Source organism: Lathyrus oleraceus, chromosome 7 (assembly GCF_024323335.1).
Source record: "Lathyrus oleraceus cultivar Zhongwan6 chromosome 7, CAAS_Psat_ZW6_1.0, whole genome shotgun sequence".
In the NCBI taxonomy this organism is placed as follows: Eukaryota; Viridiplantae; Streptophyta; class Magnoliopsida; order Fabales; family Fabaceae; genus Lathyrus; species Lathyrus oleraceus.
Genome location: NC_066585.1, coordinates 456,332,730 through 456,404,818, shown reverse-complemented (window position 1 = coordinate 456,404,818; position 72,089 = coordinate 456,332,730). Strand labels below are relative to the sequence as shown.

At 36.0% G+C, this 72,089-nt stretch overlaps 3 protein-coding genes across 4 annotated transcripts; 2 read left to right on the top strand and 1 right to left on the bottom strand.

The window, feature by feature from the left end:
- The first annotated feature begins 38,432 nt into the window (after window positions 1-38,432).
- Window positions 38,433-41,405, top strand: LOC127105694 (uncharacterized). Of its 2 annotated transcripts, XM_051042893.1 has the most exons (8): window positions 38,433-38,719; window positions 38,791-38,831; window positions 38,910-39,007; window positions 39,271-39,379; window positions 39,798-39,811; window positions 39,934-40,035; window positions 40,117-40,240; window positions 41,148-41,405. In XM_051042893.1, exons 1-7 carry the CDS (start codon window positions 38,571-38,573, stop codon window positions 40,237-40,239), a joined length of 636 nt encoding a protein of 211 aa, XP_050898850.1. In that variant the 5' UTR covers window positions 38,433-38,570; the 3' UTR covers window position 40,240; window positions 41,148-41,405. The 2 variants fall into 2 exon arrangements, with proteins under 2 accessions (XP_050898850.1, XP_050898849.1); XM_051042892.1 differs by lacking the exon at window positions 41,148-41,405 and having other exon boundaries at window positions 40,117-40,481.
- LOC127105692 (uncharacterized) lies at window positions 40,396-41,453 on the bottom strand. Its single transcript, XM_051042891.1, has 3 exons — window positions 41,115-41,453; window positions 40,912-41,019; window positions 40,396-40,820 (listed from the first exon to the last, which is right to left on the bottom strand). Exons 1-3 carry the CDS (start codon window positions 41,451-41,453, stop codon window positions 40,539-40,541), a joined length of 729 nt encoding a protein of 242 aa, XP_050898848.1. The 3' UTR covers window positions 40,396-40,538.
- Window positions 41,454-59,011: 17,558 nt separating this feature from the next.
- Window positions 59,012-60,668, top strand: LOC127106028 (B3 domain-containing protein Os01g0723500). The gene is made up of 3 exons (XM_051043304.1): window positions 59,012-59,235; window positions 59,387-59,452; window positions 59,843-60,668. Exons 2-3 carry the CDS (start codon window positions 59,387-59,389, stop codon window positions 60,521-60,523), a joined length of 747 nt encoding a protein of 248 aa, XP_050899261.1. The 5' UTR covers window positions 59,012-59,235; the 3' UTR covers window positions 60,524-60,668.
- The last annotated feature ends 11,421 nt before the right edge of the window (window positions 60,669-72,089 follow it).

The following is a 72,089-nucleotide window of genomic DNA, read 5'->3' as shown; positions in this document are numbered from 1 at the left end:
CTCACCATGAGGCCTTGTTTTTAAACTTTAAGTTTTTTAACATTCATTTTCTTTTGGTTCACTCACTTAAGCTTTGCCACATTTAGCCATTTCTTTCCACACCTCACTTTTACACATTTTTGGTTCATTATGCACATAATCAAAAACAAATCTTTCAAGCCCATTTACACACTTCAAACCCTACATATTTAAGAGCTTCTAAACCCTAGCTAAAAGGTTGGTGGCTGCAGAACTTTGTGGGGAAGATAAGTTTGTTTCATTTCAAATTTCACTCCTTTCTCTCTCACAAGCATTGAAGCACCATTGAAGAGCATCTCATTCCTTTCCATTCCTCTCATTCCAACAAGAAGCAGTGGACTTTCTCCACTAGGTAAATTTGCTACTCTCTTCCATGGCCTTGTTCATTTCATGAATATTATACTTGTTCACCACTTGTTTCTTCCATGCCTACCATATATACTTCATGCTATTTTTCATTTATACCATGCTTATTTTCCATGTTAACAATATACCATACTTGTTTATGAAACCCTCACCATGAGGCCTTGTTTTTAAACTTTAAGTTTTTTAACATTTATTTTTTCTGAAAATCTTTGCGTGAGCCTACCTTGTGGTCCATATTTCTCTATGATAAAGTCATTATTTTGTATAAAATAAAGCTCCATTGCATTCTACTCATTTTATACTTGAGTTTTGCTTTTTACACCATGCCATTTGATGCACTAAATTGAGAGAAATGTTGGCTGGAATTTTGAAAAAAAAAGATTGCATGGAGGTTGTATTTCCATGCTGCATGTTGTTTGCTGGTTTTGATACTCATTTATTTTCACATGTTTTGTTTGCTGAGTGAGCGTTTATTTTTTATTTTTTTGGATATGTCACATGTTATTTTATTTATGTATGCTACATGTTGTTTGCTGGTTTGCTGGTTTTATAAAAATAACATAGACATGATTTGAACCCGCGCACATCCAACCATCAACCACTTGTTTTATCCACTAGGCCAGAAGTAGAAACTGACATATTAATGCATAGTTCGCGTATTATTTTTAAAATGAACAATATATTTGGCTGTCACGCTGGCAATAGCTACTGGACTGGGCCTGGCTGGTGCGCTACCTGCACCCCACATCAAGGCCCATTCATTTCATTTACTCATATTTTATTTTTTATTTTCTTTTCCATTTCATTTTATTATTCTGTTTTGATTTAATTAATAAAAAATGTTTTATTCATTTATAAAAATATCAAAAAATATATTTTACTTTCTTTAATGTTTTATTTAATTTATTTTAATTTTAATTTTCGTTTTTATTTAATGCTAGTATTTTATTTTAATTATTTGTTTCAAATAGGCCATTTTAACACACTTTTTTTCATTTATTTTATTTTCATAACTTAAAATTATTTTTAGATTCTGATTTTTGGGATGAGGGTTGACCAATGTCTCATGGTCAACCTGACCTTTTATTGGAATTTTATTTCCCATTTTTAATTTATTTTGGATTTATTATTGGCCTAGTTTGCTCGGTTGACTCTACATTTGACTTCTGTTCTATTTCAATTAATTTATACACTAATTTTCATTATTTCTAAAATAGTTTTGGGGGATGATGATGTCCTGACCCCATCTAACTTAGTTTAATTTTTCATAATTTTTGTGATTAATTTACTCTTTATTTGATAATTTTTAAGTTGACTTGACTTTTCGGTTGACTTTTGTATGATTGATGTTTGACATAGGGATTGCTTAGGGCAATTGAAGAGATCTTTTGATCCTCCCTTGTTCATCTCATGTGCCACATATTAGAGGCCTTTAATCTTGATTTTATTTGATCCTTGCATCATTTCCCGATTAAATTATTCATTGATTCTTTGTGTGCATAATTTCACTTGTCTTATTCATCTGATATTTTTTGTACTTGATTCTTTCATCCATGTCTTTATTGTTTGATTGCTTAATATGTTTATACTTCTCATACATTGTTTAATGCTTCATTATTTCATTCTTTGATTATTTGACTTGATCATATACTTGTTTATATATCTTATCTGTTTGATTAATAACTGTTGCCTACTTGTATGATGTATGAGGCATATATTATTATTGTTTGATTGCCATGAACAATCCCCATTCATAACAAATGTATCCCTCTCCCATGAAATGTATAATATTTATTCTTTCATTCTTTATTCATCTGTTAATACAAGAATTAAAATGAACATTCGATAACCATTTCAAAACAAGATCAAAACCTCGATCCAACGTCGAGTAATCATTTTTCAAAACCTAACAGAACCAGCACGTATTCATCCACCCTTTTGTAAGTCGATTGCTTTATGCATCGCCATCAACCTTGTAAGTCGATTGCTTTATGCATCGCCATCAACCTTGTAAGTCGATTGCTTCATGCATCGCCGTCTACCCTTATTCCTAGCACCTCTCCTTGCTCCACTCGTCAATTCTTGTTCCGATTAGGTAGCACCCATTAGATAGAACCTTTTGTATGATAACATAGGTAGGATTCCCTTATTCTTTGCATGCTAACATTAGGTAGATATTCCCATTTGTAAATCCTAACACTTAAGTACATATTGCATGACAACTCTAGGGCAGAGCTTCCCCCACTTCTAGACCTTTCCGAGCGTCTCCAATCTTGTGGCATGTACTCCGTCCTATTGCAAAGAGGTAACCGCCTAAGACTCGATTCAGCGAGCTGCGACACCTACTGCTAGGATGTGGGCACATTGCCCACTCTCCTTTGACACAACTGGTGTCCTCCTTTGTAAGTCCATGTTCAGATGGCAAGCCATATGTAGTCGAACTACGACAACTCTGATTCTCATGTTTAGATGAGATACGTAGGCACAAGATGCGATGTCTTGCCGAGTTTGACTGACAACTAACAACTAATCCTTGTTTGCTTTCGCCCTCGTTGCGATTCTTTTCTCTCGCCCTCGTTGCGATCGAGACCTTCCCTTTTTCTTGCCCTAGTTGCAATCGAGACCCTTTGTTCCCGTAGTTAGTTGAACTACGTTTTGCTCTGATTCTCATTCCAGATGAGATACGTAGGCATAAGACGCGATGTCTTAGCGAGCACACTCCTCTTTAACCCATAGGTAGCCGAGCTACGAAGACTCTGATTCTCATATCCAGATGAGATACGTATGCAGTGGATGCGACATCCATGCGAGTCATTTTCTTTCGACCCTTTCTCTTTTAGTAAATAGTACCTTAGATAAACACACACCCTTTAGACAAGAACAACAAGAGTGGATCCCGTAGAGTACTACGGATGCGTAGGGGTGCTAATACCTTCCCTTCGCATAATCGACTCCCGAACCCAAGATTTGGTTGCGAGACCTTGTCTTTTCCTTTCCTTTCTCCAGGTTTACTTCGAGCGTTTCCTTTCCCTCCTTTGGGATAAATAACGCACGGTGGCGACTCTTCTGTCATTTCTTTCTCGCCGGTTGTTTTTTCGCATACAGTATTTTTCAGGTTGCGACACTAAGCATAAATTAAAAGTTAAGAGTTGTAAAAATATGACCAATGGGATGCAATCCAATAGACAAGAATGTCCTATAGAAACCCATTTTCCTTTGGACTTTAATCAAGCAATTATCAATAAGCTATGGGCAATATCCAGACGTCATAAAGATCAAGGCATCAAATAAAGATGGCCACATCCAAGCAAGCATTCCATTATCTAGCTGTCTTCATTGTCTTCCAATGTACCAGATGAAATATTCCTTGATCAACTTAAAATAAAACATCAGACACAAGATCAAAATAACAATTAAGCACAAAGACAAAGTAGTAGATGAATCCAAGAAATTCTCAAGTCTTGCATCAGATGAAAGCACAGTTCAAAGATAGCTCAGACCCAGATGTTGGCATTGGCCAAGTCCTTTAGCATAGGGAATGTTGCCTAATTCTAAGTCTAGAAGCTCAAATCAAGTCCAACAGTGCACCAAATGTTTTTTAGGGTTTTTGTTGTTTAGGTGTTTTAGGGTACTAAGACCACAAACACAATCAAAACACATAAACAAATATATACAATCACAAGATATGGCTCAAATAAGCAAAGTGAAAAAAGACTTAAACATAAACAAGTTATATGAAATATAAATGGCAATGGATAATAAATGACTGAAATTTAAATTGCATAAAGTAAATGACTTGAAAGTAAAAACATAATGAATAAGAGTCAGTCAAATGTTAGTTAAACGTTAGTGGTGTTAGAGGTGATTTTTAATTGATTATGTCATTCTTTGGAGAATACTCAACCATTCATTCACAAGTATGAATCCTTAAACCAAGACATCTTCCATGAGAAGGGCTCCAACTTGGATAATTTAACAAGTATGCCACTAGCTCTCATGAAAGGAAAAAAGGTCAAGTCTTCACACAATGCCATGAAGAATGAGAGACTTACAATCTCACTTACTAGAATGATATGCCCTGAGGGTCAAATTTAGCTATATGTTAAGCAATCATAATTGGACTTATGTAGAAGCCATAACTATCTGAGGTTGGGCGATAAAAATATAGGTATTAATGCATGTTAGAGATTTGGTACAAAAAATCAAACTCCTAAAACATACCACACACTAAAAAAAAAGGGACATATCTCAGTCATACCTGTATTGATTCATCTGACACAAGGTCATTGATGAATTAATTAGCTTTTAGACATTAGAGATTTCATTGGTCAAATGGGGGAATGGTAAATAATAGGGATGAAGATGAAGAGGGAGGGAAGATAGAAACACAAATTGGTCGTGAAAGGAATTTCATCAAATCAAAACCATTCATTCATTTTGGGAGATGAAATGCACATTTCATCAATCCCCCAAATCCAATGGTTTTGATTCAACAAAAATCAAATCAATCATGACCAATGCATAAACAAAAAGTCAAACCTCACAAGACCATCAAAATAGCTCAACATAATTTTTAAACATTTAATCAATTAAAAATCACATTAGAAATGAATTAAAATACATTTAAAATTGGTCCAAACCTAAAATCCCTTCAAAACACCAAATAAATGGCCAAGGGATTTATCCTAGGTCAAACAAGGTCAAATGACCTTAGACAAAAAATTTCACAATTTTTAAAAAGTCAGAAGTATTTTTAAATAATTAAAAATATGCACAAAAACATTTAATTCATAAAAAACACCAAAATTAATCCAAAAAATGATTTTAATTCATAATATGGAATAGAAAAATATTTAAAGATTTTTGGTGAAAGTCCCATATTTTTTGGATTAAAATGGATTTATTATGAATTAAATGAAATAAGAGTAATTAAAAGAAAATCAGAAATTATGAAAAATCAAGGGCCATCAGATCTCCCTCATTAATTGAGGTGGCAGATCTGATGGCCACACGCATGGGGAACAAGATAGACTTGAGTCAATGCGCTGAAAACATGGTCAAACAAATCAAAGGTCCAAATTAAAACGTTTAAACATGATCAAAGTGATGGGAGGGTGCCAACACACCATCAGAGCTAGGGCTCCTGTCATCTTCTCCGGTGGACCTCACTAGACTGGTCCACCATCAATCTTTACTAAAATAAAAAGTGAATACACTAATTTGAAGAGAAAAACGCCAGGAATCCAAATTTGCCCTCAAAGTTCTCCAATTCCCACTATATTGAAAGACACGTGGAACTGAAATTTGAGGAGTATGAACTGAATTGCTTCGATTTGACCTCAAAACAACTCAATCTCTTTTCCTACATTGGTAGGACTTCAGCCAACCAAAAATTAATTGAAATGATGGAGAATTGAGAGAGAATCGAAAAGAGAGAGTTTGACAAATTTCACCTTCTATTTGCAGTGATGAAGCTCGATCTGGATCTCAATTGGCTTGGGCTTGCTTCCACTTGATTGCGGGAGATGAAATGAGAGCTCAAATGGCTTGGATTCTTGGAGTTTCAACTTCAAAATAGAAGTGAAATTGAAACTCGATTTTCAAATGAAAACCTTCAAGATTATCCTTTAATGGAGGTGGAAATGTTGCGGGAGCAAAGCTTTGGCAAGGTGTCCCTCATTTTGAGCAGTAAGGCGTGTATTTATAAGCTTGACAATTGATTTTCACAGACTTCCATTAAAATGCCAAAAATAGTAATTCAAGTGTGCGGCTTGCATGGGCGTGTGATAGGTCCATGAGATGATGTCAAAAGGTCCAAAAATGACCATGAATGAAACTGAAAGCCTAACATGAAGCCATGCATTTGTAATTGAGAAGTGATCATGAGATTCATCCAAATGGAGCCATGAAGAGTAACCATGTGCAACTTATTCAAACCTTGTCCAAATGAAGTAATTTTGGACTTTTTGGAAATTTGATATCAAAGGGAACAACTTTCATTTTTAACACTTTTCCATTTGAAGCTTGGATAATGATGAACTTTGAGATGGAAGTTTGGGAAATCAAACATAATTGAAAATTTCTAAGTACCAAGTCAAATATCCACTTCTTCCACCTTAAATAACTTTTGCTATGAGCTTCAAATGGAAAACATTTCTTCATAAAAGTTGTAGATATTTAAATCCCTTTAAATTTTGTCACACATTTGACCTAATTTAAATTTGGAATGAAGGAGTTATGCATTTTAGAAGTTGAAGAAAATTACTTGTTCACTGGTAATGGCCCAAGATGACCTATAATGTTTCCTCTTGGCACATGCCTTTGAAAGTTGAATTTGAAGTTTCTAAAAGAATAAAAGTTGGAGATAACATCTTGAAATTGATCATGAAACTTGGATGACCTTCATCTCATAAAAATTGAGCAAGTTATGGTCCTTGGAAGTTGACCTCCTAACCAAGGCACAGACAAAATGACCTATAATCTTTCACCATAAACATGACTTTACAAGAAAAACTAGCTCTTGATGTCAACATTAAAGTTGTTTGGAATGTCATAAGGAGTAACGTTTATCTTGGAATCATTTTCATATGACAAATATTGTAGGAGATAAGGTCTAGGGAACTCCTGTTTTAACTAGTTGACTTTCTCTGGCCAACTTCTTTGAACCAACTTGCAAACTTGAAGTTCTCTTGATCTTTGGGACTCATGGAGGATCATATATGATTAATATGATGTAAAATGAAGTATACCTTGATATATTTGATCAAATGTTGAAAAAACTTATTGATGAAGTCATACAAGATACCTAGATAAATTAGGGTTTCCAAGGCAAACAAGCTTCAAACTCTTGACGATTTCTTGATCCAAATGATAAATGAAGAACATGGGAAGCCATATATGATTTCTAGAACCAATCTGAACCATATCTTGATGATTTCTTGATCCAAATGATAAATGAAGAACATGGGAAGCCATATATGATTTCTAGAACCAATCTGAACCATATCTTGATGATTTCTTGATCCAAATGATAAATGAAGAACATGGGAAGCCATATATGATTTCTAGAACCAATCTGAACCATATCTTGATTGATCTCTTGCACTGAGGGTCTCAAACCCTAGATATGAGCTTGATGAGGCATTGGTGGATGCACACACTACCTACAAAAGAAACAAAGTTATACATAGACATATTTTTGGTATTTTGATTAGTAAACAAAGAAAAACAAAGTATGATACAATCAAATGTGCTTGGTGATCTCTTCCAATGCAAACCCAATGAATGAGGGGTAAGGAGGATGTCAAGGTGTGATCCCAAAGTCAATGCAAATGATGAAATAGCATGAGGAATCTTAGGGTCAAAATTGGGGTATTACAGATGCATTTAACTTGAAATGCAACTGAAATTCTGTCAGAAATACTGCTATGTTATTAACGAAAATTCTATTATGACAGTTATTAACGAAAATTCTATTATGACAATTAAGGGAGGTTCTTGTTAGTATGAAATGTTGGTTTTCTGTTAAAAGGTTAGATGCTCTTAATATTAGTTCAGGTTATTGAGGTGTGTTTCAGTGCAGAATTGCATTTTCTTATTGGTTCAACATTGCATCGATTCAGAATTTTTTCGGATCAGCTCTGTTTTGGTTTGGTAAGCTCTGTTTCGGTTTGGAATAGAGTTTGAATTTTGGATTACCTTTCGGTTCAGGTTTTTGTTCATTTTGGAAATAGTTAAGAGTTATGGGAACTTAATCGAAAATGCTGAAATGAAATGTTTAGTTAGTTTATTTGAAATGAAATTGAAATGCCCATGAATTTTGGATTACCTTTCGGTTCAGGTTTTTGTTCATTTTGAACCATATGCCGGTTGTCGAGTATTTGGATTGGATTTGTGGATTGTTTATGAATGTTTTATAATTGTAAATTTGCTTGAAATTGTAATTGAATGGTTAATAATCAGTGCATGGTTTTGGATATGGCTAGATGATAAGTATTGGGTTTAAAACCAGTTCTGAAATTAAATTTAAAATCCAAGGTTTAATTAAGATCAAGTCCAATATTTAATGAAAATTAAAATTAATAATACCAATTCTAAAAGTCAATTGAAAAATAAAATCAATTGAAATCAAATTTCAAAATCCCAAAATTCACTTGAGATTAGAATTAACCAATGGAAATTAAAATCAATCAAAATTAAAATTCCAAAACCCCATTGAAATCTAAAATTGAAATTGATTTGAAGTTAAAAGTCCAATTGGAATCGAATTGAAGTTAGAACCAATTTGATATTAAAATCAATTTAAAGAATCTGAAGTTCATTTGAAATTAGAATCAATTTAACAATCAATTAAAATTAAATTGAAATTCCATAATTAATTTGAAATTAAAAATTAAAATCAACTTGAAAATAAAAGTCACTTAAAATGAAATTAAAAATCCAAAATCCAATTAAAATTAATTTAAAATTTAAAATCAAAGCACCAAGATGGATATAACGGTGAAATGAGTCGAATGAGCATATATGATGATCGATGTTACCAAAGTCGAGACAATATGGACTTAGGAATGGGCGGTCGACTTTGGTCAACTGGTTGACCAAAAAGTTAACAATTGACCTCGATCAACCAAGAGGCTTGAATTAGGGTTTGTATTAACATGAATGCACAACGCATAGTGGATGAATGCAGATGAATCTCAAGTCACGAATTGAATGAAAAGATGAAAATGGGAAGGCAAATTTTGGGGTACGACAACTCCTGAGTATGGGAGAATGAAGTGGTCATTCTTCTTCTCTCCTTGCACAGATTTTCTTTCGTTGTGCCTTCCTGTTCTGATGAACATATTCACATATTCTATCTTCAGAATGTATGTGAATACATTCATCCCTGGTCTCTCACACTTAACCCTTCTGGTTATATAAATATTTCTAAGTGTGTTTCTCTCAACTCATTTTAGTGAGCTAGTATCACATACATGTGAACACAGACACAAAATCTTCAACTCACATTAATTTTCTTGAGAGGTAGAAGTTTAGCTCAGAGAGACTGTTCCATGAACTTCACAAGTTCAGAACTCTCTTGAATGTTTTCAATCTTCATCTATAAATAGATTCTGGAATAGATCCGTTGAATATTGAAACTACCATAGTATAAATAGTCGTTGAAACTATTATGGTATAAGTAGACATTGAAGGTCTTTAGTTATTGGACAATAAAGTGAGTCTTAACTTATCTAGCATAAAGACGTTGGGAGAAGAGAGTAGAGTTCAAAATAGTTGGAGAGATAAGCTCCTGACAACATAGCTTTATACTGATTAGACATAAAGTATTGTATCATTGTCACGCAATCTTCTATGGATAACTTCAGACTTGAAATCTTCTTGTAGATGTTTGTTGAAGCTTGTTAAGAGTCGCTGATATCCTTATACTTAACTTCTTGAATCAAAGGCTTTTTATATAATAAGTTAAAGCTTGATCAGAAGTTGAAGTATGTCTTCAGAACCTGGTTGGAGTGAGACTTTAGAGATTAGATTTCAAAGGTTTTGAGATGTCTTCATCAGATTCTTGGTGAGACTAGTTTGGATAAATACTTATAAAGTTGATGACTTTATGTAGGAAAATTCCTTTGAAGCGGATCCTTCAGAAGTGTTGGTAAAGCTCGTTCAAAAGTTGCATGGCCATTCCTTGTGACTGTGACTGCTTGCTTCAAAAGATTCCAGTCTACAATCTTGTTGATATTTAGATTCCATAATAAGCTCAGGTTTACCATCTAGAGGACTTGGATAGACTCATCAAAGTATGGAGGCTTGGTTTTGATACTTCAGATTCAGAACAACTTTGCTTCCCTTTAATGGTTCTTCTGGGTGATTAACTTGATTAATATCAAGGTTAATGTCTTTTAATTTTTCACACTAGAATAACCATTAGTAACTCCTATTGTTCTTTAAAGACTTTGTTATCATCAAAACCTTTTAAGAGTTTGAACAAATATTGTTCTAACAATCTCCCCCTTTTTTATGATGACAAACAAATGTATTTAAGAATAATGGTTAATGATTTAACTAACACAATCTCACATCAGAGGCTAAGGTTTGTAAGCTCCCGCTAAGTTAGACAGTCCATTAAGGTGAAGTTTGTAAGCTCCCCCTAATTCTTATAGTCCATTAAGACGAGGTTTGTAAGCTCTTCTTAACTCCTTATATGTGTTAATTTAATCCTATAATTTTAATCAACAGTCTAACTTCAGAGTCTAAGGTTTGTAAGCTCCCCCTAGGTTTGACAAACCTTAGGTTGAGGTTTGTAAGCTCTTCCTTTAGTCTTGACAGTTCATTAAGGTAAGATTTGTAAGATTCTCCTTAAATCCTTTTCTTTGTTGAATTAAAATTAGTCAATAAGCTCATTGAAGTACAAAAAAAATAAAATAAAAAATAATAAACAACATAAATATAAACTTAAAGCTTATTACTCAAAAGTTGTTATGGAACACACTACTTTGCTAAGACGCTTTTCTCTTCTTAAATACTTTATACATTTTCTCCCCCTTTGTCATTATCAATAAGATTTTAAAAGAAAGTGAAGAAAAATAAAAAATAGAACAATTTAAAAGCACATAATTTTGAAGGAAGTTGATACCCAAAAAAATGAAATGATTAAAATGACTTTCGGAGTTAGAAAACGATTAAAAAAGTTTTAAAATATGAAAGAGAATATAGACACAATTTTTTTTAGAAGAGACGCCTTTTAAAAATAGATAAAAATTATTTTGAAGACATTGGAAGAATTCTTTTACTTCTTACGGTAAATCACTACCGTTTCAGTTTTCAAGAGTAATTATGATTCAGTATGGCATGCTTAATTAGTGTTTGGCCTATAGATTTTCACATATCATAAACTTAAACCTACAAGGTATTTGATCTTTAGAAATTTTGTTATAAAAGTACATGATCAGGCCAGGGCACAAATCCTCATTCATTCAAACGTACATTTGCTTTAATATGAACACGACTTCTAAACAATCTTCTGCTTTTATTGTTTCAGAGACTTTTCGAGTCCCCGATGCAACTTCATGTCAGAAAGTTAGACCTTCTGAAGGTATTCTTTTCAATCTTTCTTCCTTAGACACTGAGGCCACAAAAGATGATTAGAAGAAGAATTCCAATAGAAGATACCAAGAAGTGTTTCATTTCAATTCATATGATGAAGAGGAACTGGATTTAGATTAGAGAAAAAAATTCTACAATTGTAGAATTAGAGATGATTAAATTAATTTTATAAACATCTTTTTGTAATCATTCCTTTAGTTTAATGAAGTCCTTTTCCCTTATAACTATTGCATACCATTCTTTCAATCATAATTAATTTCTTTATTGCAAACTAATTTAAGAAGTTCATATTCAAAAAAGAAAACAAAAGACAATACTCTTAACTTGGTGTTTCTTTTTCATTCGATTCATTAACCATATAAATTGCTTTAGTTATACAATTAGAGGCTAAGAATACAACAAATTTACCTAAGAATCTGAACATATAAGTCTTAAGTAAAAACAAAAAGAAAAACAAAGGAATACTCGAAACAAAAATCATCCAGCCTTGAAACAAAGGTACTCTTTCGATACAATATCTTACACGAAGCATTGGATCTCAAGAGATACAATTATTACAGGGTCTGGAAAGACATTGATTTGAGGAAAAGAAAGAAAGATTAAGACATGACAAAGGAGAGAGACCACAGTCCAAGGAGAAAAGTATTACAACTCTACATATTCTGCCTAAATAGATTTTATAGCTATCATAACAATTCTCAAACACGTGGATTTTTATAAAAAGTTATAAATAATCCTTATTCTTTTTCTGAGTCTCGGATCCTGATTCTCTTCAGAGGCTACATATCATCAGAGTCTTTTCAAGACTTTTGATAAAGCTACTTCTGATTAGCACTAGTCTTTGATACTCTATATTCAGAATTAAACTTTTAAGAATGAGATCATAAACCCTTTCTTAGATAAGAATTGAGTTTTTAAAAGAAAAAGAATAAAGATAAGCAAAACAACTCATTAAAGAGTTTACTTAAATAATCCTCACTTTCCTGATCAAAAGTTTTAAGCCCACAAAACTTGGTTTTGAACAGTGAATACGAACAAGGATACAAAAGAATATTTTTCCACTTGTTCTGAAAATTCTTATGCCGATATATTATTTAGGATAGTTATGCATCAATGAGATAGATACATAGAAAAAAGTAAATAATATATCTTTCATAAAATCTCTAAATAAAAAAGAAAGAGTTTATACATACCTTGGATGTTGCTTCCGAACATCTTTTGGTTCCAACAATGTTTTTACTGATGTGAATCAGTCTTAAACACACTTGTTGTTGAACTAGGTCCTCGATCAGCACAGTCTTAGAGAAGTACTATTGACTGTAGTACTTTAATTCAGTTTTTCTCCCGACTTTGACAATCCTTCCTCTTTCAGAGTTCGAATAACAAACTATGTTTTCATCTTGAAGAAGATGTAGTCATCTTATGTCCAAACAATATGACATATGAACTACCTCAAGCATATCAGCAAACACAAATTTAGATTTTGGTACCCATAATCTTGTGGGTCCTTTTGTGTTTGTCACTCTAGGCCTTTTCTCAATGAGTGCCCTTGCCATAGAGTAACGTATAACCTTAATCTAGACTTTCTTATTAAAGAAATTTTGTCATGGATAGGCTTACAATAGCTTCTGATAATTTTAGAAGCTTGGATCCAAAAGTCTTGGGTGTTGAATTCCCTTGACTTATTGACTTTTGAATCATGGTGTCTAGTTTCATCAAAACCATAAACTTTGAGATCTCGGGTTCTAACTTTTGTAGGAAATTTTACCTTGAGGTCTCTAGTTCTATCAGAACCTTTGACTATTCTATTGTTGATTCTGATGGGTTCATAACTTTGATCCCTTCAGTACCGGACACCAATAAGTCATAAGCATGACTTGGAGAAAATGGTTCTGAAGGATTCTTTCATGTCAAGGTTTCTGAAAACCACACAGTTCATGAAAGTCCAAACCATCTTTTTTGCTCTTACTTACTCCATAGATCATGGGTGCAAGCAAAGTCTTGTTGAGATCTATTGTTAAGAAATCTTTTAGTTTTGTGAAGTATTCATGCAAAAGAATCTACACGTCAGTTTGTAGGCAAAACTGGGGGAATAGATTAATTAAAAATAAATAAATAGAAAAACCCCATATTATGAAAATTCATGTAAAAGAACTATCAGGTCGATTTTTAAACAAAACCGAGGTAGTAAACTATTTAATAATTAAAAATAATATAAAAATAAAAAATAAAAAAGACATTTGAAAATATTAATTTAAAAATATTGATGCAAAAGATATTATCCCTCGCCCAGGCTATTAATCGATGGATAATACAAATTAAAAATTAAAAATATTAATAGAAAAAACGACATTTGAAAATATTAACCTAAACCAATTGAATAATTAAAAAAAATTAAAAAGAGAAAAAGGAAAGACGCCAAGTGAGAAATAGTGACCCAAACCAATTGAAAATTTAAAAAAACAAACATAAAGTTGAATATCTGAGACTCGAAGCAAGATTCCCAGAATCAAGGGTGTATGTTATATATATATATATATATATATATATATATATATATATATATATATATATATATATATATATATATATATATATATATATATATATATATATATATATATATATATATATATATATATATATATATATATATATATTAAAAATTTAAACATGGCGCTCCTAGGACATAACCTCGATTTTTTGTTGATCGAGGTGAAAACTTTGTCACAAAAAGTATAATTTGTAGTAGTGCTTAATGACCATAATAAAATATTAAAATCAGGACTTCTTGGTAAAACTTCATCATCCAAATAAAGATTCAACTTTGTTTTAACATATCGAGTTCTAGGTTTTTATTTTCTTTTTCTTATGACATACAAATCACAGTCTTTCAAACAATCATTGTCAACATTAACATCGAACATTTGAGATTCACTTCTAGAATCATTTGTCATTTTCAATTGATAATCATAAAGTAAATCATAACACAACTGTCTGATTGACTTAACTTGATCATCCACACCATTTCCATAAAAGATTCCATAATATTATCTCTATTTTTTTATATAAGAGACAATTCACTTTTTAGATTCATGAAAATAATGGGGGTTGTCGTTGTTTTGGATCCTAGGTATAAAACTGTTTTGTTTGAATATTACTACCTCAATTCCTTTATATAAGAGACAATTGAATTTTTAGATTCATTGAATAATCAGTGTATTTGATTCGTTTATAGAATAGATACATTGTTTATTCAATGAATCTCAAATATTTTTCAAACTTTACCAACATGTTCTCTGACATTCTCTTACCAATTCATTAGAGTTACAATTTAAATTTTTCACAAATCTCTTTTGCAAATTTGCATTGTAAACTGATTGGAAAATAAATGTATTGAGTTACATGAATTCCTAATATATTAATTTAGGAGATTAATCATTTAACATCTTCTAAATCATTCTACACTCATAATCTAAAAAAATAATTTACTTTTCAATAAAATATAAAAGGCACATGCAGTTATTGAATATACAAACAAAATAAAAACCTACATTTTTTATACAATTTTTACTATAGACTATGTTGATGGATATACATTATAAATTTAAAGTTATTTTCTTACTTTTTATAAATTATATTTCCTTATTATTAAAAGTTATAATAAATAATAAAGATAAAGAATTATAAAAAAATTACACCTTAATGAAAAACATAAATAAATTGAATTGGTTGAGTATCACCATTTTCTTTTCAATGCCACTTATATTTTTAAGATTGCATGTTTCAATTAACGGTAAAACAAGTTAAATTGGTCGGAAAGAAAATGGTGATACATCATAGTCATGATGTCTTGTCTAAATGTAATCACATAGTGGAGATTGTGCATGCAAATATTGATAGAGGTATCTTTTTTATGAATCTGAGGTGAAATAGGTCCTAGATACTATTATAATGGAGGCATGAGAGACACTGATGTATCAAAGACAGCGCCAGAGAATGGGGGCTATAGTGGACATCGAAATTTACAGTAGTATATAGTAGTTATACTTTAGATTTTTATGGATTGTATTTTATTTTCACTTCATTCTACTTTATCGTGTATTTCGACTTTATTTATATATGTTATTTTTGGAGTATCTGAATTTATATATGATATTTTTTGCATCTCGATTGTATGACTATAATCTCATCACATAACATGGTTCTTAACATTTATGAATAATCACTTTCATCTGCGTAAATCATAAAATAAACCTAATATGCACTAATATGATAGGGTACGGAGATTCATCTCCGTAAATCCTAAACTAAGATGCATCTCCAGAACAATAAACGTGTAAAATGTCTTTCAAATTGGAATGCATGGTGTATGTTTTAAAATATTTCGGAGATGCATCTTCGAATTAGTTAACGTTTTGATTTAAGACTGTTGAGAATATATCAAGTGTGAGTAGTGTGGATAATAGTCTCACATTGGTTGGTAATGTGGAGACTTGAGCATTTATAAGTGAGAGAACCCACTCACTTATGACCTTAAGGTTTTAGGTGAATATTATTAGAAGTAATTCATATTTATTAGTTGTACTATTTTCTTAGCCCCTAAGTTTGTTAGAGGGTATTTTAGTATTTTATCCTATTCTAGTAACCCTAGTTTTAGCTTATAAATAGGGTGACCATCATTGTAACTTTTATCATGTTTTGTAACCGTCATTCTCTTAATAGAATATTTTCGTTCATCATTCATTCTACCTTTGCACCAACAATTGGTATCTAGAGCTCCGGTTCAGATTCATTAGGGAAACACGGGAAACACGAGTGAACGTGAGGTCTTATGTGTTTGATTTTGATTCTTAGATTCGTGTTGAATCTTGAACAAAATCTGATCAGAATTTTAATTCTGTGGGTTGGGAAACACTGTGAGAAATCTGAGTGTACTGTGCAAGGTAGAAAGATGAACGGAAACGGCAACATGAACACCAAACTTCCAGTATTTGACGGTAAAAAATGGAATCCTTGGATGATCCAAATGCGTGTACTGTTCGGTGCTCAAGATGTTTTAGATCTTGTCACTGATGGTTATGTTCCGGTAGCAGCAGATGCGACGGATGAACAGAAAAACGCGCAGAAGGAAGTAAGGAAGAAGGATCAGAAAGCATTGTTCTTCATTCATCAATGTGTTGATGTAAATGTGTTTGAGAAGATTGCAGATTCAACGACAGCAAAGGCTGCGTGGGACACACTGGTTAGATGTTATGGTGGTGACGCATCAGTGAAGAAGGTGAAGCTTCAATCCTTGAGAAAGCAATATGAGAATCTCAACATGAAGAATAATGAGAAAGTTTCTGAATACATCTCCAGAGTGATTCTGATCACTAATGAGATGAAAGCGTGTGGAGAAACTCTTTCTGAAGAAGCAATCATGGAGAAGGTATTGAGATCCCTTACCTCTCAATTTGATTACATTGTGGTAGCAATAGAACATTCCAAAGATCTGAGCACCATGAGAATTGAAGAGCTGCAGAGCAGTCTAGAAGCGCAAGAGTTACGTTTGACTGAGAGAACTTCTGAAAGGGAAGTAGAGCAGCAGGCTCTGAAAGCAACTTCTGATAGGAGGTATCAGAAGCAGTCAGAAGCCAGGAGAAGATCTGATGGTGGTCAGAAGTCAGAAAGCTCAACCTCTGATAGACAAAAGAATCCTCAGAAGGGAAAAGAGAAGTATGACAAGAAGAAGGTCCAATGTTACTGTTGTAAGAAGTTTGGTCACTTTGCTAGAGACTGTTGGTCAAACAAGGAGAGAAAATCAGAAGAAGCAAATATAGCCAGAAGTTCTGATGACGAATCTGTGCTATTGATGGCCTCTGAATCTGATGATATGGATCTGATAGACTGGTGGTATATGGACACTGGCTGTTCAAATCATCTTACTGGAAACAAGAAATGGATGGTTGACTTTGACTCTGAAAAGAGGACAAAGATCAGATGTGCTGATGACAAATATCTTAATGCAGAAGGTATGGGAAATGTCAGAGTGATTTTGAACAATGGGAAAACAACATTGATTCAGAATGTGTGGTATGTACCTGGCATCAGAAGCAATCTGATGAGTGTGGGACAATTAATTGAGAAAGGTTTTACAGTTACCATGAAGGACAATCTTCTGAAGTTGTATGACTGCAATCAGAAGTTGATTATGGAGTCAGAACAGGGAAGGAATAGAACATTCAAGGTGAATGTCAGAACTGCAGACTCATAATGTCTTAGTGCAACAAGTGCTAAGAAGGAGAGTGAGCTGTGGCACAGAAGATTTTGTCATTTGAATTTCAGAAGCCTAAAACATCTGAATTCAAAGAAGTTGGTACATGGAATTCCTGCAATTAAGAAGCCTGAAAAGTCATGCAAAGTTTGCATGGAAGGAAAACAACCACGATTGCCATTTGCGTCAGAAACTGCTCCAAGAGCAAAACATGCCTTGGGAGTTGTACATTCTGATGTGTGTGGTCCATTTCCAGTAGCATCGATTGGAGGGAATAAATACTTTGTGTTACTTGTTGATGAATTCACAAGAATGACATGGGTATCCCTTATTAAGTTTAAACACGAGGTGTTTGATGAATTCAAGAAGTTCAGAATGAAGGCTCAGAATCAGAGTGGTCAGAAGTTGAAGATCCTTAGAACTGACGGTGGAGGTGAGTATAACTCCAAAGAGTTCCAGAAGTTCTATGAGGAGAATGGAATTGAGCATGAGGTTACTGCTCCTTATACCCCTCAACACAATGGTCTTGCTGAAAGAAGAAACATCACTTTGCTTGATATGGTGAGAAGCATGCTAAAGGAGAAGAAACTTCCTCAGAAGCTCTGGGGAGAAGCTGTTGCCACTGCAACGTATGTACTCAACCGATGTCCTACAAAGAAGTTGAAGGAAATAGTTTCAATACAGAAGTGGACTGGAGATAAGCAAAATGTTAGTCATCTGAAGGTGTTTGGTTCTGTTTGCTATAAACATGTTCCAGAAGCCAGAAGACAGAAGCTGGATGATAGAAGCAAAGTGATGATTCTGATAGGGTACCACAGTACAGGTGCATACAAGCTCTATTGTCCAGAAACCAACAAAATTGAATTCAGCAGAGATGTGATTGTGAAGGAATCAGAATTTTGGAATTGGGATAAGTCTCAATCTGATTCTGATGTTAGAACTTCTGAAGAAAGGTCAGAGTTAAGAATTTCTGAAGTTGGAGTAAACTCTGACGTTGATTCTGATTCTGATAGTGATTCTGACTCTGGAGAAGACTTAGAAGATGAAGGTGACTCTGATGATCCAGACTCTGATGACCCAAACTCTGATGGTAATCCAGATTCTGGTGGCAATTCAGACTCTGGAAATATGCCAGCCCCTGAAGATCGTCAAAGCTCTAGAGGAAGTCAACCATCTGAAGCTAGAAACTCTAAAGCTCAAGACTCTGAACAAGTTCAGAGACCACAAAGAATCAGAAACATCCCCAGAAGATATGCAGAATTTGACATGCTGCAAGACACTGAAGTAGACTCTGAAGGAGAAGTTATTCAGTGTGCCATGTTAGTAGACTCTGAACCCATAAGTACAGAAGAGGCTCTTAAGCAGAAGCTCTGGCTGAAGGCCATGAAAGAAGAACTTGATGCTTTAGAGAGAAACAAGACTTGGAAGCTGACAGAACTTTCAAAAGACAAGAAAGCCATCAGCGTCATATGGGTTTTCAAGCAGAAGTTAAAGCCAGATGGTTCAATTGGCAAACATAAAGCAAGGTTAGTAGCCATAGGATTTCTACAGAAACCTGGGCTGGATTACTCTGAAGTGTTTGCACCTGTAGCAAGACATGAAACAATCAGATTGGTGATTGCAATAGTTTCTAACAGGAATTGGCCTCTGATGCATTTAGATGTAAAATCTGCAATTTTGAACGGTCCATTAGAAGAAGAAGTTTACGTGTCACAACCTCCTGGATTTGTGAAAAAGAATCAGGAAGGGATGGTGTACAGATTATACAAAGCTCTATATGGATTGAAACAAGCGCCCAGAGCTTGGAATCAGAAGATTGATTCATTTTTCAAGAAGCAAGGTTTTCAGAAATGTGAGATGGAGTACGGTGTCTATGTTCAGCATACTTCTGAAGGAAATATGACTCTGGTATGTTTATATGTTGATGATATACTGCTGACTGGAAGTTCTGAACAGGAGATAGCCAAGTTCAAGAAAGTTCTGATGAATGAATTCGAAATGACTGATCTAGGCAAAATGACATACTTTCTAGGGATGGAGTTCAGATACTCTGAGAAATGTATTATTTTGCATCAGCTCAAGTATGAATTAGAACTTCTGAAGAGATTTAATCTGAAGAATTGTAAGATTGCTGTCACACCTTCTGATACAAATCAGAAACTGGATTCTGACCCTGATGGAAAGGATGTGGACGCTACAACCTTCAAACAGTTGGTTGGTTCTCTGAGGTATTTGTGCAATACCAGACCTGATATTTGCTATTCAGTTGGGATGGTTAGTAGGTTCATGAGTAAACCTATGTGATCCCATTACCAAGCTGCTGTCAGGATTCTGAGGTATATCAAGGGAACTCTGAAGTATGGAGTATTATTTCCTTCTGGAAGAAAGGATGAGTCAGAACTTCTGAGTTATTCAGATTCTGATTGGTGTGGAGACAGAGTTGACAGAAGAAGTACGTCTGGGTACTTATTCAAATTTCTGGGAGGTTCCATTTCTTGGTGTTCCAAGAAGCAACCTGTTGTGGCGTTGTCAACTTGTGAAGCTGAATACATTACAGGTGTTGTTACTGCATGCCAAGTTGTGTGGATTCTGAATCTATTGCAGGATCTGAAGATTAAAGTAAACAAACCTCTGAAGATGATGATTGACAACAAGTCTGCAATCAATCTTTCCAGAAACCCAGTGTTGCATGGGAGAAGCAAGCACAGTGAGACCAAACATCATTTTCTGAGACATCAAGTTCAGAGGGGAGTGTTAGAAGTTGTACACTGCAACACTCAGAAACAGTTGGCAGATGTTCTGGTGAAAGCTATCAAGACTGATCAATTTCTCAGATTAAGGGATGGAATTGGTGTTACAAGTTTTGATGGAATATGAATTAAGGGATGGTATTAGTGTCGTACCCCAATTTTGTCCGGGCATATTTAAATTGTCATAGAATTTATTTCATTTTTCATTTAGCATCATATGCATAACATGACACACATTTGCATCATGAATAATACTTGAAATGTCAGTCAGAATGAATTTATTTGAGAATACAGACAAATCGGTCAAATCGTTAAAATTTGAAGAAAGGGTGTTTTTTCAAATAATAGGTTTTGTGCTGACAATTTTAGTGTGATTGGTTTAATTTTTTCCGAATTAAATTTGTACTCGATTTTTATTTTTTTAATTGGTCAAATATTTTTTAGAATGATATTAAAAATTAGTTAGTTTCTTTTAAATATTAATTATTTAATTGAGTATTAATTAGTTTTTTTAAATATTAGTTAGTTTAAAATTAATTATTAGTTAGTTTTTTTATGATATTATTTCTTAAATAAATAATAAGTGTATAAAAAAAATATACATTTTTTACATTGGATCCTCCAATCCACTAAAAACAAAAAAATTCACTCAGTACCAGCTTGTACATCACTCACCTCACACACGTACCTCATTCCTCTCCACTCCCAACAAACTCTCACGTTCCTCCCCACTCAGGATGGCACTCCATGATCCTCTCCATTCTGTACAAATTCAAAACCTCACTCTCATCATAAAAGAGGACTCATCACTCACAAAACCGCACACACATTTTCTCTCTGAAAAAAAAAAACGATTCTTCATCTCACCCTCATCCTCGCTTACTCACACTAAAAACTCCTCACAAAACACTCAGCACAAAAAAAAGCGCTCACTCTCTTTCTGCTACTCACGAAAATCCTTTCATCTTCGCCGCTCAACACATCGCTCAAACCCTTCTCTCGCTCACACTCCACCACCATCACCGAATCCTCTTCATCCTCTCCATCTCCGCAACCACCATCACTGAAACCCTCTTCTCCTTCGTCATCAACCGCTTCAAACCCTATCTACCACTCTAATCATCAAACCCTCACCGTGAACCACCTTCACGACCACCATAACCTTCATCATCCATCGCGCCACCGTCAGCAACCGTGACCCACCAAATCGACCCTCTACAACTCCTTTGACGGCAAGCACGTGAGAAATACTCCCAAAACCCTCGTTCTCCTTCGCTATTGCAACTCTTTTGCTCCGCCGTCAAAACACCCACAACCGTCACTCATTCTTGCTCAAGTATGGAAGTCACTCACGATTGAGTTACTAAAGCAGAGAGGCCATTCTTTATCAATCCAAGATTCGACTCAGTGAGGTTAGATTCATGGTTTGTGATTCCCAGCTCCGGATCGTGACCTAGCATTCAAACGGCACCAAGCGAGTAACTTTGACCAACCCTTTCATCAACTCAACTTCTTTCCAGGGTTGCAACATTGGTTCAGCATTGCGGTTACGGTAACGGTTTGCATTACTATTGGCTTGATATTATACTGTTGGTGATACCTACCATCTGGATTTTGATTTCAAACCGGTTGCATTGTTAAATGTTCATTTTGTTTGTAAGCTGCGTTATTTTCTTTTCTGGTGTTTTCAATAAACATGATGCAACCGATTCCATTTCAAGCATTTCCAACAAGCTCACTAGATTGCTGAAATTTGATTGATAGGGGTAACGACTCAAAATAAGTTTTATTGCATTTTGATTTACAGTGTTAATTTCGTTACCGGTTCGTTCTAATTTACGTATGCTGGGTCGCGTGCTGGCTAGTCGATTTCAATTTCTCATTGGGTCTCCTTCTGTTTGTTGTTGTTTATTCTTTCACTGCTGAGCATTTTTTCGGTTAACTATGTAACAGATGTATGATGTTATGGATACTGCGTTTGTTTCCCGTTTTGAATTTACGTCGCATTTCCTGTTGAGTTTTATGTGCAGCTGTTCTTACGATATATGTTGGCCATCGTTAATGCTTCGTTTGGAGCATAGTTTAAGGTTTTGTTATTTTATTTTTATTCTCTCTCTTGAGTATCTATTAATCATCTTAGCATAACCTGGTATAAGTGATGAGTCACAACGTTATAAATATCTTCTCAAATACATGATTAGTAATAAATCCATTTTAAGCATATGGCATTGTGTGAAGGTTCAGTTGATATGTTATGTATAACCTTGGGTGGTTTCTAAGTGGTGCCAATTCCATGATAATTTTTGTTCGACTTGCAAGTACACAGGACTTTTAATATTTTAAGCACATGGTATCCACTTGGTTTTAGTCACTCCTAAATCAAACTTGTTTTAGTAATTGATTGATTCAGATTTTGTTTAAATCACTTGGTCGTGATGATTGATTACCTTGGGAATTTTATTTAACATATAATTTTGATTTGGAATTTTTTTGGTCAATTAGGTAGTTTGTTTCAATTCCAATCAAATACTTCATTAATTAAATATTGACCGGATTATTTTATCATGATGTCAACCTCTTGCAAAACAAAAATTCATTTCAATCTTATCAATTCAAAACCACTTTCAAACCAATTTCAAAAAAACACAAACAACAATTCTCGATTTAAATATCGAGCCCACTTTCAAACACCCTTGTAAGTCGATTGCTCTTCGCATCGCCATCAACCTCACATAGCTTACTCTTGGGCTTCCTTACAATGAAACCTACTTGATTATTGATTAATCGAGTAGATGAAATAATACACAAAACAAAATTCATTTCATTCATAAACTCAAACCATTTTCCAAACCAACTCAATTTCAAAAGAATTTTCTCTTAAACATAAACTTGGGATGAAAAGGAGATAGGAAGCGTACGCTTCATTATTTCTCAAGTACTCGAATAATTGGCGTACGCCATATTGCGCGAGTTCTTGTCACCCGATTAAATCTTAAGTCACGCAAATTCAAATCATTTTTCAAAATCAAATATAATTTCCAAATTCAAATCATTCAAACCAAAGACTTCAAATCATAATATTTTAAATCATTTCTACAAAATCCTCTTAATTAATCTTTGGATGAAAAGGAGAATAGTGAGCATCCGCTTCATTATCTCTCGATTATACGAATAATTGGCGTACGCCATATTGCTCGGATTTTCGTCATTCAAATGAAACCCTTAACCATAATAATTCAAATCGCATCTTCTAAATCAACCACAAATCCCAAATCCTTTTAATTCCATATTTCAGATGAAAAGAGGATAGGAGGCGTACGCCTCACTATCTTTCGATTGTTCGAATAATTGGCGTACGCCACATTGCTCGAATCTTCGTCATCAAAATTAAACCACGATTATACACATTCAAATCACATCCTCTAAATCAACTACAAATTCTACAACCATTTAATTCCATATTTCAGATGAAAAGAGGATAGGAGGCGTACGCCTCACTATCTTTCGATTATTCGAATAATTGGCGTACGCCACATTGCTCGAATCTTCGTCATCAAACTTAAAACACAAACGAGTAAGCTCAAATCATCGACAAATCTAAACCTACCAATCCAAAATTCAAACTATTCTCGCGAATCGAATACGATATCCAAACATATCTTTTTTTAAAATTAAACTTCGGATGATAAGAGATGGGTGGCGTACGCCTCACAATCTCTCGATTATTTGGATAATTGGCGTACGCCATATTGCACAAATTATCGACTTCCGACCAAAACACATTAAATAAACTTGGATAAGGGAATAGGTGGCGTACGCCTCGTTATTCCTTGAATAAAGCAAGTAGGAGGCGTACGCCTCACTACCGTGCGTATTCAACATCCACAAACAAACTTTCGATAAAAATTCGAACGAAAAAGGGAATAGAAGGCGTACGCCTTATTATTCCTCGAAAGAATTGGACGATTGGTGTACACCACATTGCTCAATCTTTCGTCGTTCTTCAAAAACATCTCCAACAAATCAACCTAATTTCTCGCCCCCGAGCGATCGAAACCAATCAAACCCAAACACATCAATTTAACCTGTCACCCCCGCGTGACCAAAACCCTTTCAAAAAGAACACTGTTAATCCTTTCTAATGCGCACAACAAACCAGTGCTTAAGCCTCCCCCGAGAGTAGACAAGCCAGCGTTTAGCCTTTAGAACGCCGACCTACACAGTCGTTCATCAAAACAAAACCCACCAAATATTCGTAGTAGCCCGAACTACGAATGCTCTGATTTCCTTATTGCACTATAAGGATACGTAGGCAGGAGATTGCTGTATCTTCGCGAGCACACTAATAAAAAACCTCCCATTTCCCCCTCCTGAGGTCTTCATCCATATCTACCATCAATTCTAATTACTCGAAGCAAGCAGATAAACAGTCAATTAACAGTCAAATAGCAAAATCAGACTAAGAGGTTCCCGTTGGGTACAACGGACGTGAGGGGTGCTAATACCTTTCCCTTGCGTAATCGACTCCCGAACCCGAATATGGTTGCGACGACCATTATTCTTTTTTTCTAAAGGTTTTCTCGATATTTTCCTATTCCTTCATTGGAATGAATAAAGTTCGGTGGCAACTCTGCTGGGGACAACATTTTTTTTTCCGCGTCCTATCGCGAGGGATCGCATTTTTGAGGTGCGACAGACTGGCGACTCTGCTGGGGACCCCTGCTCCAAGCAAGAGAGAGTCTAGCCTAACTTAGTCTGATTTTGCTATGACTGTTGGAAGATATTCTTTCTTTCCATGTTTATTTCTCTGTATTTTATTCTAATTACTTGTGTTGTATTGTATGTCTTGATACTTTGATATGGGACTTGATGTATGCTGTGAGATAAGCTCCATACCCGAGCTTCGAGGAAAACTTAGAACCCGGAGTTGTGTAGTATTGAACCGAGGGGTGTACACCTATTGGGACAATACGAAAACTCCACCTAGAGTAGATCTGTTTGGAGTTTCCATCACAATATGGCTAGCCCATCATTGTGGGGGAGGTTCTAAACACGATCCGTGACTCTAGGGACCTCGCCTTAAACCCAAGTTTTGTTTTCATGATTGGCGATTGTGTAGTATTGAACCGAAGGGTCTACACCCTGTTCGTGCAATACGAGAATCCCACTTAGATTAGATCATTTCAGAATTCCCATCACGATGTGGCTAGCCCACCATTGCGAGGAAGTTTTGAACTTGATCCGTGAGTCTAAGTTCCTTCCTTGAAAACATAACTTTAGAACCTACCTTTGGGGAATTTCTAGTAATCATAGAAACCCGGGCTTCTTCCAGTTATACTGATGTACTCGACATGTGGATAATTTTGAGTCTGTATTCCTCTGCGAAGAACATGGCACAATTTCATGCATTTGCATATCATCAACATGCATTGCATATCATCTTCAAGAATCAAAAACTTACACCATATTCTACCCTTTGTCCAGTAACCCTGACTACTTGACACCGGTACGAGACACGCCGCAACTACAAGATGACACTTGAACAACTTGAAGCAAACCAGGTTTCGATGAGAACCGACATTGACTCCATGCAGGAAAGGATGGATCGCTTGCTGGAAACCATGTTACTCTTGGCCCAAAAGGAGAAGGATGCTGAGACTAACGCTGAAGCTAGGAAAGTTGCTGCCGAGTTTGGATCGCCATCACTTAGCATCCCTGGAGTAACTAACCTTGATGGTAATCCCGCCCATCCTAGAGGAGGACCGATCCCCATTCCTGTTCCCATGGACAACGTGAACCCCCACGAGCATTCTGCTACATCTGCTCGACACGGATCAGTGATGGGTGATGAAGATCCATATGACGCCTTCTTCATGCCACAACTTGTCAAACCTGTTGTTGGAGGTCTCCCAGACCCAGCTGTTGATAGACTCCATGCTTTGGAGGAAAAATTTAAGTCCTTGGAGGTTCACACTACTCCCGGTTTGGACGCTGTTGATATGTGCCTGGTGCCAGGTTTGGTGGTTCCGCAAAAATTCAAAGTCCCAGACTTTGACAAGTACAAGGGAATCAGTTGCCCGAGAACTCACCTTAGAGCCTACTGTCGCAAAATGGCTGCCCACATCAGTAATGATCAACTCCTGATTCATTACTTCCAAGATAGCCTCAGTGGGGCATCCTTGGAGTGGTACATGCAACTGGAGAGAGGTCAGGTCCGGTCATGGAGAGACCTTGCTGAAGCTTTCCTCAGGCATTATCAATACAACACTGATCTAGCACCCAATCGCACACAGCTGCAAGATATGACTCAACGCAACAATGAGTCATTCAAGGAATACGCACAACGGTGGAGAGAGCTTGCAGCTCGTGTCCAACCTCCTCTCCTTGACAAAGAGCTAATTGACATGTTTATGGGAACTCTGCATACCCAATACATGGAGAAGATGGTAGGATCCAGTTTTCCAACTTTCGCTGAGGTCGTCTCCGTGGGAGAACGGATTGAGAGCCAGATCAAGAAGGGGAAACTACCTTGCACTGCTAATGCTTCAAGTGGGATGAAGAAACCATATCCCAATCTCCCAAAGAAGCCAGAAGGGCAAACCAATGCTGTAATGGGAGGAGGAGGATATAGGGCACCTCCATATGCTCCTATGCCTTATGATCAGGTTGCCGCTGTCGTCCCGACACCATATCAGCCACCGTATCAACCTCCACATCAGCGACCATATCAACAGCCTTATCAACAGCCGGCTTACCAACAGCCGCATCAGAATCAACAACAACGTGCTCAACAACATCAACCTAATCAACAGAGGGCAAGAAGGCCAGAAAGACATTTCGATCCCTTGCCAGTATCATATAGCAAGATCCTTCCCTACCTGCTAAAAGATGGATCGGTTGTTCTGAAGGAGATAACACCTGCAATTCCACCATATCCTCCAGGCTATGATGCCAATGCTCACTGTGAGTATCACATGGGTGTCCCAGGGCACACAATAGAGAACTGTAAGGCTTTCAAGCACAATGTCCAAGACCTGATTGATAGTAAAGCACTTACATTCACGCCAGTGAGGCCAACCGTCGCAACAAATCCCATGCCAGCGCATGCAGAATCAAGTGAAGCTCGAAGGTAAAGCTTCCCACCGGCCTAAACAAGCAGAGCAATTCCGCTGAAGAACCCAGAGATGAAGGCTTGTTCATTTGAATGAAGGCAATCCTGATGCCATTTTTACCATTTTGCATTCTTGTAATTTGATCTTGTTTGTCTAAGTACTGTACGCTTTAAACATTGTTATTTGTATTTGGTTTTGTTAATGGGATGGTTATGCATGCTTTGAATCAATCTTTCATATTCACTCATTTGTCACATTTGCAAATCACAAACACATACTTTTTCACCTCACTTTCTTCATCACACTATCGTTAGTAAATGTTGGAAGGAGGATGACGAAAACAAAATACTCATAATTGCTGATTGAATGCTTTCGGATAAAATCCTGCTAATGATGTACAGGCATTGTTTCAAAATCCCAAACACTGGAGAGATAAGGAGTTAATCCCTAGTCAACCACTTCGAGCCTAGAAGTAGGAGTTTCTTTCGGATCTAAACAACCCTTACGCTTAACCTGGGACAGGGTAGTGTTCAGTTAATCTGATTACACATATGAATTACAAAGATGAAATATCCCATACAAGGATCAACCATATGACATTCTTCGCCCACATCCTGAAGTGTCGAAAGAACCATACAAATCCAAATTTTATGTCGGTTGTTATGCAATGACCAATGACTTGGCAGTCACAATTTCAAAAAAAAAAAAATCAAAAACAAAAAAGAGCCCGCTAAGTCCACCACCCTAAAAGGAGACTTAGGCAAAAACAGGGGCAATCCCGATGGACTAAAGCTTCAAACAAAGCGGTCCATGCAAAAGTTAGGGATCAAAACAAAAATCGAAAAGAGACAATGAAAGTCTCCAACAAAACAAAACAAGATTCAGTGACCACCATACCAAAATCAAAGGGTCACCGACATCCAAAAAAAAACGAAATAAGGTGGCTGCCATTCCAAGAGACCTTGAATCACCATCTTTACACTCGCAAAAGTAAGTGTGTGCCGGATTAACTGAACGTAGGATTGGAGATCATCATGAAGAAGGGGTGGGTTAAAATAAACTTTGAGCCTTATATCCTTTCGTTTCAATAACCATGAACCCAGCCACGTTACAACCCTCAAAAGACCTAATTGAAGTAGGGTTTATTCTGAAAGCGTACTATAGCAAGGTTGAGTAAACTGACTCCTAGAGATTTGTTAATATTCTCTCCTCACTATATCATTCACACACTAGCTAAATCAAGCACCGCGTTTGGACACATGATCCACTCGCCACACACTACCACAACACTTATGAATGATTGTTTTTCAAAACTTGCATAACTGTTGCATTAACATCACCATTTCTTGGATAACAATTCTTAATTATTAGTCAGTACTTGACATCAAGAAAATTCCAACAAGGGGCAATTCAAGAGGTACTTGATCGTTGGTGCTGACACGAATCAAGACCATCTCATAAATCAGGGGCATGGCATCTTTTGATCAGTATAAAGAAAATCTCCAAGCATCGGTTGATCAAGGAGGAAAAACACTTTAGTACTCAACCCATCAGGGGCAAGTCCCTCGAGGGCCAACCAGGGGCAAGACAAGTTGCAAGGGGCAGTTTCCCTTCATATCTTCAAGTCAGTCAAGAAGATTGCATCAAGACATTAGTGACTGTTTGAATTCACAACCAAGATGTCGAAAGTTCATACCAGTACAACATCATGTGTTGACAAGAATCCTTAGGGCACGTCAAAAGCACAACCATCATGCGTTGATCACGTCGCTATGCTCAATTACAGGCTGACCAGATGCATCAAAAGAAGAACTGAGATCTTCTCGAAGACAAATACACAACATATCAGCAAGAGGTCAAACTTGGGGCACCATGAGTATTCACATCTATTGCGTGTTCGTCACATCCTCAACTACCGAGTGTCGGGAAGTCAGATCCTTTCACTAATTAATAGCTCAATCCACATTGACAATTACCAGAAAAGCCAAAGCCCACCTTGCTGGCATCCGCACAAAATCAAATACAACCAGCATTGGTTTCCAATAAATACATCGCCTTTGAAAGGGGGGCCAATCCCAAGCAAACCGACCATCCTTTGCATTCAAACATGCATCATATGCATACATAACGCATACATATCATTTATGCATATAGCACGAACCATAATCCAAGGTTTAGTCGCAGGCATCCAGGCCAACCCTCAGTTGAGACATTGTTTTTCTCTGAGTAAGTGCATACCCTGCCATCAGGCGTTCCCCATTGAGTTACATCTTTCAACCTTTTGTTGATAAGATGATATCCTCAGCTAAGTCAAACATTGTTTCTTTAAACACTTACCTTGTTTCACGTTGAGCGTCCCTCAATGAGTCGTTTCCTATAACCTTTTGTTAACAGAAACTACACCTCCCCAGAGAATATTGGTCTTGCAACCTTTTGTTGTCGATACCCTGAGCAAATCTTATCCAGCAATGTTCCAACACTACCTAGCAAGTCAGGTTTACTGAACATTGACAGTAGCCTTATTTTTCCCAATATTTTTCTCACTATCATCCTTTTGGTGAAAGTCCATTGAGGAGAAATATTGATCATCATCCTGTTTATGGTAACCGTTATCCTTTTGGTAATGGTAAATCCTTGACATTTGTGATCTTACCGTCATCCTTTTGGTGTCGAAGATCCGTGAAGTTTTGGTCTAACCTTCATCCTTTTGGTGAATGGTGACCTCTACAATTATTACAGCCTACCGTCATCCTTTTGGTGTCGGCGATCCTTATGGTGATAAGCAATCCTTGTCATTCTGGTTCAATCATCATCCTTTTGGTGATGACGTCCAGTTTAATCTAAAATCATCCTTTTGGTGATAGAGATTACGGAGTTTGGTTTAAGCTATCATCCTTTTGGTGATGGTGACATTTGAAAAGTCCAATCCCACTGTCATCCTTTTGGTGTCAGCAATATTTGAAGTTATTATAACTTGTTATCATCCTTTTGGTGGTAACAAGTTTCGAAGAGATGTTTCCACCTTCATCCTTTTGGTGTTGGTGATTGTTGATTCATTATCATCCTTTTGGTGATAACGAGTTCTGTTGTGTTGTAGTGCCTTCATCCTTTTGGTGATGGTGACTATCGACTTATTATCACCCTTTTGGTGATAACAAGTTTTGAAGTTTTGACTTATTATCATCCTTTTGGTGGTAATAAGTTTTGTTATTGGTCTTACCTTCATCCTTTTGGTGACGGTGACCATTTGAGTTATGGGCTCATTATCATCCTTTTGGTGATAACGAGTTTTGTTTTGATCTTACCCTCATCCTTTTGGTGATGGCGATCATTGAGTCTGTTTCAGCTTATTATCATCCTTTTGGTGATAACAAGTTTTGAAGTTCTGTCCTTATTATCATCCTTTTGGTGATAACAAGTTTGTGTCTTGATCCTACCCTCATCCTTTTGGTGATGGTGATCAATTGCGTGTGTGCTTATTATCATCCTTTTGGTGATAACGAGCTTTGTCGTTTGACAATACCTTCATCCTTTTGGTGATGGTGATTGTTGACTTCTTATCATCCTTTTGGTGATAACAAGTTTGTGTCTTGATCCTACCTTCATCCTTTTGGTGATGGCGATCAATTGTGTGTGTGACTTATTATCATCCTTTTGGTGGTAACGAGTTTTGTCGTTTGACAATACCTTCATCCTTTTGGTGATGGTGATTGTTGACTTATTATCGTCCTTTTGGCGATAAAAGTTGTGTCTTTTAATTTTACCTTCACCCTTTTGGTGATGGTGATCAATTGCGTGTGTGCTTATTATCATCCTTTTGGTGGTAACAAGTTTTGTCGTTTGACAATACCTTCATCCTTTTGGTGATGGTGATTGTTGGCTTCTTATCATCCTTTTGGTGATAACAAGTTTGTCTTGATCCTACCTTCATCCTTTTGGTGATGGTGATCAATTGCGTGTGTGCTTCTTATCATCCTTTTGGTGATAACAAGTTTGTCTCGATCCTACCTTCATCCTTTTGGTGATGGTGATCAATTGCGTGTGTGCTTCTTATCATCCTTTTGGCGATAACAAGTTTGTCTTGATCTTACCTTCATCCTTTTGGTGATGGTGATCAATTGCGTGTGTGCTTATTATCATCCTTTTGGTGATAACAAGTTTGTGTCTTGATCTTACCCTCATCCTTTTGGTGATGGCGATCAATTGCGTTGAGTGCTTATTATCGTCCTTTTGGCGATAACAAGTTGTGTTTTTAATTACACCTTCATCCTTTTGGTGATGGTGATCATTGAGTTCCGACTTATTGCCATCCTTTTGGTGGTAACAAGTTTTGTTTTGTTATACCTTCATCCTTTTGGTGAATGGTGATCATTGAAGTTGTTTGACTTATTATCATCCTTTTGGTGATAACAAGTTTTGTTGTGGGATCTTACCTTTATCCTTTTGGTAACGGTGATCTTTGAAGTTGATGAGTCAACTATCATCCTTTTGGAAGTAGCCTTGATATTACACTCTCTGTTAATGGAAACTTTATCAGAATAACCTTCATCCTTTTGGTGACGGACATCATCCTTTCGGTGATGAAAATCTTTGGATTGTGTCTAGCTTTCATCCTTTTGGTGATAGCAGGATCGTTGTTGTATCCATCGTAACCATCATCCTTTTGGTGCCAGAAAACATGTACAGTGTTATCTTTACATCAGAAATGACATGTGCAAGATTTGAATGTCGACTCGAGGGTTGGCATTGATTTGGCATTCTACCCTTATTACCTTGGTATCCATTGCATTTTCATCTGCATCTCTCCATTGCACTCCAAAGGACAAAATTTGGATCCTTTCGTATTTAATTACCTTCCACCACGAATGTATGATGACCATTGTCATTCTTACCTTCTAATTCAAGATAATTAAATAGGGGCAGCTGTCGTACCCCAATTTTGTCCGGGCATATTTAAATTGTCATAGAATTTATTTCATTTTTCATTTAGCATCATATGCATAACATGACACACATTTGCATCATGAATAATACCTGAAATGTCAGTCAGAATGAATTTATTTGAGAATACAGACAAATCGGTCAAATCGTTAAAATTTGAAGAAAGGGTGTTTTTTCAAATAATAGGTTTTGTGCTGACAATTTTAGTGTGATTGGTTTAATTTTTTCCGAATTAAATTTGTACTCGATTTTTATTTTTTTAATTGGTCAAATATTTTTTAGAATGATATTAAAAATTAGTTAGTTTCTTTTAAATATTAATTATTTAATTGAGTATTAATTAGTTTTTTTAAATATTAGTTAGTTTAAAATTAATTATTAGTTAGTTTTTTTATGATATTATTTCTTAAATAAATAATAAGTGTATAAAAAAAATATACATTTTTTACATTGGATCCTCCAATCCACTAAAAACAAAAAAATTCACTCAGTACCAGCTTGTACATCACTCACCTCACACACGTACCTCATTCCTCTCCACTCCCAACAAACTCTCACGTTCCTCCCCACTCAGGATGGCACTCCATGATCCTCTCCATTCTGTACAAATTCAAAACCTCACTCTCATCATAAAAGAGGACTCATCACTCACAAAACCGCACACACATTTTCTCTCTGAAAAAAAAAACGATTCTTCATCTCACCCTCATCCTCGCTTACTCACACTAAAAACTCCTCACAAAACACTCAGCACAAAAAAAAGCGCTCACTCTCTTTCTGCTACTCACGAAAATCCTTTCATCTTCGCCGCTCAACACATCGCTCAAACCCTTCTCTCGCTCACACTCCACCACCATCACCGAATCCTCTTCATCCTCTCCATCTCCGCAACCACCATCACTGAAACCCTCTTCTCCTTCGTCATCAACCGCTTCAAACCCTATCTACCACTCTAATCATCAAACCCTCACCGTGAACCACCTTCACGACCACCATAACCTTCATCATCCATCGCGCCACCGTCAGCAACCGTGACCCACCAAATCGACCCTCTACAACTCCTTTGACGGCAAGCACGTGAGAAATACTCCCAAAACCCTCGTTCTCCTTCGCTATTGCAACTCTTTTGCTCCGCCGTCAAAACACCCACAACCGTCACTCATTCTTGCTCAAGTATGGAAGTCACTCACGATTGAGTTACTAAAGCAGAGAGGCCATTCTTTATCAATCCAAGATTCGACTCAGTGAGGTTAGATTCATGGTTTGTGATTCCCAGCTCCGGATCGTGACCTAGCATTCAAACGGCACCAAGCGAGTAACTTTGACCAACCCTTTCATCAACTCAACTTCTTTCCAGGGTTGCAACATTGGTTCAGCATTGCGGTTACGGTAACGGTTTGCATTACTATTGGCTTGATATTATACTGTTGGTGATACCTACCATCTGGATTTTGATTTCAAACCGGTTGCATTGTTAAATGTTCATTTTGTTTGTAAGCTGCGTTATTTTCTTTTCTGGTGTTTTCAATAAACATGATGCAACCGATTCCATTTCAAGCATTTCCAACAAGCTCACTAGATTGCTGAAATTTGATTGATAGGGGTAACGACTCAAAATAAGTTTTATTGCATTTTGATTTACAGTGTTAATTTCGTTACCGGTTCGTTCTAATTTACGTATGCTGGGTCGCGTGCTGGCTAGTCGATTTCAATTTCTCATTGGGTCTCCTTCTGTTTGTTGTTGTTTATTCTTTCACTTTGCTGAGCATTTTTTCGGTTAACTATGTAACAGATGTATGATGTTATGGATACTGCGTTTGTTTCCCGTTTTGAATTTACGTCGCATTTCCTGTTGAGTTTTATGTGCAGCTGTTCTTACGATATATGTTGGCCATCGTTAATGCTTCGTTTGGAGCATAGTTTAAGGTTTTGTTATTTTATTTTTATTCTCTCTCTTGAGTATCTATTAATCATCTTAGCATAACCTGGTATAAGTGATGAGTCACAACGTTATAAATATCTTCTCAAATACATGATTAGTAATAAATCCATTTTAAGCATATGGCATTGTGTGAAGGTTCAGTTGATATGTTATGTATAACCTTGGGTGGTTTCTAAGTGGTGCCAATTCCATGATAATTTTTGTTCGACTTGCAAGTACACAGGACTTTTAATATTTTAAGCACATGGTATCCACTTGGTTTTAGTCACTCCTAAATCAAACTTGTTTTAGTAATTGATTGATTCAGATTTTGTTTAAATCACTTGGTCGTGATGATTGATTACCTTGGGAATTTTATTTAACATATAATTTTGATTTGGAATTTTTTTGGTCAATTAGGTAGTTTGTTTCAATTCCAATCAAATACTTCATTAATTAAATATTGACCGGATTATTTTATCATGATGTCAACCTCTTGCAAAACAAAAATTCATTTCAATCTTATCAATTCAAAACCACTTTCAAACCAATTTCAAAAAAACACAAACAACAATTCTCGATTTAAATATCGAGCCCACTTTCAAACACCCTTGTAAGTCGATTGCTCTTCGCATCGCCATCAACCTCACATAGCTTACTCTTGGGCTTCCTTACAATGAAACCTACTTGATTATTGATTAATCGAGTAGATGAAATAATACACAAAACAAAATTCATTTCATTCATAAACTCAAACCATTTTCCAAACCAACTCAATTTCAAAAGAATTTTCTCTTAAACATAAACTTGGGATGAAAAGGAGATAGGAAGCGTACGCTTCATTATTTCTCAAGTACTCGAATAATTGGCGTACGCCATATTGCGCGAGTTCTTGTCACCCGATTAAATCTTAAGTCACGCAAATTCAAATCATTTTTCAAAATCAAATATAATTTCCAAATTCAAATCATTCAAACCAAAGACTTCAAATCATAATATTTTAAATCATTTCTACAAAATCCTCTTAATTAATCTTTGGATGAAAAGGAGAATAGTGAGCATCCGCTTCATTATCTCTCGATTATACGAATAATTGGCGTACGCCATATTGCTCGGATTTTCGTCATTCAAATGAAACCCTTAACCATAATAATTCAAATCGCATCTTCTAAATCAACCACAAATCCCAAATCCTTTTAATTCCATATTTCAGATGAAAAGAGGATAGGAGGCGTACGCCTCACTATCTTTCGATTGTTCGAATAATTGGCGTACGCCACATTGCTCGAATCTTCGTCATCAAAATTAAACCACGATTATACACATTCAAATCACATCCTCTAAATCAACTACAAATTCTACAACCATTTAATTCCATATTTCAGATGAAAAGAGGATAGGAGGCGTACGCCTCACTATCTTTCGATTATTCGAATAATTGGCGTACGCCACATTGCTCGAATCTTCGTCATCAAACTTAAAACACAAACGAGTAAGCTCAAATCATCGACAAATCTAAACCTACCAATCCAAAATTCAAACTATTCTCGCGAATCGAATACGATATCCAAACATATCTTTTTTTAAAATTAAACTTCGGATGATAAGAGATGGGTGGCGTACGCCTCACAATCTCTCGATTATTTGGATAATTGGCGTACGCCATATTGCACAAATTATCGACTTCCGACCAAAACACATTAAATAAACTTGGATAAGGGAATAGGTGGCGTACGCCTCGTTATTCCTTGAATAAAGCAAGTAGGAGGCGTACGCCTCACTACCGTGCGTATTCAACATCCACAAACAAACTTTCGATAAAAATTCGAACGAAAAAGGGAATAGAAGGCGTACGCCTTATTATTCCTCGAAAGAATTGGACGATTGGTGTACACCACATTGCTCAATCTTTCGTCGTTCTTCAAAAACATCTCCAACAAATCAACCTAATTTCTCGCCCCCGAGCGATCGAAACCAATCAAACCCAAACACATCAATTTAACCTGTCACCCCCGCGTGACCAAAACCCTTTCAAAAAGAACACTGTTAATCCTTTCTAATGCGCACAACAAACCAGTGCTTAAGCCTCCCCCGAGAGTAGACAAGCCAGCGTTTAGCCTTTAGAACGCCGACCTACACAGTCGTTCATCAAAACAAAACCCACCAAATATTCGTAGTAGCCCGAACTACGAATGCTCTGATTTCCTTATTGCACTATAAGGATACGTAGGCAGGAGATTGCTGTATCTTCGCGAGCACACTAATAAAAAACCTCCCATTTCCCCCTCCTGAGGTCTTCATCCATATCTACCATCAATTCTAATTACTCGAAGCAAGCAGATAAACAGTCAATTAACAGTCAAATAGCAAAATCAGACTAAGAGGTTCCCGTTGGGTACAACGGACGTGAGGGGTGCTAATACCTTCCCCTTGCGTAATCGACTCCCGAACCCGAATATGGTTGCGACGACCACTATTCTTATTTCTAAAGGTTTTCTCGATATTTTCCTATTCCTTCATTGGAATGAATAAAGTTCGGTGGCGACTCTGTTCGAACTAACATTTTTTTCCGCGTCCTATCGCGAGGGATCGCATTATCATCATTTTTGAGGTGCGACAATTAGAAGTAATTCATATTTATTAGTTGTACTATTTTCTTAGCCCCTAAGTTTGTTAGAGGGTATTTTAGTATTTTATCCTATTCTAGTAACCCTAGTTTTAGCTTATAAATAGGGTGGCAATCATTGTAACTTTTATCATGTTTTGTAGCCGTCATTCTCTTAATAGAATATTTCCGTTCATCATTCATTCTACCTTTGCACCAACAAATATGTGGTGTGTGTCTCACAAAGGTGTTGCTCTAAAAGAAAAGAAGTCTCACAATGTTCAATGCTCCCTAATGAAAAACTCTTCCAATAATGGTATCATGAGCCTTTGGTTTCAGAAAGGGACCGGTTTACTTGTATCGAAAGTCAACGGCGCCAAGATGGTGAATAAGAAACGTTCCGTTGAAGAGTGTCAACGACGCCAGTGTGGTGAATAAGAAACGTTCCGTTGAAGAGTGTCAACGACGCCAGTGTGGTGAATAAGAAACGTTCCGTTGAAGAGTGTCAACGACTCCAGTGTGGTGAATAAGAAACGTTCTGTGCGATACAAGAGAAGTAAGTATAGCTTTCACTTAAGGGGGAGCATTGTGGACTCACACTTGAGGGGGAGTGTTGAGAATATATCAAGTGTAAGTAGTGTGGATAATAGTCCCACATTGGTTGATAATGTGGAGACTTGAGAATTTATAAGTGAGAGAACCCACTCACCTATGACTTTAAGGTTTTAGGTGAATATGTGGTGTGTCTCTCACAAAGGTGTTGCTCTAAAAGAAGAAGTCCCACAATGTTCAATGCTCTCTAGTGGAAAAAAACTCCTCCAATAAAGACAAGGTGCGTCCAGAGATGCATCTCCGAAATCTAAAGGGTATTTTGGATTTTCCATAGAGTGTTTGTTTTTCCATCCCATAGAATAAAATAAAAAAATTCCTATTTTTACTTGTGTATTGCCTTTTCGAATGCCTAATTGACCTGAAAATCTAGTTAAAAGCATATTTTATTTGAATATATATAAATAAATAATTTAATTAATATTTTTATAGACTAAAAAATTAAAAAAAAAACAATAATAATAAAAATTTGTTTACATTGATTTATCTAAGCTTACTTAATAACATAAATTTTGTAAATAAATTTATTTAAGAAAATTTATAAAAACAATTTATGATATTGCTCACACGTGTAATAAGTTGTTCAAAATAAATAAGTTTTACATTTTAATCCAAAATAAAATATTTAATATATTAATATTAATAAAAGAATTCAGGTCAGCATAATAGATTTAAAAAACTTTTTTATACGGTATGAGATTTAGTTTTTTTTACTAAATATGTTTATAAAAAACTTAAGTTTTTTTATATTCCCACCGCTATCCATAACTGAAAAACCGGAAATAAGTCGAATTGGTTGATCGAGTGGCCGTACTTTGTTAATGCTATGTCAAAACCGCAAAATTAAAACGGATAAGGCACTCGATAGCGTAAAAGAAAGAGAGAGACGATGATGATTGGTGCCTCCAACTCCATTACACTCACAGGAATTGCTTCATTCACTTCTCCAAACTTTTACGCCAATCTCGCCGCTCCAAATTCAATACCAAAACCAGCCACTTTTTCTCTCTCCCTCTCCCCATGGAGAACAACAACAAGGTACCGATTTCACTTCATCATCACTCCTTACTTGAAGTTTCATAATTTCACTATTTTTTTTTTCTTTGCAGCTTACGTATTCTCTCTACGCCAATTTCAGCTGTTAATTCAGGTTATTCTGAGCTTTATTATCTTTTGCTTTCTATATATGTTTATAAACTAATCCTATGCTCTCGCTTTTTAATTTTAGGTTTAGAAGCATCAATTACAGATTCAAATGATATTTCAGTCTTCTTAACTGATGCCACAGTACTTGTACAAGAACCACGGGATGAAGATAAGATACAAGTGAGTCACAAACATTCACCAAGAACTAACTCCAATCTAGAAATTCGAAATGTCTCTGAATTTTTAAACTTCTATCAAAATCATATATGTGTATTTCAAGCAAACTGCGGTTTCAAATATAAACAAGTTGCTATTTTCGATTTAGCATCCTGTTTATTTCATGTGAAATAATTGTGAGGTGTTTCTTTAAATTATTGCATCGTGTTGAGTTTATGTTTTCTTTTTGGGGGCTTGATCTCGTAACCTTGTGGTTTGAATGGCAGCTAAGAGTGAACTTGAATGGTGATCAAACACAGAAGGTATTTGACCGAATTCTCGTTAACTTAGGTCGTAAGGCACCGCCAGTTCCTGGATTTCGCATGCGAAAAGGAGGTAAAAAGCTTCGTTATTGATAAAGATTGATACTATGCACTTTATAGTTGTAAGAGGATTTTAATACTTCATTTATTTCGTTAGTGAAAAAATCCACCTTGTGGAATTTCTGTTAAATATCGGTCCTCAACCTCCATCCAATTGGCCCTCTCCTTCAGTCTCAAATGTCTCTGATATCAAATATGCAGCCAATGATAAGAGTACCAGTATATGATATGAAACTAGACTTTCGTTAATGCTTGGCAGTTATATCGAGAGACGCTGCCTATTTTTTTCTCGCTGTTGATATTATTTTACCCGTGATTTAGTCTTCTGTTCATTATATATAGTTCATAATTTCATCAACATATGAAATTCAAGTTCATGGATTTTAACTTAATTACTTTGTACTTGCCTTGCGACGTGTGAACTGCTTCAGGGAAATCATCAAAGGTGCGCAATTTCCAATAAAGTTTAATATTTGAGCACTGATGTATGCAACAGAACATCCTTAGATCATGATTATATATGTTTTACTCTTCGTGGAAGATAACTCGGTTAGGAAATCCATGCAGATCCCAAAAAGCTTCCTTTTAGAGATGCTTGGGGAAGATCGCGTCACTAAGTTTGCAATACAAGAGATACTCAATTGTACCATGGCTGAATATGTAAAAAAGGCGAGTGATTCTTCTCCTCCATATGTGTCTGTCATGGATACATACATAAACTTATTTTCACATTTGATTTCTCAATTCCAGGAAAACTTGGATGCCGAGGACAAGAAGGTTAGCACTATTCAAACGGTCCAAGAACTCAAAAAGTCATTCAGAGCAGGAAAAGAATTCGGTTTCGATGTTATAATTGAGCCTAAAAATGCCTAAGGTAAATAAATAACTTGTCTTGAGGGATCTAGCTGTTGTGCAACAATTTTCGTCTCACACAATGATATGCAGCTTAAAGAGTTATTTTGATAGTCAATTTGATGAGCTCATAAAACTAAAGATGGAATATTCTTACATGAAACTTAGAGTGAAAAATGTATAAGAAACTCATCATTAGATTATTCATCCCGAATTTGCGGTTATACAAACTTAACAGAGTGATATACTGTAGACTTTGAATATCTTTACAGTCTCTCATATGCATATAAACTAGAAACTTCGAAAAACTTGTTGTATGGTCATATAATAGAATCACGAAGATTGGAGAATAGACCGGTGAGGGAGTACTGCCGTAGATTTTTCACTTCATACCAAGAATTTAGCGCATCGAGATTCTTGTCGGTCCCTGAGAATGTCAACTGTATGCTGATATTGCAAGCTGTGTCGCCATTCTTTTGACACTTTGAGCTCGGCACTGCACAGTCTTGATTATTTAAACAAATGCTTCCACCGGAACATGAATCACAACCGAAACTCTTCCAGAACAAGTTTTGAAGAGTTCCCTCTTGAAATTCAAGAACCTGTTAATCAAACAGCACCCAAATTTAAAATTACAAACCTAGAGAAAATCTTCTTCATACAAAAGAACAGATATGCCATGTCAAATGATACCAAAGTGAAACTGATAATTATGTGACTGTTGTCGGCAAACATAATCGGTAGTGATCTTGCTGCATATTTCTGTCCTGCAAATGCCACCATATATCCACCAGTTGCAGCCTGATAAAACCCCAAACAAACGATGAGTCTTGTAACGAACATCTCGTATATACACGAAACATCCGATTTGAATAACGAGCCATAAAACTACCTACCAGGTCTAACGTGCTCCTGTTAACTGTAAGCAGGGAGATTTCGTCCACCATCGGCCTAAACACAGCAAGTTGTGCTCCTTTCTTTGGAAGGTCGAGGCGAGAGTCACAAGGCGAAAGCTGTGGACCGTTATCCGGATTGAAAGCTTGCTTGCTAGAAAACGCAATGCCAAAGGTAAAACCATCTCCTTTCTGAACTTTAGCATCAAGACATGGACTATAAACATCATTTGTATCAGCTGCATCTGCAACAAACATAGCCATCATAGCAATGACAATCAACTGTTTCACCAATGCTGTTTTCCTTGTATTGAACATGCCAAAAAAAACTTCTTCATCCATCCCCTTCTCTGAACAAAATAATAAAAAGGGTTACAACAAAAAATTGGTCAACCTAGGAAAGAACGTAGTATCAACATTTATCTTTGATTAAGAATTGGAAAGATTAACGTGCGGCACATAAATCCAAGATAATAATATGATAGATTAAACAAGAAGAATAGGAAGATACATTTAATTAATAAGCAAAAATATCAAATAACTTAAGAATCAAGGAACCGATTTTCATACCTTAAAATCAAATTAATGAATTTGTATCTCAAGAATGTTTGAGATCCAAAGGTGAGGCTTGTCTTGTCTATTATTCCAGGAAAGATGGTGGCAAATAAGCTGTTATTGAAGTTGTTATTTGAACCAGACTGGTAATAACGTAAAAAATCAGTTTGGTAATGGTAAATGCAAAATTTTGGGACAAAACCAGAACAATATTAATGTAGTATATAACCAGGAAATTGTGCAAAGAGAATGTTGGGATTTTGGGTGCGTTTGTTATAATTCTTTTTAAGAAAAATCTTTTTTTTAAATAATACATTTTAGAAAATACTTTTTTATATCGTAATTTAATTGCATTATTTTAGAGAGAACAAGCAAAAGTCAAATATTTTTTTAAAATAACGTGTGACTGGTCGGTGCATATAAATAATTATTTTTATAATCACAAGTAAAAAAAAAAATTATAGTATTTGAAAATTATAATATTTATTTAAAATTTTAAGAATTTTTTTGGAAAAATCATTTTTTATTTCAAAATTAAAGCTAATTCTAATCACTTTTAATTTTTTCTTAAGAATAAGGAACCGATGGTGCATTTGTTATAGTTTTTTTGAGAAAAAAAAAATATTTTAATCATTTTTATGGATTTTGTTTGAAATAATGATGATGACATTTGTTTCAAATTTTTAGAAAATCATTTTTATATACTGCCTTAATTTATTAGTCTTACTTTGTCATTAATTTTAGGTTTAATGAATTTTTACTCTCTTAATTTAATTTAATATTTTATTTTTATTTTCTAAAAAAGAAAAATCAATTAGCTAATTTAATCCTTTGTTAAGTTGTACATTTGTTATAACCGGGTTGAAATAATGTAATATGACATAGATTTTATATTTACCTTTAAATTATTATTATTTGAAAAACAATAAAAGAGACAAAAGAGTGAACCTTAGTATCCTTCATTGCTGCAAAGACGAAAATTGAGCCACAAACAATAATGAATAGAAGACAATAAAGAGTGTGAAACACTAGATTTTTAGAAGACTAACACGAACGGAAAAAAGACGGACGAGGACGAAAACCGAGAATTATTCATTTTCATTCTTCGAAAGGTATGAAAATCTAAACTTAATAAAGATGTGAACTTTTTAATTTTTGCATCTTAGTCACCGTGATTCTTTCAACATTCTTTAGATCGAATAAATAATAGATGAGAGGTTTGAGTGTGTTTTGCATCTTGAGGTGAATTTATTGAGTTTATAAAATTAGATTTCAATGGGTTATAAGTATGTTTGGCAATGTGTGCAAAGACAAGCTTCCATCGTTATCTTATGTTTTGATGAAGACAAAAAAATTAGTTCAAATGCATTATCAAAGAAGAAATCTCAAAGTTTCAAGAAATTTATTATGTCAAAGTTTGGTACTCAAGTATAGATATTGGACAAAGATGAATTGATCTTGAGAAAAAGGTACCAATCACAATTACATTATATATATCACTTTATAAGCTCAGAACAAATCATACGTTTTTCATATCCAATCATCAATGCATCTTTTAAAGACATTTGAAATCAAGTTATGTTGTTACAAGTTGTTTCTTCATATTTTCAAATAGTTGTAATCGGTTACATAAAACCTATAACCGATTACAGGAACAATTTTTTTTATACGTTACATATGTAACCGGTTACAATATTAGGGTAATCGGTTACCACTGAACCAACAACATATTTTCAAAACTCATATTGAATCCAACATTTTCTGAACCTCATTCATGAATCATGTCAATGCTTCATGATTTTGTACTGCTTCCAAAAGGTGCATTTCAAATATAAATAGCTATAGATTATGATTTTTAAAATTCACCTCTTCTAATCAATTCAAATGTCAATTTTTTTTATCATTAAGTGATTTGAGTCTAAACTTTGTGAAACTTACTACATAATTTTTAAAGTTTCATTGAAAGTTCCATATTCAATTCTAAGCCCTTAAAGTCTTATACATAGTGAATTGTAATATTTGGAAGGGAAAATCAATTTTTACATAATTGATTCAAGTGCAAAAACTTCATATCTTATTCAAATTTTGGTTTTTATCACAAAGTGTTTAGTGATCATTGTGTTGTATTAGAAAGTAGTGTTCTTTCTATTCAAGTGTAAAAACTTCATATCTTATTCAAATTTTGGTTTTGATCACAAAGTATTTAGTGATCATTGTGCTGTATTAGAAAGTAGTGTTCTTTCTATTCAAGTGTAAAATCAGAAGGTTGTGTGCAATTGTGATTGTGTTAGACAGTTAAGAGAGTCCAGTGAAGTGATTGTAACATATCTAACATAGTGAAATCTCTCATGGGGTGTGAGGAGACTGAAGTACCCTTGTTTGAAAAGGGGAATCAGGATATATCTTTGTATTCTTTATTTTTCTGCTTTTATTTTTTGCACTTTAACATTCATAACAATTCCGAAAAAATACGAACAAATTTTCTATCGCTCATAATATATATAAATTAAAAAAATGTCGGATAATCTAATTCACTTCCCATCTTAGATTATAATTTATACTTACATTTGACATCAGGGCAGATTACAGGTAACTTATACGTCTAAGACTATTAACTTTGTCCTCATAAAAAATTGAGAATTTTTTATGAGGACAAAGTTAATAGTCTGAGTTGTTGGCTGGTATGCATGTGTTCCCAATTGTATATTTTGTTATCTCTCTGACAAATTTAAAATTTACACTTTATTTTGTACTTATGTTGTTAACTAACTTCATGCCCTTGCATGTTGATGCTTGACCCATATGAAGAATTATATATGACATGAGAGGATATTAGAAAAGCTAAAGTGTGCATGTATTTCTTAATAACCATTTTTCTTATATTTCTTTTTCCAAGTAGAATTTTTACTGATTTTTTTATATGAATAGGTACGAACTATAAATCCTACAAATATTTTATTTCGGAAAGATTGTGGTGAGTTCCTAGAATTTTTTACCCAAATACCCATGTTTTTAAAAAAAATCCCAAAATAACTCTGTTTTCAAAAAAAAATTCCAATCTACCCCACTTTGAAGAGGAGGCGCCAGACCAATTAGTGTCTGCTCTTAAACTTAGAGAGGGGACGCCAATTGGATTGGCTAGTGCTCCTTGTGTTACCAATCCAATTTCCGTTTATGTGTTAAGCTTTAAAGGAGGCGCCAATTGGTCTGACACCTGTGTGTGTTTTACAATTTTTTTAAAAATATTCTACATGATAGATAAAGTCGAAATCGGACCAATTCATATTAATATTAATACTCGTTTATACAAAAAAGACTAATGTCGATGACCAAGATCACCTAACCGACCTCCAGTCCCACATCCCCTAGCTACCCGAACTCGTGGCCCTAACCCACGTTGATGATTCACCCCAGGTGTTTGAGTATCTGAGGGCCCAAGAACATCACCACCAACTGCAGGAGATTGCCTCAGATAGTCAGATAAATCAGCGTAGTCTTCTGTATTCATCAAAGGGGTATCGCCATAGTTGAGTTCATGACCCATGCTAGAGTAGTTGGGTTGTGTTTGAGTTGTTGGAGGGCGACCGGGACGATTGAATGGAGACATTGGTGTGAGTGATGCGTCGAGGAAAGGTTGAAATGATTGTTGTGGTGTTTGGTAGACATATGGTTGTTAAAGGTTTTGGTTTTGAGATGTTTGGGCTTCTTGGCTATGGTAGGAGAAATGACGATTGATGTTAAATGATCGTTGAGTATTTTGGCTAAGGCGACTATGGTAGGGTGACGTGTTGGGTGCATAGCGATGTTGGGTCTCTTGATGATGATCTAGTTGTTGGTGGTGGTACGGGGTATGCTCTTGGTATTGTGGTTAGGTGTATGGCATGTTATGGTTGTATGTTTGTGTGTTTGTGGATTGGAAAGTTTGACGGATAGGGGGTTGTGAGTAACCGGTATGACAATGTTTTTGGGGGTTAGATGTTGAGCCTTCTGGTGTGTAAGTTATCTGACGTGGGTCTTATAGGTACATATCCTCGGCGATGAACTCAAATACAACCGATCTGTATCAAGCCATATAATTACGACTTGGTTTTTCTTCAGTTGACATCACATCGTCAGTTAAGGCATGGTCATAGTGGTGCTTCCATTTGCGACACTCAGATCTAGCGAAGCTTTGCCATGGGTTAAAGTTCCATTGGTCGTTAACTTTGCGTAGATGTCATTCTTTTAGGTTTTCCAGGGGATCTGGGATATGTTGAAGCATACCGAACTGCAATTTAACATGATCACTATTGTGCATCTCCACAGTGGTGAATCTTATGATCGGTGTGCATGCAATCCAAACGGTTGCGTCTTGTTTGTTGATTTCATGGTCATGATCCAAATTTAGATATGGACGCCAAATGAACTGAAATATGAAAATATGTTAGATTATAAATTTGGTAGAAGAAATTAACAAATTATTACGAAATAATTAGGTTAATGGTCATACATCTGTCGGTCGAAGGTGATCCAAGAGATTATGATACTGGGTAATACAGTGTCTAGGACATCTGTTATAACTCATACCACGTGCCGACCATCTGCACCATAAAGATAAAAATATTATTTAGAGATAATAATCAGTAAAGTAAGTAAATATAGTTCATTTTTAAGAACTTGCTTTTGTGCATACGAGAATGTGAAAGGGTTGTTATTGACGGAGAGAGAGAGAGAGAGAGAGAGAGAGATTATTTTGCTGAATGGAGGAAAATGTTGAAGTGAAGTGAGTTATGCCACATGTCATTGTTGGTTAGACATCTAAATGTGATTTATTGGACCATTTATTAAATACAAATGAGCTATTTGTGTAGTGTAAAACATTGTAACAATGAAGGGCAATTTTGATAGCGTGCAGCGATGGTTTGATCTTAATTATATAGTTGATTAGATTTTTTGGGAAAGGCTAATCACTTGCATATGTCCCCAATCAGTTAAATTGCATAATTTTTGGAGAAAATAATCTCAATTTATAGAAATACTTTTCGAGAATAATTGCTTTAAAATATTTTTATTAATAACATTTTTTAGATAAGTTGGTGAGAAATAGTTTGTAGTGTTATATTGAAGTTTGTAAGTAATTTAATCCCTGCCTTTTCATTGATAAGAATACTCATTATATACAAGTATGACAGTGTCTATATTTGGAGGCTAATAATATACAATTATGATGTATACCAATTATAGATATATCCTAATAATTATACTAATTATAGAGATATTTTAATACTCCCCCGCAGTTGAAGCGAGAGGTGAACGGACGATGAGGATGTCTCTGAAGTCTTGAAAAACTATGAGAGGAAGCCCTTTGGTAAAAATATATGTGATTTGATGTTTCGAGGGGATGTGGAGAACCCTGACTTGACCCCGAGCGACCTTTTCATGAACGAAATGAATGTCCATCTCAATGTGTTTCGTTCGTTGATGTTGAACTGGGTTACCTGAGAGGTAGATGGCACTAACATTGTCACAGTACACCATGGCGGCTTTATGAGTAGGGCATTGTAACTCAAGCAGAAGGTTTCGTAACTAGCAAGATTCAGATACCATATTGGCAACTACACGGTATTCTGCTTCAGCACTAGAGCGTGAGAGTGTGGGTTGTCATTTAGACGACGAAGAAAGTAGATTGTCTCCAAGATACATGCAGTAGCCGAAAGTGGAACCTCTCGTGTCAGGACATCCGCCTCAATTTGCATATGTATAAGATAGTAATGAAGTAGTAAATGAGGGATAGAGATGTAAACCGTAGTGTTTTGTGCCATGAATGTAGCGTAATATCCTGCGTAGAGCATGCATGTGGGTGTCCATCAGATTATGCATAAAGAGATAGATTTGTTGAACCACATATGAGATATCAGATCGTGTGAAGGTAAGATACTAGAAGGCACCTGTAAGACTATGGTAGAGAGACGGATCCTCATACGGGATACTATGTGCGACACTCATATTGGATTTTGTATCAACTGAAGTTGGACAAGTTTTGCATGAAGACATGCCGGCTCGTGAGAGGATGTCTTCGATATATTTTTTTTGCGTGAGGAATAGACCATGCTTATGGCGAGTGACGGAAATACCCAGGAAATAGTTGAGATGTCCTACGTCTTTCATAGAAAACTCGAAGTTGAGGAGAGAGATGATGGATTGTCGTAAAGCATCAGAGGAGGTGGTGAGGATGATATCATCTACATACAGTAAAAGGTAGGCTAGATGAGAGTCTTTCTTGTAGATGAATAGAGAGTGATCACACTTGCTTTGGTAAAACCCAGTCGATGAAGTATAGTCGGCAAACCTCTTGTACCAAGCTCTAGGGGCTTGTTTGAGCCCATATAGTGGTTTGCGAAGACGACACACATGATCATGATGTTTAGAATCTCTGAATCCTAATGGTTGATACATGTAAACTGTTTCATTGAGTTCACCATGGAGGAATGTATTCTTGACATCTAATTGATAAATGTGCCAAGATTTAGAAAGAGCAAGACTGAGAACAGTGCGAATGGTAGTCAGTTTGACAACTGGGCTAAAAGTTTCTCGACAATCAATGCCGACCTGTTGACCTGCACCATCACCTACAAGTCGGGCTTTATGCCTCTCAAAGGAACCGTCAGATTTTTCTTTATGTCTAAAAATCCACATAGATCTAATAACATTAACATCAGGTGGTCGTGGTACTAAATCACACGTCTCATTTTTAATTAAAGCATTATATTCATCATGCATGGCCATTTTCCAATTAGGGTCCTTAAGTGCAGACACTGGATTCCTAGGGAGGGGGGATTTTGTGACATGAGTGAGTAAATTGTAGTATTTTTGGTTAGGTTTAAAAATGCCACGTTGACTCCTAGTGATGGGTTTTGTGTTGGCTTGGGCGATAGGTTGATAGATAGTGGGAAGATTATTTTGCAAGGTATGATTTGATTGTGGGGAGGGGAGTGATGAGTTTAGAGTAGGGTTGAATTTGATTGGGGCCGGTTTGAGGGAGTAGTGGGCCGTATTGTTTGAGGGAGTGTATTTGGCAAAGGTGTGGTGTGGGCCATGTTTAGGGAGGTGTTTGGTTTTGAAGGAGGGACCGATGAATTGTTTTGGTCTTGGGTCATGATATGGTTGATGAGATAAGGGGATAAGTCATTGTCGAAAAACGTGTAGGTAGTAGATTAAGGGTTGTGCAACTTTGCATTGGGAAAGGTGGACTCATCAAACAAAACATGACGACAAATGATTATTTTGTTTGTTGTCATATAGAGACACTTATAACCACGATGGTTGGATGGATACCCAAGAAAGACACATGGTGTGGAGCGAGGTTGAAGTTTGTGGATGGTATTTGAGGGGAATAGAGGAAAACATAGACAACCAAAAACACGTAGATGAGAGTATGACGGGTTTTTGTTATATAACATGTAGAGAGGTGACTCAAAATTAATTGATTTACTTGGTAAAATGTTAGAAATATAGATGGCCATTTCTAGAGCATAATGCCAAAATGAAGGAGGTAGAGAGATGCATGAATTAATAAAGTTCGAATAATGTTATTAATGGATCTTATTTTTCACTCAACTTTACCATTTTGAGAGGAGGTGTAAGGACAAGAGTAATGAAAAGATATGCCATTAAGTTCACACATTTTTCAAAAATTGTTAGACATGTATTCGCCACCATTATCACATTGAATTGCTTTGATTTCCCGTTGAAATTGTGTTTTAATGTAAGCTCTTAGCTTTTGGAAAATAGGATAAACTTGATATTTTTGTGAAATATGGAATGTCCACACAAAATTTGAATAGTTATCCAGGAATAAAACATAATATTTGTGAGCAGTTGAGCTTAAAATGGGAGATGTCCATACATCACTATGTAGAATATCAAATGGCAACAAGCTATTATTAAGGGAATTAGTGAAAGGCAATTTGATTTGTTTACCAAGAGGACATGAATTACAAAAATGTGAATGTAATTTACTGGAGTTATTACATTCGACCAATTTATTTTTGCGAAGAAAAGAAAAAACATGCTCGCCCGGATGTCCTAGACGATTATGCCAAATAGATGGTGACAAAGCTGCAAAGGTGGATGGATGCTTGGCTTTATTTTTGGTCATGTGGTTGGTAATGGGGTAAAGGTCACCTTGGCTTTCACATCTCATGATAGGTATCCCCGTCTGAAAGTCCTCTACAGAAAAACTAAACAGGTCAAATTCAATTGAAACATTGTTATCTGTAGTAAATTTACGAACCGACACTAAATTTTTAATTAGATTTGGAGCATGAAGCACATTGTTTACGACAAGATGTGGGTGGGGGTTATCTAGATGTGTACTACCGAGACCATAAATTGGAACAGAATGACCATTTCTGACAATGATTTTATTATTTTTGCTCAATTTAAAATAAGACGAGAGATTACCTTGCGATGATGTCATGTTAGAGGTGGCTTCGATGTCCATGTATCAAGAGGGGTCTGGCTGAGCAAGATTGAGGGTGCTGAAAGCACTTTCAATGTCAGTAGGGTTGGTAGTATTAACATTGAAAGCAGCCTGTTGAGGTTTGGGCCTAAGAATTCCACTTTGTTAGGGCTTAGGACCATTATTTGGTTTATTCCAATTTGAGGTTGGGTAAGGGCAAGGTGGGTCATTTCAAGGATGCCATTGTTGCCAAGGTGGGTAATTCCATGGCTGCCACTGTTGTTGTTGTTGCTGCCAGCGATTTCCTCTTCTGGAATTTCGACCGCCACAATTCGGTTTCTTTCCTCTATGACCGCGATATGTCGATGGAGATAGTTATGAGTTTGAAGCATGGGATGACAATTTGGGTGCAGGTTCGGTGGCCGGAGCTTTGGCCATGAGAGCGGCCGAAATAGAGGAGGCGTGTGATTCGCGAGCGGCACGCTGCAACATGGTTGATTCCTCGAGTTCCAACCGTGATCGTGTTGTGGCGAAGGTGGGGAGAGGGTCGTGTTGCTGTATATAGGTGACAAACCCAGCGTATGCATCAGTGAGACCGGATATCATTTTAAGCACCAGTCACGTGCTAGTGACCGGAGAGTCGACGTTGGCGAGTTGATCAGATAGAGTTTTGAGGCGGTTGCAGTACACTTTTGTCAATGGAAAATCTTCCAGGTTTGTGTTGCTGAATTGATTTTCTAATTGTACAACACGTGAATGCTTGTTATCATGAAACATAGCGTCGATGCGCTTCCAGCATTCTTTGGCAGTGTCATCGACGACGAGGATTCATTAGAGAATATCCCGCGAGACGGTTGCGTACATCCATTGCAGTACGACCGCATCAAGCCGATTCCAAAGTTCAGAATCGTTAGCCTTGAGGCTTGCTGATGCTTGTATGGCCTATGTGTAACACCTTAAAATTTTCCCTCCTCTCTTGGGACTAGCTTAGCATATTGCATTTCATTTTGTAGGACATTTGTCATTACATCTTTGCATATCATGTGGAATAAACAAGTCATCCTCCAAAGTCTTTCTCAGAAGATAGAGAGGTTGAGAGATTCAAGCCTGAGGGTCTTGCTGAATTGATCAATCATTTGAGGGTTTGTGCTTCAATTAGGGTTTTCTTGAAGGTTGAGCATTATTTTGTTTGCAAGGGTATATCACCATCATCGTGGTCTTATCATCACCCAGGTTCATTGTGCCTGATCATGTTCTTTGGGATTAGGGTTTTGACCTCTGGTCACCCCTAATCAGTTGCATTCTACCAGTCAGGGTTTTTCAAGGAGATGGGGTTTATTTCTTGGATGGAGATCATATGGTCATTATATTGAGCTTGTACAAGCTAGAGTTTCATTTTGGAGTCATTTCATCAAGTGGTTGAGGCTCAAAATCATCTGTGCATGTTCAAGTCCTCTATCAACCATAAAAGTCAACAGAAAGTCAACTGAGGGCTAGGAGGTGGAGAAATGAGTTTCAACATCTTATTCATGTTCAAAGGGGGCTTATTAATCATGTCAAATGCATATCTTGAAGAATTTGAGGTCAGATCAAAACTTTCCAAAAATGGAAAGTGACCTATAATTGAAAGTTTCCCAAAATGGAAAGTTTTTGGTTCAAATTCAACTTGATCTTGCATCATCAAAGAAGCTTCAAATGAAATTTTGTCCAACATGAAAGTTGAAGATCTTATTCTCCCATTTCCAAAAAGTCCAAGATCATGAATTTATGATAAATGGTTGAAGAGATATGGTCAAATCATTGCCAAGTGTACATGGAACTTCAAATGGCCATAACTTTTGATTCACAACTCCAAATTGAGTGGCTCTTCTTGCATTTTTCTTCTCATGACATGAACTTTCCAAAACATTCATCACATTGCATGAATTTCCATCATATGATCATTTGCTATTTCAAGTCAATTTTGGAGGGAAAATGGCCAATTCAAAAATGGTGCATCATGAGGACTTTCTACCATTGCCAATGTGTTTAAAAGATGATTTTGAGTGACTTTGATCAAGAAAATGTTACTGTTCACGTCCATTTGCTCCATGCACCATGCAAAATGTCATTTTTGGTCATAACACCTTATTTTGATTAATCACAACTAAACCATGCCTAATTTTAATTAGTATGTGATTAGTGAAGCATATAAATAGAAAAACCTAACAGAATTTCAGTTTAGCTTCATAAATTCTAGATCTAGATCTCAAAATTCTTTTTCCCTCCATTTTTTCTCCAAATCAAAACTTCAATTTCTTCCACATAGTGCATTGATTTTCTTCCATATTCTTGTTCACTGACCTTCATTTAGTATAGATCAAGCATTGGTTTGGAAGATTCAAGCAAGAATTGAGCACTTGAAGATCAAGAACATGATGATGGAGATTCAAATCTAAGAGAGATCCAAGCCATTCCAAGCTTCAATTTCAACTTCAGAGGTGTTATCAAGGTTGATAGAAGGGATTTGGATGCTTTTGGACACTTGAACCTACCACTGCCATTGTTGAAGCTTCAAGAGGTCACATTTTCGAACCTCTTAATTCATGATTTTATGTGCATAGAATTGTAGAGTTTTTCATGGTGAGAATGCTGATATAAAATTTGTAAAAAATGGTGTAATATTCATGAAGTTATGTGGAATTGAAAGTTTGTAGATCTAGAAAGTTTTCCTTCGATTCTTGAGATTCATGATGAATTAGTGTGAATTGTTTATGGATTCGTGTTCCTCATTGTGTAAGCTTCATTTTGGTATAAAATTTGTGAAATTCTGGGCACTTTGAAAAAATCTGGAAATTTGTGATGAACTTCATCACTGTTCTTCATCGCCTTCGTGAGGAAGATGAAGATCTTCACTTTGCGTCGGTTTTGCTTCGCTTTGCGTCGGTTTGGACAGTCGCTAGCTTGCAGCTAGGGTTTAGCGCAAAAACGCCACAGTTTCGTGTGAAGCGAGCCTTCTGATTGGCCAGCGCGTGTTCCAGTTCGAATCCCCCTGGCTCCATGTTTTCAAATATTTTCCTCATAAGCCTTTTCCCTCCATAATTCACATGTCATGCTTCATTTGATTTCAAATTTTTCTCAAACTTTAAAAATCCATAACAAATTGAAAAATGCTCCAAATCATTCCCAATTTTTTGCAAAATGATCCTTTGCTTGTCTAGTTTTTTTTGGTGATGAATTTTGAAGTTGTGCATGGCTGGATTTCTGTTTGTGTTAGAATGATTGAACATATGTGCTTTTATGACCTTGCCTTGCTCTTTCTATTGTGAAATGCTCAATATTGATCCAAATGCATTGAAATTTTGCATGATGCTTCTTGACATGTTGATGGATATTTTAGGATTGGTTTGGTATTTTTCCCATTTATCATTTCTGTTTTATGCATGTGTTTACATGATGTGACAATATGTGTCACATAACTTGATGATCAACTTGTGCAATTTTATTTTCATGCCAATTGAACTTGGATGCTTCTGATTTTTTGTATGATGATTGGTTGGGATGTGTTGAATGCTCATAATTTTTTCCAAAATTATTTGAATCATTTCTGTTTTGATTTGGAATTTTCATTCTCAATGTCCATTTGAATGCTTTGAGATTGTCTTTGACTTCACTTGCACATGAAATGCCTTTGTTTGGTGATTTTGTTTTGGTCCTTTTTAGGACATGTTAATATGTGTTTGAAGTTGTGTTGTGTTGAATATTAGCCCATGTTTTGAATTTTTTTCTTCACCTTTGACCCTAGGCTTTGACCTAGTGGTTTGTACTTACATTTGAGTTGTGAATTTCAGGACCAAGCACTTAATCTTCATGGTTGATGTTGCTTCACCATTTGAATGTTGATATTTGCTATTGATTGCTAACATTTGTTTTGTAGGTTGATGATAGCTTACTTGAGTTTGCCTTATGGTTTATTTGTTGTACATTGGGATTGCCTGTTTGATATTGACTGTTGACTGTTGTCTGAACACTGTACTGATTGGTTTAGTTGTTTACACAAGTACCTAAGTTGCTTTAAGTTCATTTGAACTTTGCTTGGCTTTGCTTGTGGTTGGCATACCACTTAGGTAATGACCTCTAACTTCATGTAGTCTGGAAGACTTGTCATGTTACTTTGGCAGGCACCTGTCTGAAGCCCTCCTTAAGAGGCAATGTTTGTGGTTGTTTAATTTTGTGCCTTGTACATTCAAAGACCTCCTAAGTGAAGAGGCATTGGCAGATAAAAGGGATGTGCTATCCATCACATGCTATTCAGTTGTGTCATTCATCTTGCTCACACCCTGTGTTGATGCACTTTAAATAAAAACCCAAAATCTTGTTGTGCCAGTCATGTGGAATAGAGTCCCACATTCTGGACTCCCACACTTTCATTGTTTCAAGCTCTCCCAGGCCAGGGATAAGAGCTGTGAGGTCTTACCCTCACTTCCCATTTCATCTGCTTCACCCTAACTCTCAATGTTAGGGTTAAGAGCTAACAACACCCTTTTCCAGTTGGTTTGTTTGTCAAGGTCGATATGACCCCTTGACTAAAGCCCAACCTTGTATGAGCCACTTGTTTGCATATAGTGTGTGTGCTTGCTCTTTTGTGAATGCTTGTTTGCTGTTTATTTGCTGTTTCAACTTGCTGCCTGTGCGAGTTAGGATCTGTTAGATACCTCAACCTAGGACCATTGTGGATTGCATGATAACTATTAGGCTCGAGTCAGTCTCCCTTTTAGTTTGTCATTTCCCAGTCTCTGGTTAGGAGAAAGTTTCTCCCCTGTTAAGGGGAACTACGTTGCCCTGATCCTCATACCAGATGAGGTACGTAGGCAGGAGATCGTGCGAGATCTCTCCGGGCACCCTTTTCTTTTTTGTGTGTGTTTGCTTGACAGCTAGCAGGCTCGAGTTCCAGACTCCCTGTTAGCTTGTTTGTCCAACCTTTGTGTTTCTTTTGACGACTCAGCGTCCGGTTAACCGCTTGTTTGCTTGGAGTCTGACGTAAGTCCAGCGATTGGCAGTCGGTTTCCTGGTTGTGTTTGTGTGCTTGGAGTCTGACGTAAGTCCAGCGATTGGCAGTCGGTTTCCTTGTTTGTGTTTGTGTGTGTGGAGTCTAATGTAAGTCCAGCGATTGGCATTCGGTTTCCTTGTTTGTGTTTGTTGCTTGGAGTCGGACGTAAGACCAACCATTGGCAGTCTGTTTCCATTTGTGTGTTTGTTTTGACGTCTCAGCGTATGTGCGTGTGTTTTGTTTCGGCGTGCGTTAGCCGAACTACGGTAGCTCTGATTCTCATTCCAGATGAGATACGTAGGCATAGGATGCGATATCCTAGCGAGCCCGTTCCCCCCATCTTCCATCTGTGTTTTATTCCAGTGTGCGTGCATTCTTTGAGCAGTTATTTAGCAACCTTGTTCTATTCTTCTGAGCGTGGATCCCGTCGGATACGACAAACGTGAGGGGGTGCTAATACCTTCCCCTTGCGTAACCGACTCCCGATCCTTGCGTCTCCGGTCGTAAGACCATTCCCTTTCCAGGTTTACTTCGAGCATTTCCTTTCCCTCCTTTGGGATAAATAACGCACGGTGGCGGCTCTGTTTGTTTGTTTTTTTCCCGCCGGTTGTTTTTCGCGGATGCGACACTATGCATCCGATGACGGGATGATGTGATCAAGTACGTTGTGAACACGTGCTTGCACCTTGAAGAGGGCAGATCATGAGAGGTAGAGATTAGAATCATTTTCCAACGTCACCAGAATTATGGTTTTGACGTTGTTGATGGCGAAGGCGGAGTGGAAGTTGGGTTTCGCCGCCTGAGGAGGGTTGGTTTGAGAGGCTGATGAAGTGTCATCAGAAGTTTGAGAATGGGAGTTTGTTTCTGTCATGGTAAAACAGAGGATTAGCGGCGGTGAGAAGGGTTTAGGTTAGGATCGTGACAAAACTGATACCATATAAGTAATTTAATCCCTGCATTTTCATTGATAAGAATACTCATTATATACAAGTATGACGGTGTCTATATTTGGAGGTTAATAATATACAATTATGATGTATACCAATTATAAAAATATCCTAATAATTATACTAATTATAAAAATATTCTAATAAAGTTTAATTTATCTACTTAATATTGAGAAAGACCATGTAATATATTAATTTTTTAAAATTGTACTTTTCAACGTGGAGAAATGAAGAATATCCCAACTCTGATGAGATTTTTTAATGGTAAAGTAATATATGATAAAAATGTAACAAACCACTAAAATACAAGAGAAAGGTTATTAGATCACACAAAATATGTCAAATTGAAAACACACCAAAGATAACGACCATAAGGTCCAAGCAGCTAAAAAAACTCAACAATTAGAGTTCATGTTAGATCTCAAACACCACAACCACCATCGACAAATTTATTAACATTATATTTATCCACACATTATATTATTACTTAATTAAAAACTAAAATTAACTTTTAATAATAAACAGAAACTTTTTTAATTTTTAAAAACACAATATATACATTTTAAATTTATTATTAAATTAATTAACTTTTAAATTAAATTATTTTAAAGTTAATTTTTGAAAACATATTTTTTTTGATATTTTCATCTTTTATAGTTTTAAAGTTAAAAAAAAAAAGTCACGTGAAATTAAAAATAAATGAAAAATAATAATAATAAATCCACGTCATCATAACATTACTAAAATAAAAGACTTAGTCAGTTCGTCACATAGGCGATTTTGCTAATTCATTTTTTCATAAAGTCTAAAATAATATTATCCTCATGTAGTAAGGTTAGTTTCACAACTTTCTTTTTTATAACGAGGAAAACCAGAAATCTCCTATATGATAGAGAAAAAAAATACTATTAACCATATAATAAAAAGATGGTAAACCGCCGGAATATAAAAGAAAGATTATTAGATTTCTCAAGATGTGTCAAACTAAGCTCCAAAAGAAAAACAAATATATCAAAATGGAAACCAAAAATGCACCAAAAACAACAAACATAAGCCCCAAAAGGACACCGCTGAAAAAAGCCCAAGTAGCTAAATATCTTTACCCTTAAAGTTTAGGCTAGATCTCAAACCAACATAACCACCATCGATAAATCAGAATCCACCAAGAGAAAAACCATAAACTACACACCAAAACCAAACTCATCATCAAGACTAAACACACAATCTTTTATAGGTTAAGACAGAGTATATGATTTTGATGCCAATCAGAGAAATCATTTGAGTTCACCTCTGATCTACCTAGAAACTATTTCCAGAAAAAACATATTTTTCTCCTCTACTTCTTTCACAATTGTTGAGATACTGGTAAAAATGAAATCATTATAGGCCAACCAAATATATCAGATAACAACATGTTTGTTCTGGACCGGACAAAGACCCAATTGACTAAGGGTTAATCCATCTCAAATCTACTCTACACAACCCAAGGTATAAACCAATTCACATGCTAAGAGTAAGGTATAATCTTTGAGCCCCACTTCCATTATACTTATCTTGAATCTTGACCTGACTTAGGTGTTGGAGTGCTAATCACGTAGGTTCACCCCGCGCCACCTTAAAAAAGACCAGAGCCACCGTTTAAGATCACCAATTATCAAACTGTCCTTATTTCTAGATCCTTCGTGGAGCTAGAGCCTCCATTTCTGATTCCCAAACGAAACAATGTCAAATCAATAAAAAATCATCCATAGACTTAACCCTACCATCTAAAGAGAGGAAAAACTGAAAAATGATTAGAAGGTGGTTCTCTCTGATCCCACTTTTTTTAAGATGCCATCAACAATTCAATTAGAGGGGTCTTTCTCTTTGGACCCAAGAAGATAAACACATTTTCACCTAGTAGAAAATGATCAAAAGTCCGAGATCATCCATCTCTAAGAGAAGACACAACTTAAGCACAATATATAGCTCTAATGATATCACACCAATGACCAAAAGCACATGTAATCAATCTTCATCTATGTTTAGCCAATAAGGCTAAATTGATCAAGCGGAGATCCCTAACCCCTAATCCTTCCCCTTTACTCTTGGATTCACACACAGTCTCTCCCTTGACCCATGAGATCCTAATATCTCCTTTTATTCCTCCCCGTAAAAACCTTCCTTGAATCCTTACTATTTTCTTCCAAACATTCATAAGTATTTTTTTTTAAAATGAAAGATTGGGACAACATTAAATGTAGAATTAAGTAAAACCACTCGACCACCAAAACTTACATATATATGCTTCCAAAAGTGGAATCGCTTGGTTAGTAAACTAACTAAAGAGTCTCAAGTAGTTTCAAGTTAAGGATTGACCCTTACGGACAAACCAAAATACTTAAGCGGGAGATTTTTAATATTACCGTTGAGGAATTTGCCGGAAGAGTCTCAAAAGGGCAGGGTTCACGTTAACCTATATAAGCTACTTTTAAAGAAATTACCCCGAAGATCCAAAGCCTCCTTAATAATTAATATTAATAGTAGCGTTAGTAGATTTTATGAACAATTTGTTCATAACTCATAGGCAAATTTTACACTCACCTTATTAATTTCGCATGTAATTCAAATAAGCTATTGATATTTTTGTCTTTAATTAAAACTTCCACAAGTATTATTGAGTTTCTATGTTTGAGTTGCTACTTTACTTTCTTCACAGTTTTGTAAGAAAAGAATTACTAAGACTAATATACACTACTCACCCAATATATATATATATATATAGATATAGATATATTGAGAGTATAATGAACCGATGGAAAGCGACAAGCTGTTTTACTTTTAACGTCCAAAAGTAAATGAAGGGGTTGAATTAAAATTGAAACTTGAAACTGTAGCAGCAGCTACCTATTATACCATATAGGTAACCAGTACTATTTTTGTGCATGGCTTTCATTACAACCATTTTAAGCAGTTGCAGTAACATAATTAATAATGCATTCCCACTTTAAGCACTCAACTTCTTAATTTTTTTCTGCTACTTAATTACCATTTTCAGCCTCAAAGCAAGTGGTCCTTTAATTTCGGGATTCACTTATTCACGTTTTTGCTTCCTGTGCTTTTGTTTATCTGAATAGTGTTGTTGGAAATTCTTCAAGTTTCAGCTTTTTCAAGGTTTTTGAAACTTTCTTCCTTGCTTTAGTTTCTCTTTTTTGTTTCATGGTTCTTAGCATGTTCATCTGGTATATTTCATCTCATACTGTAAAATGCATCTCAGATCTGGTATTTTGGTTAATGATTATTCTGATTTTGTTTGAAAAAACAGATGAACCATGATCAGCAACACAAACCATCCTTCTTTGCTGTCATCAAAGGAAATTTCAATCAATTGGTAATTCATTTTTACTTTTTTTTTTATATATTTCTCTCCATAATCATCTCATGCATGCTATATTTGTTATTTTTGCTAATAAATATGAAAGGCGAGATTTTTATTAATACACAAATGATGGTAAATTAATTGTGAACTTGTTGTGATGTTAGTTTCTAGGGTTTAAATCTTAAACATTCGTCTTAAAACTCATTCACTATGTCTTACATGATACAAATTCAGATTCCAAAACTGACTGCATGTATTCATGCTGTCGATCGAGAGATTTAGACAGACAGCGTTAACACGTGCAGTCAAAGGGAATCTGGTTTCATATATGTATTTTTTTCTCTCTTTCAAACATTACTTCTTGTAAGCTACCATGTTTTTTTTTGTTGCCATAATCTGCAGAAAGTTCCACCGAAGATTGTTATGAATTTGGGTGAAGAGTTGTGGAAAAAGGAATCAATTATTCTGATAGGCTCATCTGGTGAGAAGTGGCAAGTGAGTATTTTGAAGAAAGAAAACGACATGTATCTGCAAAACATTGGTTGGGAAAAATTCATGAAAGAGAACTCAGTGATGAATGAAGAGTTCTTGGTTTTCACATATAACGGAGAGAACAGGTTCCAGGTGAAAATTTTTGGTAGGAATGGATTAGAGAGACCAAGCTTCAAGAAAGAAGAAGAAGTTGCTGCAGAAGCTCCAACTGTGGTGAAGAGAAAGAGAGGTAGACCAAGCTTCAAGAAAGAGGAAAAAGTTGCTGCAGAAGCTCCGGTTGTGGTCAAGAGAAAGAGAGGTAGACCAAGAAAAAATCCTGCTGCTGAGACAGTATGTGCGAACAAAGAAAAGGAAGCTACAGCAACAGTAGTTGCTAAGAAAGAAAAAGAAAAAGAAGCTACAGAAACAGTTGTGGCTAGAAGAGAGAATGATGAACCAAGAAAAACTCCTGCTGCTAAGAGAGTATGTGTCAAAAAAGAAAAGAAGGAAGCTGTAGAAATAGAAACAATGGAGAGTAAGAGAAACAAGGGAAGACCAAGAAAAAGTGCTCCTCCTCCTCCTGCTGCTGCTGTTATCATAATTATAGACTGATAAGAAAACAAGTATCAGTGTGTTTTGTTCCTATTTCTCTGGTATCTCGTTCTTTTAGTTATTGTGTGTGTTTGAGTGGTAGGTGGGGTTGTTATTATTTCTTAAAGATGTTTACTATTTGGTTGCCATTGTTATTTGCTCGGCATATTATTGTTCTTGTTAGCTTGAACAATGTTTTTTTTTACTTACCCACCAATAAGTGGCATCCACTATGGTGTGTTATAGGTTAAAATTTTCAAGTAAGTAAGCATCGTGAATACTAAATGGAACCTCGTAACAATGATTTTGGATTATAGAAAATGAAGATACAAGCAGTTTTAATTCAACAAATGTGTGTGTGGATGCATTAAAAGGTGAAATATTGATGTCCGTAAACCTTACATAAGTAGAGAAGACTGAGATAATAAATAAGACAAAAAATACAATTATTGTTTCTCTTGAAATGTTGGTGACGCTTGAATTATTGTATATGGCCTGATGAAGCTCAAATTATTAAATATGATTAAGTTATTAGTTCAGAGGTTATTTTTGAATAACTCTACTCATTTATGATGGTAGATTCGAAATCCATTATGGATAATTGACATATTTTAACAAAATCATTAATGATATGCAAAATATTAAGGAGAAACTTGTGAATCTACGTATTTGCACGTATAGTCAAGAAGTGATTCAGGTTGGTCAAGTTAATGGATAACAAAGATGCATGTCGACTAGTAACTGTTTAATTTTGATGATGACAACACTTAAAGTCAAACAACTGTTGAAGATAGCTCAAGCGATCAAAGATGCACAAGGGATTTGATCAAGCTATCCTCTCGAATGAAGTTAGACATTGGTTTAAAGTTAACATTGTAGTCCAATGACTTTCAAGTGAAGACTTAGGATCGCCGATAGTTTAACAATTCAAACTCTTAGATAATGGTAATCAACATGGATATATCTCAATCCTCATCAAGAAGACTCAAGTATCTTATGTGATGCTAGATTCAAAGATAATGATGTCAAGATTTGAAGTTTTAAAACGTGAAAGAGAGAAAATATGAAAGCTCATCTAGTCGTGTCTATCTAAATGATCAGTGTCATGTAAAGACACAACGGAATTTTTGAAAACATTATGGAAAAATAACACACAATAAAAACAATTGAGAAGCCCTCACTTTTTAAATTTATATCACAAAAAAATATTTATGGGGCTTAACCAGTTGATCAAGGGAGTGTTCAATTGATTATGAGGCTTTTTAAAATTGTCTAACCGATTAGATCTTTTACTAAATCGATTAGATGATACTTAATCGAGTCTATAATCGATTATGACAGTCCCTAACGAGTTTATATTAAAACCTTCCATTTTTTACCTTAACAATATATGATTTAAGGTGCTTAATCGATTAGGTGAGTTAAAAGACCCATGGACTATTTCCAAATTTATACCACGTATTTCCCTATAAATAGAGAGCTTCTTTATCACCTTTTCACATCCAGAAAGCATGAAAACCTCATTTTTCATTTTTATTATCACCTCTCTAAATTTGTCATGTTTTCTCACATATTTTAGCCATAATGTTTTTATAGTTTTCTTGAATCTAGTGAGAATATTGTTCTGGGTAAGAGAAAATTGTAAACTTACCAAGATTTTCTAATAGTGTCGGCTTCACCGACTCTGTAGTCAACCAAGAAAAGTCAATGAAACTAAATAGCATTGGGTCAGCCGACTCTACAGTCAATCGAGGAAAGTCAATGAAACCTTTTAGCATTCGTCTAGCCGACTCTAAAGTCAAAGTCAATAACGATAAGTAAACAACAATGTGACTTCAACTTCAGAGAAAATCAACTTCACTCAAACAAACTTGTTCAATCCACTCCCTTAACCGAATAATATTATATTTATGGTAAAACATTTGGAAACAATCTCAAATTCATTATATTATACATTATGGTCATAGACTCAGTAATAGAAATTAAGGATGAACTCACTGAATAGAAGCACTACGCCAAAAACTGGAATAGACAGCGCCCCTTAGAGGGCGCTTTATTACAAAAGTGCACTCTAAAGTGAAGAGAAAAAATAAGGAGCATACTATTGGAATAGACAGCGCACTTTAGAGGGCGCTTTTGTAACAAAGCGCACTCTAAAGTGAAGCGAAAAAATAATGAGGAAATGGAGGGACACCAATAGAGGACGCTTTATTGAAAGCGTCCTCTAAGGGTAACCTTAGAGGGCGCTTTTGAAAAAGCGCTCTCTATGTCCATGTACATTTCCAGTTTATAAGGCGCTTTTGGAAATCCTTAGAGAGCGCTTTTAGAAGCGCCCTCTTAGGCCCCCTTTAGAGGGCGCTTTTGTAACAAAGCGCCCTCTAAAGTGAAGCAAAAAAAAAATAATGAGGAAATGGAGGGACAACAATAGAGGGCGCTTTAGTGAAAGCGCCCTCTAAGGTTACCCTTAGAGGGCGCTTTTAAAAAAGCGCTCTCTAAGTCCATGTACATTTCCAGTTTAGAAGGCGCTTTTGGAAATCCTTAGAGAGCGCTTTTAGAAGCGCCCTCTTAGGCCCCCTTTAGAGGGCGCTTTTGTAACAAAGCGCCCTCTAAAGTGAAACAAAAAAAAAAATAATGAGGAAATGGAGGGACAACAATAAAGGGCGCTTTAGTGAAAGCGCCCTCTAAGGTTACCCTTAGAGGGCGCTTTTAAAAAAGCGCTCTCTAAGTCCATGTACATTTCCAGTTTAGAAGGCGCTTTTGGAAAGCCTTAGAGAGCGCTTTCAGAAGCGCCCTCTTAGGCCCCCTTTAGAGGGCGCTTTTTTTACAAAAGCGCCCTCTAAGGTCCCCTTTAGTAAACATTAAAATTATAACATATATTGCATGTCTCTTTATTTTCCCTCTCTATAAGCTATTTCGTTTACGTAACTGGGTTTTCTCTCTACTGCGATTACTCTCTACTGCGATTACGCTCGTCCTCCGTTCGTTCTCCCTCCCTCACCGTCATCGTCGCTGTCGCCTTTTTCTGCTGCTGCGTTCACGTTCACTGAGTTCACGTTCACCGTCACTGTTCACTTTCTTCTCCATCGTTACCGTTCACTTTCTTCATGTGTTTGATTAGGGCATTTTCTAAACTTAGTTTTACATTTTGTGCATTATGTTGATTAATGTTGTTTAGGGCAAACTGAGTTTTTTATTTCTGATTGAAAACTGATATCATTTGAAGTGTGTTTGAGCTTGTGCTTGGAAGTTTGATGATTATGGATGCAAGTTTGTTCATGTTCCAAACACCATAAGTTTGCATTGGTCTTTTGCATGCAGTAGGTGTGTGTGAGTTTGTATTCAATAATGATAAAAAAAAAAGAGTTTAGATTGTTGTAACATGAGAGAAATGGAAGGTATATGAATGTGTTCACGTATTGAATCATTGTCTTACTTGGGTCTTATTGAATCATTTCTATATTACAGATAAAATGGCTAACCAAGACGATACCCATGACAAGAATGGATCACATAACAATGTTGAAAAAGAAATCAAACGAGGATTGACTGTTATGAAGTCAATCATTCGTGCAAGAGACAAGGGTGTAAAATTTGAAGTACATTGGAGTGCTGAATACCAACTAATTGAGCCTAACGGTTCAATGTTGGCAAGTTACATTGGTTTCCTTGTTCGACAACATATTCCGATTACATGTGATAATTGGAGAAGTCCGGACTTGAAGGTTGGCAAAGAAAAAATATGGTCGGAGATACAGGTACTTACCATATATTGTTATATGTTTTTTTTGTTGACTATTTGTTGACCATATATTGTTATAATATTACTTTATAATAACACACTCCATGTGTATGTTTTTTAGAGATCCTTTCACATCGATGAAAGCCGGCAAAAATATTGTATTCAATTGGCCGGAAAAAGACTCTGAGGATTTCGATCCTTTTTGTCCAACAAATTTCTCAAGGATGAGGAAGGAAAATTTGTTGAAGCAGAACGGCCAATGAAGTATGCCGAGATTATTTCAGCCGATGAATGGAATAACTTTGTCGCCAAACGAAGAAACGAAAAATTCCATGTAATGTCTATTAATTATGGTATTATACAATTGTTAAGTTACTTGGTTCTAATATGCCTTAAACTTTTTTATCCAGGAAGTAAGCGACATAAATCGGAAAAGGGCATCAAAACCCGCGTATCCGTACAAAAAAGGGCGTACGGGATATGCACGGTTACAACAAAGAATTGTGAGTATATTCAAATGCTATGAGCTTATACATTGTCACAATATGTTATAATTGATGATCTTATAATCTAATTCAATGTGTAGCTAGCCGAGGAGAAAAGTGACGCAACATCTCTTCCGGAGCATGTATTATGGAAGGTTGCTCGGGTTGGGAAGGATGGGGTTGTCGTTGAAGCGGTCCAAACTGTTTATGACGAATGTGTAAGTATATGTAACATTATTTCTTTAATTATATCAAAAATTTTATTAAACATATAATTCATTTTTAATCTCCTCTAATAATATTTCAGGAGACTTTATCCCAAACCGTACCTTCAACCGAGGTCCAGGATTGCAGGAGCGTACTTAGTCGAGTACTAAATGTTCCTGAGTATTCCGGTCGTGTGAGGGGTAAGGGTTTTGGTGTGACTCCGTCGTCATTTTATAAAAAACCAAAAACAAAAAATCCTACCAACAAAGAGGTGATGGAGACCTTGGCGGAGTTAAGGGCACAAGTACTCCAACTGCAAAACGAGAATGCAAGGTATAGAGAGGAAAGGTGCGCCTCCGAGGCAAAAGATACTAGTGACCGAGCTAGTATCAATTGTCAACCGAAATTTCCCGAGGTAATTATATATGTTATTATGAAATTAAAATAGCACTTTTTTACTTGACACATATACACGTTAACAATAACATTTATTATTGGTTTAGGGCATTTCACCTTGTCAGCTGTATCTATCGTCACCAACTTATCGCATGATTGGCAAGGGAAAAGTGCACAACACTTCGGGTGAATTACTTCACCATAATCCCCTCCCGGTGGGATATATGAAAGTTTCGGTTGACCTTGTATTAGATACCGACGCGCTTCTACCATTACCTGACGTTGTTTCAGAGACAACGTTGATGCGAGAAGCAGTCGGATCCTTTGTTGGATGGCCGTCAGATCTAATTTTCCCAGATGCCGAGGTATATATGTTCTAAATGATTATGAATCTTTAGTATTCACATTTCAATTCAGCTACAATTATGATATTTAATCAATCCTTATTACATGGTAATGTTAGACTCCTACAAGACCCACGCATAAAGCTGGTAAAGGGATTTCAAGACGCATCGAGTCGGTTGCATCTCTAAAAGAGGTACAAATATATATACCTATTGAATTATATACGCAACGATTCTGTTGCATCACAAAAAGTCATGATTTAATTTATATGAATTTTTAGGTTCCCGGTCGAAAGTTGAAAAAAGCTGGTAACGATATTCCTCCAACGACGTCCGGGACAAAATCTCAAATTATGATGCGTCTTGAGAAAATGGTGAATGAGTCTGATATTATGCATGGGGCCATTCGTAGTATAGATTTTGATGAAGGTGTTTTCGGAGCTGCTCATTTCGAAATAATTGCAAAGGAGGACATGCAACAACTTTTTGAACACGACGAATTGGGCATCGCTATCATTCATACATACATATGGTACTCCGATCAATCTATAATTTACTTAGTTGAACAGTTTATTTACACATTTCAATGAGTAGTCTAATGTTTATTATGTTTCTATTTAAGGTATATGTATGTAACATTGCTGCGGGGAACTAAATTGTGTAACCGTTTCAATTTTATTGCTGCTTCCCGTATCAACGCAACGTTAATAACGAAAAATCCAACATCCGTAAAGAATGATCTAGTCGATAGATTCATGGCGGCCGGCGATAATACTACACCCAGTTTGTATTTTTTACCGTTTAATTCTGGCAACGGGTTAGATTTTCTTTCTAATAATTTCATTCTAATCTATGTATATCTTTTACGTAGAAAATTTTCATTCATCTAAATTTTTGTTTTATTTTACAGTGGTCACTGGGTGTTGGTTGCTATGGATCTTTCGAGACTAATAGTGTATTATCTCGATTCGTCATCGGGTGATTGGAGTAAATATCCGAGTATGAAGAAGACGGTTGACGCGTAAGTGAAATTCCCCTAAATATTCGTGTGTATTTGTATATTTAATTATGTCTGTCAGATTGATCTCAATATACGTTTTTATTTTGTTAGGGCAATAATAAAATTTAGATCGAAAAAGAATTATCGCAATAGGAAGGACATTACCTGGATCAGAGTTCAGGTATATATTAAGTATCTTATTTTTGCTTATAATAGTGTTTGTTTTTTTGCTTATAATAGTGTTTGTAAGAAATTAACTATATATATATTGTTTGTTTTTCTGTGTAGTGTCCTCAGCAAAATAATTCGGTCGATTGCGGATTTTTTGTATTGAGATTTATGAGAGATATCATTGCGTTGAATCGTATAGACATCCCAAAAATGGTATGGAATAATAACTTAGGGTTTATTTTAATATTATCGGATATTTCATCTAATTTGTTACTAAATCATGAATATGTTTTATTCTCTTAATTGTAGTACTTTGAGGAATACAAATCTTACTCAAGAGCTCATTTGGATGAAATGAAGGATGAATTGTGTCAATTCATTGTTGATCAAAGAATCATATAGCTAGGTTGTATATTGTTGTACATATATGTATGGAATGTTGTTGTTGTATGCTGTTGTTGTATATATGTTGTATATTGTTGTTGTACTTTTACTAACTCATGAATATGTTGTTGTATATTGTTGATCAAAGAATCATATATTATGTTGTATATATGGAGGATTAATGTTGTATATAAATGGATTCATGTTGTATATATCAATGGATTAATGGTGTATAACATTGGATTAAAGGATGAAATCAATATGAATTTTACACTTTTGCAGCATGCGAACAGGTTACCAATTAAATATCCACTGTTTTTCAAACAAATTTTTTTAAAATAACTAACACTTTAGAGGGCGCTTTCTGTAGGAAGCGCCCTCTAAACATTTTACATTGACAACTTTAGAGGGCGCTTTATCCAGAAAGCGCCCTCTAAACACTTTACATTGACAACTTTAGAGGGCGCTTAACACTTTAGAGGGCGCTTTATGTAGGAAGCGCCTGTCATACCCCAAAAATTACCCATCATTTTTCCTAAAAAAAAAATAAAAAAAATAAAAAAAAAAAAAACGAAAAAAAAAACAAAAAAAAAAAAAAAAAAAAAAGAGAAAAAAATTTTCTTAATTAATTAATTAATTAATTAATTAATTAATTAAATAATTAAAATAAATAAATAAATAAAATATAACAAATTATTTTGGACTTGGGTCTCCCTCATTCCAAGCCCATTACCCACGAAATTAGTCTATAAATACTGAAATTTCAGTAGGGGGAGTTTAGACTTGGAGTTACACTGGGAGATTCACTGGAGAAAGAAGGAAGAGAAGCAAAACACTCTGAGGTTTCCTTGGAACAAAACCTTGAGAAAAAAGAAAGAAAGAGAACAGAGAAGGACGGATAGAAACTTTGGCATAGGAACCCTGCCTACCCGGAGAATTCAGAGTAAAGAAACCCTGAAGGCAGCCCATCTGCACCGAAGCCATCGCCGTCCAATTCCCGCTGCCTAACTTATTCCGATACTACAAGTGGTCAATCCCTTCAACCTTGAATTGGCAAACAGGTTTTGCGTATCTCTATTGTTTATACTTTCAATTGGCCATATCTACATATATAATGCATCATGATTAAATGTTGATATATAATTTGCTTTCGTATGGGAATTTAAATATGCCTGAATACCCTGAATGTTTGACCATGTTATTCCTGTGATAAAATGCCATAAAATTCAAAGTTCCTAACATGGGGCTGTTTTCAAATTCAAAATCCGTGGCCTTCGCTAGGCGAGGCAGAGGCGAACGAGACAGTAGCTGACTTTTCTATTCTGTTTTTTTTTTATGTTTTATCATAGCCATGCATTATTCATCCTATCCTATTTATTGTTGTGATATTTCTCCGGTGTAATCTTCGATTGCACCCTGATTTGGTGTTCTGACATGTTTCTTTTTTTGAGTTTCGTAAAGGTTCACATATCCCAGGAAAAGGTTATTGGCTAGGTATTCCACTTTATTTGTGGGATACCCTTGTGGAGTTTCATCCTAAATTAACTTTTAATGTATTAATTTCTAATGTATTAATTTTTTAATATATTATTTTTAATAATTTTAATGTGGAGTTTCATCCTAATTATATAATTAATTGTAAAACTTTGCCTTTGAATAAGTGATCTTGGACCTCTCTTTGTTGCCTTACGATTACGATATTACGGTCATGTCCCGCGAACGTGGGGATACCCTTAGCAAAGACCCTTCGGTTAAATCATCATAAAATAAATTATAGTCCCTCGGATGTTGCCTTCGAATATACAACTTTGTCCCTCGATGACCCTCCGATGTTGCCTACGGTTAAAAGATGATAGTCCCTTCGAATGCTAAGGTATCCTCGTAACTGTTGCCTTCAATGACCAATCGATGACCCTACGATGACCCTTTTACATCCAAAGGATAAAACTACTTATTTCTCAATAATAAGGACAGTTTTACCCTCATAAGGATAGGAAATACTCATAAAGACCTTGGGTCGGTATAACTCTTAATTGCTGGCTCACAACCTAAAACATTTTTTCACACCTCACACCTTTCAAAATACCTTCAGAAAATCACCACTTGGTATACATTCATACTAGAATCATTACCGAGTTATATTTTTCTAAACAATTTTCAAAACTAAACGAGATAACTACTTTGTATATATTCATACAAGAATCATTACAAAGTTAAATTCTCTTTCCAAAAACAATTTTCCAAACAATTCACAAACACTTTTTTTCAGACAAAAATAATATAAGTGATCGAGCAATTAAGAGCCCATGGATAACCATGGATACAAAGGGTGCTAACACCTTCCCTTTGTATAATGTACCTCCCGAACCCAAAAATCTAAATTAAGGTCTTTCCTGTTCTTTTCCACCTTTCCTTATTGGATAAAAGAAAAGTCGGTGGCGACTCTTGCTAACCGCGACATTGCGATAAAAAGCAAAACACAAAAAGTCCAGTTCACCGTATGACAGAACTGGCGACTCTGCTGGGGACCTTAAATATTTAAAAAGAGAGGTTACCTTAAAAACAAGATCACTTATTCAATTTGTCTGATTTATTTTTAAGGGATTGCTTGGGTATGTTATGCTTGAGTGAAAGATCCTACACCCGGATCTAGTGTACCTTAGGTAAGTAGCAAGAGATCATCGCGACTGTCCGGCGTATACTGGAATGGTCAAAATGATGGCTACGGTTAATGTGGCACTTTGGATGTCCTGATGTTCCTCATGTTAGTTGAGGAAATATTTGGCATTCGCGTGGTGTCATAAAAGCATTAACCAGACCTTTAGAACCCTAATTGACTCATCCTGGCCATTAGAAAGTAGTGAGATAACTGGCTTCGGTTCCGACTGGAGTTGGTTGAGACTCGATACTACACTCTTTGAGATTGGACTTTAGGGAAACTTCGGTCAACCACTTGGTGTTGCACTGAAGTGGACTTAAGGAAAGGTCAATGATTTGAGATCCTTCTAGAACCCGGTTACTATTCTAAGACAGGTTGAACCAACCAAACTTCAGTGGGGAGGGTATTTACCTATGGAACTCACGCAAGCCTTAAAACCTAGGAATGATTGTTGTGTGACTTGCTTGTGCTTGTTATTTATCTAACAACATGACATCATAACAACATAACATCATAACATCATGGCATTGTACTAACCATTTCAAGGATTTAGGGATTTAACTCTGCTAAAAAAAACAGAAAAAAACAAAAACAAAAGCAAAAACAAAAGAGAAAAGAAAAAAAAAGCTCTTTTTGTTAGTTTATGCAAAGTTAAATCCCGAAAGTCCTTGAAAACATTTCATACATTGCATTGCATCGCATAACAGGTATTCTAAAGGATCAGTGTTCTCACGATTTTCCTATCAAACAGATTCCAGCAGATTCAAACAGATTGAACAATGGCTCTCGAACAAACTGTCAAAGATCTCCAGGCCCAGAATGCTCAATTCCAGGAAATGATGCTGAGCTTATCTAAGGGGCAGGAAGAACTGAAAGCTCTTTTGATGGAGAAGAAGAAGGACCAGAAACCTGTGGGTTACATCAACCCGGGGAGAAGGCTTAAGGGACAGGTTACAGGAGTCAAGATTAGAATTCCGAAGGATTCAGAAGAAGAGACCGAGAATGATTCGGAAGATGAGAATCCTAATCTCGTCAATTCTGAGGACGACGATGAAGATTATGAACATGAACAGTACTCTCCGAAGGATGATAAGTACAAGTTGCTGGAAGAACGTATGCTAGCTATGGAGGGGCAGAAAGTGCCCGGTTTGGATTTCGAAAACTTGGGTCTGGTCTCTGATGTGGTCATTCCCCGCAAATTCAAGGTTCCCATTTTCACTAAGTATGATGGTGCCTCTTGTCCTCAGATGCATCTAAGGGCTTATGTGAGAAAGATTCAGTCGCACACTACTGATAAGAAACTGTGGATCCATTTCTTCCAAGAGAGTCTGTCTGGCACACAGTTAGAGTGGTATTATCAGCTTGAGAGCTCTAACATCCGCACATGGACTGATTTAGCAACAGCTTTCTACAAGCACTACCAGTATAATTCTGAGTTAGCGCCTACTCGGCTACAGCTACAAAATATGACTATGGGCTCTAAAGAAAGTTTCAAAGAATATGCTCAAAAGTGGAGAGATTTGGCTGGCAGAGTCAAACCCCCTATGACTGATCGAGAGTTAGTGGACATGTTCATGGGTACACTGACTGGCCCATTCTACAGCCATCTACTGGGAAGTTCCTCGTCAGGTTTCACTGAACTTATCTTGACAGGTGAACGGGTTGAAAGCGGCATTCGAAGTGGAAAGATACAGGCAGCTACTTCTGCAAGCACCAAAAAGTCCTATCAGGGAAAGAATGAATCAAATGCTGTGTACAGTGAGAGGAAGCATAACAAGAAGAATCGTGACCATACTGTTGGGGCAGTTACAATTGCCGCACCGCCATCTCAGAACTTCCAACACAGACAAGACAGGTCGAGAAGACAGTTTACCAAGATCAATATGACTTTAACCCAAGCACTGCAGAGTATGTTAAAGGCCAATTTGATTACCCTCAGAGGCCCTCCTGCAAATCCCAACACTACTTCTCCTCGTTATAATCCCAACGCCAGGTGTGCCTATCACTCCGATAGCCCCGGGCATGATACGAATGATTGCTGGTTGTTGAAGAACAAGATTCAGGATATGATCGACGCTGGAGAAATTGAATTTGATCCTCCAGCGACCCCCAATGTCATCACAACACCTATGCCTAATCATGACCAGAATGTTAATGTTGTGGACGACAATTCTCACGTTACTGACGTTGCTGATTTAGCAT

What these genes read in the sequence shown, in the direction of transcription:
- LOC127105694 (XM_051042893.1), top strand. Translation starts at nt 38,571, where the DNA reads ATGATGATTGGTGCCTCCAACTCCATTACACTCACAGGAATTGCTTCA. An exon ending in GGGATGAAGATAAGATACAA is followed by an intron (nt 39,008 to 39,270) that starts GTGAGTCACAAA and finishes TTTGAATGGCAG; the next exon opens with CTAAGAGTGAACTTGAATGG. An exon ending in TGGCTGAATATGTAAAAAAG is followed by an intron (nt 40,036 to 40,116) that starts GCGAGTGATTCT and finishes TCTCAATTCCAG; the next exon opens with GAAAACTTGGATGCCGAGGA.
- LOC127105692 (XM_051042891.1), bottom strand. Translation starts at nt 41,453, where the DNA reads ATGGATGAAGAAGTTTTTTTTGGCATGTTCAATACAAGGAAAACAGCA. An exon ending in ACAGGAGCACGTTAGACCTG is followed by an intron (nt 41,020 to 41,114) that starts GTAGGTAGTTTT and finishes GGGTTTTATCAG; the next exon opens with GCTGCAACTGGTGGATATAT. An exon ending in TAATTATCAGTTTCACTTTG is followed by an intron (nt 40,821 to 40,911) that starts GTATCATTTGAC and finishes TTTGATTAACAG; the next exon opens with GTTCTTGAATTTCAAGAGGG.
- LOC127106028 (XM_051043304.1), top strand. Translation starts at nt 59,387, where the DNA reads ATGAACCATGATCAGCAACACAAACCATCCTTCTTTGCTGTCATCAAA. An exon ending in AAGGAAATTTCAATCAATTG is followed by an intron (nt 59,453 to 59,842) that starts GTAATTCATTTT and finishes CATAATCTGCAG; the next exon opens with AAAGTTCCACCGAAGATTGT.